This window comes from Myiozetetes cayanensis, unplaced genomic scaffold (genome assembly GCF_022539395.1).
Source record: "Myiozetetes cayanensis isolate MyiCay16 unplaced genomic scaffold, myiCay2020 scf12, whole genome shotgun sequence".
NCBI classification, from domain to species: Eukaryota; Metazoa; Chordata; class Aves; order Passeriformes; family Tyrannidae; genus Myiozetetes; species Myiozetetes cayanensis.
Genome location: NW_026086826.1, coordinates 3693010 through 3746394, shown reverse-complemented (window position 1 = coordinate 3746394; position 53385 = coordinate 3693010). Strand labels below are relative to the sequence as shown.

The 53385-nt window shown below is 52.4% G+C and overlaps 2 protein-coding genes across 2 annotated transcripts; both read right to left on the bottom strand.

Annotated features, from left to right (window-relative positions):
• Positions 1 to 380: 380 nt before the first annotated feature.
• Positions 381 to 31007, bottom strand: DMAP1 (DNA methyltransferase 1 associated protein 1). The gene is made up of 10 exons (XM_050306471.1): positions 30962 to 31007; positions 30428 to 30583; positions 27593 to 27684; positions 26782 to 26977; positions 22288 to 22446; positions 20959 to 21126; positions 19798 to 19983; positions 16859 to 16930; positions 5870 to 5942; positions 381 to 3999 (listed from the first exon to the last, which is right to left on the bottom strand). Exons 2-10 carry the CDS (start codon positions 30527 to 30529, stop codon positions 3653 to 3655), a joined length of 1395 nt encoding a protein of 464 aa, XP_050162428.1. The 5' UTR covers positions 30530 to 30583; positions 30962 to 31007; the 3' UTR covers positions 381 to 3652.
• Positions 31008 to 36029: 5022 nt separating this feature from the next.
• LOC126635350 (Krueppel-like factor 2) lies at positions 36030 to 39692 on the bottom strand. Its single transcript, XM_050306479.1, has 3 exons — positions 39540 to 39692; positions 38289 to 39264; positions 36030 to 37402 (listed from the first exon to the last, which is right to left on the bottom strand). Exons 1-3 carry the CDS (start codon positions 39630 to 39632, stop codon positions 37227 to 37229), a joined length of 1245 nt encoding a protein of 414 aa, XP_050162436.1. The 5' UTR covers positions 39633 to 39692; the 3' UTR covers positions 36030 to 37226.
• Positions 39693 to 53385: the final 13693 nt, after the last annotated feature.

Here is a 53385-nt window from a genome sequence, read left to right as displayed (position 1 = left end):
ACCGCTGCCTTCGCGGGATCCGATTAACAGGGAAATAAAAGGGCCAGAGAACCCACACAGCAGAGTGAGCAGATGCCCTATAAAAATCAAATACAGGGTAATCAAGGGGACCGAAAGGTACATTTAAAAAAACAAAAACCCACCCTGGAAACAAAGGAGCTGGGCTTTGTGGCTTTCCTGGGAGGGCTGCGGAATTAATGGGGAAGAGCACATGTGTTTGATAATCTTTATATGGCAAAAGACCCATCTTTCAAATATGTCACAAATTCATATTAATCACCTTCCTATTGCCTTCCGTGGCACAGCTATTCCAGTTGCCTCGGGCAAAATTGGGAACTGTCTGGTTAAAAAAAATGTTTTACATTATAATTTACAAGAGCTTACAAGTCTAGTTTCTTTTAATGGAAAGAACGATTAAAAAAAAGAGAGGAATATATATACACCCTGGTATATATACACTATATATATTAAAATATATATATATAAAAGACAGATATTGTAACTCCATCTGGAAAGAGAGAACGTTTGATCTTAACAATGTAACTTCTAGCTTTCAAACAGGCTCAGAAAACAAGAAGTCAGCAGGAGTTCAGATAAAGGAAGCTTAAAAGTCAAATAATTCTGACTCTGAACCCGAGACTTCTTAGACTCAAGGTCCTTTCCTTTACCCATTAATGGGCTGACTTGTGAGCTCAGGAACAAAGTGCTGCAATGTGAGGATTTCTGAGAGTCACTCATTACAGATCACTGAGTGGAGTCTGAGTTGCGGAAATCAAAGGATCCAATCTGGAGTAACTGGCTGAACTTCTGCTTGGAACTAATTTGTTCCGAGTTCGGCTCACCTTTCACCTCCCGAAGGCCCCGAGTAAAGTCCCTACCGGGGTCAGCCTCAAACAGCACTGGGGGGATCCCAGCTCCGCTTTAATGGTCAGCAATGGGCACTGCAGCCCCTGGGAGGGGGTGGACAGGCAGCCAGGGCAGGGGAGAAGTGGTGCACACAGTGGGGCAGGACAGTGCTGGGCTCCCCGCTGCCCCAAGGGCTCTCACTGCTGACACAAGCAGATGCCTCTCCCAGGCTGGGCTAACACTCCCTGCTGCCATGTCCCCCATCCCCACTGCTGGCCAAGGGGGGTGGTGGCAGACGGTTGTTGACAGTTCTCAAAAGAGCCTGGTGTGCCTTTGCCCATCCATTCCAATTCCTGGAAATGAATCCAGGCATGTCGGACAGGGTTCAGGAGTCAGTCCTATTCCCAGCTTTGCCACTCGCTCCCTCCAACATCTGGAGCAAGATACTTCTGTCCAGGGGAACAAACCTGGCTTCAGGGGAGCAGCTGGTTTGGAGGCTGAACTAATCCACGCTTAATCCAACACGTAGAGTGCCGTGGACAGGCAGTGCTAGACAGCACAGAGGGATTCTCCAACTCAGAGGAATTTGAAGCGGGGAGATTAAATGATTCCCCCAAAGGCCCCGGCAGCTCAGTGGCAAAGCACAGGCTTGAACTCGGGAGCTCAAGGCTGGCGTGGCAGGGTTAAACCTCTCAGCCACCTCCGCAAGGGGAAGGGCAGGTGTCACCTGCAAGCCGCAGGAGGTGAGGAGAGAGGGAATGGCCACCACAGAGCACAGCTGTGCTTGCCCTCTGGAGCTGCTTGTTCCCACCCCCACACTGCTGCCCCACCACAGGTGCCCCAGGGCAGGGCCAAAGCGCTGTGCTCGCAGAGGCTGCTTCCCCAGTGCCCTGTCCAGCCCCACTGTCCCCACCGCACCAGCGCCTGGGGCACCTCGGGGCAACCGCTGGGTGGGGTGGGGACACCTGCCAGCACCCCACCACTCAAACAGCCAGCGACTGCCCCAGCCACCCCCCCTTCTCAGCCCTGACCCGGCCCACCGACCTTCCAGAGGCCAATTTTCAGCCATGATGCTGCGCGAGAGGTACCACAACAGCTCCTGCTGGCTCTGGGCATGGCAGGGAGCATCACCAGGACATGACCTCCACTCAGCTCAGCCTATCCTTGGAAAAGCCGGCTGTGGGCTGCAGGCTGTTGATCTCTCCCACCACCACATTGCCCAACAACCGCAGGAAAGGTTCAGGGCAAGCACCAGTGACGGGCCCTGCCTGACCCTACAAAGATATCTGAACCAGGCAGAACATGGTACAGCAGCCCCATTCTCCTCCTCTCCAAAATATCCCTCCAGCTGGGATGTAATTTCTGCCCCCCCCCTCAAAAGGTAGCAAAAAATGGTCACAGTGTGAATGTGCTTGACCTTTTGTCTTGGACTAATCTAATTGTGTCGTCTTTGTGTAATCAGCCGGTAAAGGTCAGTGCTGTATTTAACATGGGGGCCCTTTAGGTACTGAATTTGCCTTGCAGTGAATTAACTTGATTATATTTCTTTCAAATATGTCAGAGACCAGGTCAGTTTAACCCTCTCTGTGCTGCCGGGGCCCACCCCTTTGTTTCCAATTCCAGGAGGTGGCACTGGGGAACAATGTGGTTAGAAACACATGCATGGGCACCCTTGTCCTGCAGCCACGGCCGCCACCACCACCACCACCTCTTCCACCTTCCCAACAAGCCAAGTCCCAAGGGAGAGCAAGTGTGCTGTAAATCAGCCCGGAAAGTTTGCAAACCAGGACACTCCAGACCACGGGGAGAGAGGGAGGGAGGGAGGGGTGAGATTCCAGACTGAATGCAGTAGGGAAAAAAAAAAATAATTCAGAAGACTCCTTTACAAACATGAACCTGTCTCAGTGGAACTCTTCCTTACGACTCCATATTGTCACAATCAAATAGGACATTACTCAAGTCCAGGTTAACGTGTCGCCTCTGCCGTTGACAGATAAGGTGTTCTCAATATCCTGCAATACATTATACATTTTAGAAAGTAAGGGTCTGTGCCGCTACCAGGGGCAGTGTGTCTGAGGCGTCGGGGATGCCACGGTGTGGAGATGGGCAGCTTTCATCAGGCAGTTCAGCTCAGCTGTGCCAGGGGACTGCACAGAGGGGAAAGCAGCCTCCGCTGATCCCCAGGCATACCCTTGGCCCTGAGGCAGTGGTGAGGGGCTGGGCAGCCTGCCCGCCTGGAGGCAGGGAGGAGAGGCCGGTGGTTCACATCCTGCAGAGGTACATCGCCACGGGGCTCGCACTGAAAGAACCCCTAGGTCTGGTTTTTCTTTCTTGGCACTGGAAGTAGGGTATAAAAACACCCCCTTTGCTCTTCAAACACCTCTCTCCTTCCCAAGCCTCCTGCTCCAGGCAAGGCTACTGCTTGACCCCAGGATCTCGGGCAGGTCATGGCTCATCACCTCAAGACTGCTTTCCCCACTCGCTTCCCTCTGCTGAGCAACCCTTACGGGGCTGTGTCTAGACGGAAAATGCCTCAGGCCTGCAGCTGTACTGTTGCTGCCCTAGAGCAAGCTCTCATCACCCAAAGCCTCGCTGCTTTGGTCCACGGTGGCACCCACGTCAAGCCATCTGCCTGCATGCAGGATGTAGAAAGCCCTGCTGACCCCACCTGTAGCACCAAGAACACTGTCCAGCACAGGAGACAATCCCAGAGAGCAGCACTGGGACTTGGGGGGGAACAGGCGTGTTCTGCTCCCTTGGACGCGCATGCCTGGAGGGAGAGCAGGGCAGGCATCCCCAGCGCTCGTCAGGGCATCTGCGTCGGAGACCTGAGTGCTCCCTGTTCTGCCCCCCCAACCTTCCTTCTCACCGAGTTGGGGGTCAGTGGCGCTCCTACTACATCAATGATCTGGTCCTTGGTATCTCCCTTGCCCTCCTCGATGCCAAGCCCTGTCTGGCCATCTGGATGGGCCCCCTCCACGCTGAGGGGGCCGATGCTCCCAGCTTTGGCCAGGGCCTCGTAGCGGTGCCGTAACATCTGCAGCTCGTACTCGCAGTTGGCAAAGGCTTGTTTCAGCTCGTAGAGCAGCACCAGGTCGCTCCGCAGCTCGTTGAACATCTGCACGATCTCCTCTGTGGGCATAGGGTTGAGATCTAGGGAGAAAAAGGGGTTCTGGTAAACACCCAGACCAACAACCCCACAGTGGAAAATCCCTAGGAAGGTCCCGGCTGCCCTTTCACTCCCACAAATATATGCCAGGAGCTTCACTCCCATCATGTGCATCAGTAGCCATCCCTAAGGGTTGCAGACCTGAATTTTCAGGCTGTCCTTTGGTTCTGGCCAAGGACTAAGGGTGAACCTGCAAGACCAGGATTCAGAAAGTGAAGGATGATGGAAGATACAGATAAGACCAAATGACTTGAACCTTGCTACCCAACAGGTCACATGAAGGGAGCTCTGTCTTACAGAGATACTGTGTCCACACTGCCACAGAGGATAGAAGAGCTCCTGCTGTTCCCCTACACCCTCACCAAAAAAGGGTGGACAGGCTGAGTTCCCCTGCCTCTCTTGTCCTCCTCCCAGGCTAGGAGCGAGGCAGAGAACTGCTCTACTGCTGTGCTACAGACTGTTTGTGGCAGGGACTGGCAGATCATCACCCCACGCCTTGCATTCTGCTGCACCCCCACCATGCACACACACAGAGCCAGGAAGAGCTGCAAGTTCTGGAGAAGAAAAGGATGAAGCTCCACACACGTTTGCCCTGACACACGCCAGTGGCCCCTGTCTGCAGGGCTGCCCACACGACCCCTTCCTGCCAGCACTGTGTTCACCCTCACAAAGCCCAGGTGTGGTTCTGCACTCTAAGGCACAGCAGGGCTGGAGCACCAGGAAGCCCTCAAGACATGTGTGTTCTGTAAGGCAGGAGTGGGGAATCAAGAACCCCTCCTTATCCTCATGGAAAGTGAGCTCTCAGAAGCACTCACGTCCTTCCCCAAGGCTTCCCTCATGAGCACAAACAGTAACTCCCTTAGTTTTACAGCAGAAACCGTCCTGGCTGAGCCACTTTGATCAGCCACAGGAGGCCTTCAGAACTGCACACAGTCTCCTAAACAGCATACAGAGCCATAAACCAGTTGACCCAAAAAACTAACAAGACTTAACAGAAGGCAGTGCTGGGAGCAGGCTCAATAATCTCTTGTAAATCACTAATAAGGCTTTTATTTTTCTTCTTTTTTTTTTTCCCCTCTTTTCCTACTTTTAAAAATCCCCCCCCCAGCCACAGTGGCGGGGGGGGGTAGACAGGGAAAGGATCATCAGGTGTCTAATCAAGAGGGAGCGCATGCTGGGACCTGTAATACCTGAAAACTGTACCCACTGCATGGAGAGCAGCCACTGGCCACGGGCTGCACTTCTCCCCCTCTAGCTACGAGCAGGTACTGTACGTGTTAAGTGAACCCTTCTCTCTGCTGGTAAGGCACTTGAGTTCAAGAGTGAGGGATGTGTGTTTACTCGCCTTTCAGCAGAGATGCTCCAGATTTTCACACAGCATGCAACCTATAAAGGGGGGATGAACAGTCCCAGATGCATTTTGGACTTGCCACCGTGAGCAGTAAATTAAGAGGAAACGAAGCTTAAAAGCAAGACAGGGCAGCCCTGAACAATGCATGTGCCATGGTCACTAACACACTTAGAAGTACCTCTCCTGGCAAGGCTGAGATTTGCCTTCCTAATACTGTGCTGCCTCTCTTGATGGTTAAAAAGGCCCAAACAAGAGAGAAACAAAGGCTCTTTTAAAAGATTTTTCTACTGGGAGGAAAAAAAAAAAAACCCTGTGCATCTTGTTCTGGCTTTTACCCTCTCTTTTTTTTTTTTTTTTTTTTAAACACATAAAATATTTTAAAAACCATTCACATACTGTTATTCAAGAAACTGGCTGTATTACTAGGGGAAAAAATAGCCCATCTCGAGAACAAAGGCTAGCTCTGTGTGTCTCTTTCTCTCTCGTGTGCCCCCTTTACTCACCTACTCCGAGTTCCATCAGCATCTGCTCCAGGGCTTTAATCTTCTTCTGTCCCACCGAGCTTGGCAGTTTCATCTGGAACACAAAGGTAACAGAGCCACACAGCTCAGAGATAGCCCTCACTCACAGCCGTCTAGTTCAAAAGGCAAGAGAGCTTTTCTTTTTATAGTGCAGGGGGAACAAAAAAAAGAAAGGGAGAGAAAGGAAAATCAAGTGGTAAGAGAGGGAGACAGGGGCTGAAAGTTTTCAGACTAGGTCCGAGGGCAGGTATTGAAAAGCCCGGTCGTGAGGGCTTTTATTTTCTCTCTCGTGTGTGTGCAAGACACGCTGTTTTACAGTTTCCATGTGTCACTGAATTAACAACAAAAGTTCTTCTTGGCTTCAAACCCTCTCCTGCGGTGCCCAGCCCATCAAAGGGCTCATTTACACAGCAGCTAATGTGCAATGCTGCCCTACTTTATTCGCTTTAGCCGGCCTGATTAGACTCATGCGCTAACAGACTCACTTCTCCTTTTACCTGCTGAGCCCCAGACCTGTGGGATTCATTTACAGAGCAGGCTTTGTAACAAAGGGGAGAGACAGAGAGAGCACAGTTACTTGACTGGCGGAAGTGTGCACACACATTTACATCGGAGCTAAGGGGCTAGGTGAGAGAGGAAGCATCAGATGTGAGCTATGAAAGAGATTCAGAGCTGGCCAGGAGAGAAAGAATGCATACACTTAGCAGGGTCCTTCCTCTGCATTCATTTGGGCTCTAGCAGGAGTGCTAGCTGCTCAGACCAAGCATTTATTAGATTACCAGCAGCACAAATGCAGCTGGCACAATATGGCAGAGAGAACAGGCTTCCAAGCCCTGCAGGTACATCCAAGAAAAAATGAAAGCATTCGGCTATGCTTGCAGACACCCCGTGAAAGAAATGATTCTCAACACCACATTGCCAAACATCTTCACTGCACCCAGGCACAGGTTGCCCCTCCACATCCGACCCTGGATGCTCATCACCGACCCAAACTGCCCAGCAGGGCACTGAACACCCATGAGGCAAGAGCATCCTGCAGCCATCCTGCCCTCCACTTACTCGTCAGTGGCCCAAACCTCGGCCAAACCAACCCAACACGGCTGGGAGTGACCTAAAGAAAGAGACATTCTTCACTCCACCCTAAAACTCAGTTGAGCTCACTGGGGCATCCCGTGGTCACCTTACTTCCCATTAGTCACATGCTGAAGTCACCAAAAACAGACAGTCCAATGCCAGTTTCCCAGATTAGACCCATCTTTTCCAGTGCTCTCTGCCCCACACAAAAATGACGAGAGGCACAAACAGGAACTTCTTAACCTGGGGGACACAAAGAGTTAAAAGAGCCCATTGAAGAGCTCTGGACACACAATACTTGTGTGATTATCATAGCCCTGAGAGTCTGTCTTCACCCCTGCCCCAACACCAATATCTTGGTCAAAGGTAGGATTCCCCTCTGTTTAACACCAGCTGGCAGAAACACACTGGACACCAAACCAGCTTCAGGAACACAGGACAAGAAATAGGAAAAGTTCATCCTTGGTTAGGCTAGGTGGACAGACAGGAGGTCTTGGTTTGCTGTTTAGAGGAAGAGCACAAGCTTTTCTCCTGGGAGGCCTCCATTAGCTCAAGGAACTACTGGCAACACAAACGATTAACCTGGCAAAGCCTTCAACTGTGATGTTTTGCACGTCTGGTTCATGTCCCACAGGAGTCTGGTCAATGAATACTGAGCCAAAGTGTCCACTGACACTCCTGAAGATTAGAGGATGGAGCAGGGAGAGGCAGGACAAATTAATTTAACTTCAAAGAAAGGAACACTAGAGATGCTCAGGAGGAGTGGGGCTGGGAGTTTAGTTTAAAAACACATCAATTAAGCTTCCTTTTAATTCAGGCAGGAGGACCTGGCCTGCAAACAGGAAAGCTTCATTGGTTTCTCAAAGCAAGAGTATATTTTAATTTTACCATCATTAAGAAAATGTTATGATTTATGTGGCTGCTGTTGGCCTAATATCTTTAGAATTTAGCTGGCTAAGCCAATTCATCTCTAAGACTGATGAAGGCTGATTGCTCTCTATGCAAAATGTATTAAAACTAAATGAGCAGTCTATTACTCAAACGCTGCTGATAATCTGTTAGCCAGGGTCCGTTAGCTGGGCTGCCTTGTTGCAAGAGAAGCCTGCATGCCCTGAACAGCTCTGATAAGCCCAAGCTTATCTCAGAAAGCCCTTCTATGTTTTGGTCTTTTAAGTAGATGTCCAGAGAAGCACCAGAGTGCTGGAGGTGGTGCTCACTTGCCCTTATTCCCAAAGAATGAGGCAACCTGCCAGGACCACAAGTCCCAGCCAGTGGCCCAGAGAACAGCTCTCTGACTCAAGATGTGTGCACTGGGATATGTGGTTTCTGTGGGCCATATCTATGCATTAAGAGAAATGCCACTCTGGGCAATATTCTTGCTTACACCACAGCTCCTGGGATTTCCTTGGTGTTGTCATGGATCGAGTCCTCTGCAGGGGTTGAGGAAAATTATGTTCCTCGGAGAACTCCAGTGAGCAACCACAGCTTCCGAGGTGAATGGCATTTGCCCTTTTCTTTCCTTCCTCACAGCAGACTATTATTGTTATTTATTATCTTTAAAGTCCCCATATAATAATAATACCTGGGAAACAGATTGCTCCCATCAGAAAACTGATTAGCCGGGATTTTTGAGGTTACTATATTTTGGATGCTCTTCTCTTTTGACAGCCTCTCCCTACAGCCCTCTTTGCAACACCAGCCCGTGCTTATAATTACACAAACGTAGCTTTTGATTTAAGGACTGTAATCCTTTGTCCCTGCTATAAACAACCTGCATTAAACACATGAACTGCGTGTACCAAGAGAAAAATAAATAAAGAGCTACAGAACATTGCGTGAGTCAACACCACAAAGCCACAGTACCAGAGCCTACCTGTGCAGAGAGGAGCCTGGGCTCAGCAGAACCTGCTGGCGTGCACTTGGCCTGGGAGGAGTGGAATACACCAGTGCTGACCTGCTCTGCTCTCCCCTGAGGGAGGAGGACATTGCTCGGGAGTTGGGCCATGCAGCTTAAATAGACCCAGAACCCACCACACTGAGAGACCAGGGCTGGGCCCTGAGCAATTCCATCCCTGTAGAGGGTCTCACCACGGAGTACCCTTGAGGTCTTGCATGATGATACAGGGTTTTTATTTAATGTTCGAGGCACTCCGCCAACAAAACCTTGCTAATTCACACTAATGACTAAGAGACCTACTGCAAATTAATTGCTAATTGGCAAAATTCATTAAATGAACAAACAGGATAAGAAATAGCTGAAGATATAGCCTCCCCAAACAGACTCGGTTCATTTATTTTTGTGTGACGTTCAGTTTTCATGATTTATGCTGATACTTTTAAGCATAGTTGTAAATGTATTTGAATCTATTTTAGTAGAGTAATGAAGTCTAAGTAGCAGCAGAGCCTGCAACACAGTCCCCCTGGTATGTCTTACAGCATCACCACCTGGCAGGTGGAGACTGTCACGGGGATCTGCAGTAGGAAAAGGTCTGCAGGATCTACAGACACACTCAGCCAGGTCCCTCAAGTGATTATATCTGTGTGGCCATCTTAAATGTCCTGCTCTCAATTCATCACTCTCTTCATAAATGCTCCTTTTCTGGTGCTTACAACTGCTCAGCCCCCCTGCCAAAATCCTCCTTTGTGTTGAAACCTTTTGCTTGGTGCATCACCAAAATACAAGGTTTGTAAAATTAATCAGTGGTTATTTGAATATTTCACATCCCCTCCCCGATGTTGCACTTCATTTTAATTCAGATTTTGAGACAATCTTCTCCTTAAAATCAACCTTCCCTAAACCTAAACAATACACTGTCCTAAAACTGATAATCCTAAAAGCTCCACACATCTGACCTGTGTTCTGTACAGCTGCAAACCTGTGGTTTTATGCACCAGCACCAGTATTGTTCAGCATTATAATACAGCTCACTGACATTGAAAACCACCTTCTTAGTGGATTTCAGCAGCAAAAAAACTTTCTCATTAGGCACTTTCTTCATAGGTACCTTTAGAGTACTGAATTGTTTAGTGGATTTCCAGGAAGAAGTGCTAAAGTTTCAGATGAATAATGGTTTTTTGCATTTTCTGCCTGAAGGTCAAACTTTCCTGGGCTGCATGGCTCTACTCTGTGGGAGCAGAGAGCCTCCACTCCTGCACAGTTTTAAGACTCAAGGAAGGAAAGACCCATATTAAGCACTTTTAGTCTTAGCACTCTGGAATTTAAAAAAGCCCAACAGAGAAATTCAATTTCGGACACGAACATGCACATTTCTGAAACTCTGAGGTGCTTCACCCCTCGGAACTCAAGTGCTACGGTTGAAGGTGGACGGGCACGTGCAATGGATATATGCAAAAGCTAGAAAAGTGTGAAGCTGCACAGGTATTCTCTGTCTTATTTCTGGACAGGTAAAAATAGGAGTAATAGCACTATGCCATCTCTACTGTGCTATGTAAGACATTAAACACACAGCCACCTCTCTGGGGTGGCACATCGCCACCAGCTTGCTCCATCAGTGAGGCTTAATGCTAAATAAACCAATCTTTTAAAAAGATTCTATATTCTATAATAACTTATGTAAATGGTTATTTCAGGCGTTTTTGGACTGAAGTTAAAAGTACCTCACAAATTCCCAAATCAATTGTGCAAAAATATAAATTCTGTACTTGAATTGTCCTGGTAAACTAAACCAGTTTTACAGAAATATACCTAGTGAGAGCTTTGTCAAGGTGAGGGAGGCCAAGAGATTCCAGAGAAGCGCAGCACATGCAGGCATATGGCAAAGTAGCAGCTCACTGATCCTGTAAACATTAACGCCTCGTTATTCATCTGCAGCACCAATCAAGAGGTAAAGCTAAGAGAGACTTCCTAAAGGAACCAAAGGTCCTGGAGCATCAATGTCTCAGCACGATGGGTGGTGCAGGTAAGAAGGTATTCAAGGTTTTTATACTCTCCCACCCTTTCTCCCCTAGGAAGGGGGTACAGATTGCTTTGACACTGCACAAGTGGCCTAAAATTAGAGTTACTTGGCATCCACACAGTGATGGTTGAAAACCTGGAAAGCATCAGCTTTCTCCCAGTTTGACACTCAGATTGTGACAAGAAACAAGACACCTGAGAAAACAAGAAGAATTCACACCTTGCCAGGACTGCCTGCCATTTAGAAGATGGTCATCTTCCTGCAAGCAAAGTATTATCTGCCTCTTACAAATCCTCAGATTCCCTGCCCTTAAATACCTTTTGCTTTAAAAATAGCACAAGCCTGTAAAGTAAATGCAAAAGGACTACAGAAAGTGTTTGAGTAAGGAAAAAATAAGAAAATACATGGTGCAGAAGAAAGAGCTGCACAGGACATTTTTACCGGGGGCTACTTTATGCTAAAAGCACATTGCCAGAACGACACTCCAGAATTTTGCTTTAAGCAGATCTGCAGATTCCCCCTGCAGTCTCACCCCTGCCTCTCACTACAGGCACGGAGACCAAGCTGAGACCTGTAGAGGTGGCTGCAGAAATCGTGAATGGCTGCAGCCCCTAAGCTGCATCTGACTGAAACAATTCCAGAGCACAGAAGTGTGCTGTGATCGCAGGGAGGGCCCTAAGACAGGCCACAGGAGGGAAAACTCCCAAGGATACTCTCCCATAGTATAAGAACCTTTTGGGAACTTCCAGATTAGAAACAAGAAACTGCAGTAAAACATGCATCTGTCTGTTAAATAATTTAAGTGAATTTACATTTAACACAAATACAAACAACCACGGTGACTAATTACAGTTTGATCATTATATTGGTTACCCTAATGAAAGAAAAAAGTGATATATATGGAGCTCTGCACAAGTTACATACAATAAAATTAGCTAATGAATGGCACTCAGGACGACTGTGTCGCTACAGGCACACAAAGGTAGTAAAAGCTTCTCATATTGGGCCAGGACTGACAAACAAAGGCCTCATGCTGCATGGACACTGTTTGGTACTGGATGATTCAATGGAAGCAGCAACACAGAGTGTCCTTTCCAGAACTACAGCTCATTTTAAAGACCCCATTCCTGTACCCAGAGTGCTCTCTTTACACCTGACAACCTACTTTGGTCCAGATGCTCTCCCACTCCAATGACCTACACGAAAAAGGTGACAGATGCATTTTCTTTCAGCAAGTTAACATTAGGTGCCTTTCATTAGGCACCTAATAAACATTAGTTTAGCTAAGAACAAGAATGGAGGGAGAGAAGTGCTGAATTCACCTTCCGTAGTTCATTCAAGATTTTGTATCCTTCGCTGTTTCCTTTAAAAATAAATGCGCCGATATTTTCGCTTTATTTCATTCTCTACAGGCAGGAGTTTGATTAGGAAATGCACCAGCACTCTCTTGGCCCTAATTAAAGGGCATATAACACAACAAATAGATGGCAATGCCACAACATGAATTCGATCCTGCCTGCATCATTTGTTCATAACTTTTATTCACAGAAATGAGAATACTACTTCCCTTCCACACCTCTGCCAGGCTCCCCATGGAAATTACTCTCTCGTAGAGTGCAAAACGTACAACTTTGCTAATGAAAAATTGCTAACAGAAGCAACAAGCACATCTCAGCTAACTAATCCATGGGATGTCCAGACCTGGAAACATAAACTTTCCTAACTAATAAGGGTGTGCTGATCTCCATCAGATTGATGTCAGGATGCCTTGGAGTGCAATCAATACAAAACAAATAAATAATTAATTGCTCCAAGTAATTAGATTTATCAAATCCAAATAAAAATAACTGATATTTTATGGAACTGCTTCCAAAGCTGAACCTCTGAAGGGACAGCATTGATCACAGGAGGACAGACAGATGTTTCCCATGTTCACAGCCGATGAGGTCTGGGTTTGCATTAATGACAGGGAAGGAACAGAGCCAAGAGCCTCCGCTGCAGAGTAGACAGGCAGCGTGCTTGGCCATTTAATTACAGGTCAGAGCAAATACAGAGAATAAACACGCCTAAACACATACATACAACCCCATCTTCCTCTAGAAATATCATTCACCTTGGACGTGCAGTAAGCACTTAGTTCTCACTCCGAGAAAATAAAAATTGAAAAAAAAAAAAAAAAGGAAAAACTCACACACATGCTTTCCCCCCACAACCACAGTAAATTCTTATTCATTAATCAGTGCTAAAAAAGTGCTCAGCAGGCTACTAAATATTTAAAAGCTGGTGAGTGTGAATATCTGAATCAATGGATACTAAAGCTGTACTTGTAATTTTCCTTCCTCTACTTGTTTCTTAATTTGTTCCACTGGCAAATTGTCTACAAGATCCCAGTTAGCAGATGGAGTCAGGCTGCTGGCTGGAAGCCTTTTCTGAGGGGAGGAGGCCAGCTTTGAATGACTAAGCTGGAACATCCCTCAGTCCTTTCTGCAGACCGAGAACTAGACAAACTCCTTTTCATCATGGAGTTTTGTTTTGTTTCCAGATGAGACATCACTTAATCAGTTCTCTTCCAGTTCCTTTGTTTCCAAAACCAAGACAGCAGAGCAAGGACACAGACGTATCCCTCAACATGCAGGAGTGGGAACAAACATCCACCCCTTTCCACGCATCACCTTCCTTCTTAAAAGCACTGTTGCAACAATTCAACAGCGGTACCAAAACCATAAGCTAAAATTCACAGATAGGGTCAAGAGAGAAGAACAACTCAAAACACAGTGCAGAGATGTTAAGTATGCCAAAGTCAAGCACTTTGAACACCATGAAGTCAAAGACAAAGGTTAAACTTAAAAAGAAGGCTGAACGTGACATGCTACAGAAACAGTGTGGTGAAACCAAACCAAACTCAGCTCTGCCCTACAGAAGCAACGTGATGCCCAGATCAGAAATGTGTGGTTACTGTCGGTTTGTCTGGGTCCTGGAAAAGATTCAAGTTCAACAGCTCCCACTTTCCTTTCCTTCAGGCAGATCCTCAGCAAAGCATTCCTTCCTCATAGCTCCTTGCCTTCCCTTTAGTCTCTCCCTCACCTTTCCCTGTTCAAATTCCCTACCACCTTTCATGTCCTCTGGCTCTTTGGCTGTCTGCCCTCCCAGCCAAGCAGGCCTGGTATAACAGGATGTTTTCCAGAGGTAATGCTTAGGATTAATAACACATTTCTGATGTTATTTTCATAACAGCAAAGGCAAAGGAACTCCTGAAAGGCTTACCCCCTTCCAAAACATCTGCTGCTGCCTCCTGTTCTCAGTGGCACCAAGGCAATACACTGCCTTGAATTAAGAGGAAGCTTTTCACAATGCCCAGCTTCCCACTGCCTCAGAGAAACTTGCAGCCCGTGCTGTCAGGAGGCAGAGGGGAAATCCCATGCAGAGCAAGGGCACGGGGGCTGTGGCCTTCTTTGCTTGTGGCCACAGCCCCGTGGAGAACAATGGGAGGCTGAAGCCACTCTGAGAGAAGGCAGCTTGTCGAAGTCACTGCAGAAGATTACTCTTCAGCGTCTGCTGAAGGAGAAACTTTCGGTTATGAAGAATAATGGCTGTAAGTGACCATTAATCCTAGGGGGGAAAAAAATAGTCTTCAGATTCAGCCTGTCCATAAGGTTTTGTAAGCTGTGACGGCAGGGGAATTTGAAAAGCCAGGGCTATTATCATAAAACTACTGGGAACAAATTAAGTTGAATACGGATTCCTAACTTTTTCTTCAAGGACTCATTTCTATAAATTAATTTTAACTCAAGATTTCAGACTAATTGTAAATCCTCAGGAAAAAAAAAAAAAAACCTCTAATCAAAGAGTAAGTGCTATTATCCTGGGGATGATATGGTACATTTTTCACACATGACAGAGGTTGAGCCCTGATCTCAGTGCAAAATCCAACTTTGCCTAACCAGGAAGGTGTAAAGCACAGCAGCAAAGTACAAAATAAAGGAGGACAATAGAAGCCTTTAGGTGAGGAACTTTTTAGGTCCTCAGGCAAAAAAAACTAACTGGAGGATGTCACAAGCTTTTAGAAATCATTTTCCAATGTGCTGAGGGCAAAACATCTTATGCTGCACGTTACCAGAGTACAAGTTTCCAGCAATTCATCCCAATTCCTCACTTAGCCCCAGTCAGCTCCCACCCTGATCAATTCCACACCACTGGAGTGCAGAGGGTTTGCCACAGAAATCCCACAAGTAAAATAATTTGGATTAGCATGGATTCTCAACTCTATACAATTTAGCACTTTAGCACCTCTTACCAGTTCAAAAGGCCCATACTGACCTCACATAATTAATTCTCCCCATCATGCATCTGTGAAGCAAGTGAGTCTAATAGCTCCCATTTCAGAAACAGTGAAGACTTGGATAAGGAAGCCAGCTGACTGGCTAAAAGACACAAATTAATTCATTCTGCTGGGTTAGAGGTGGGTTTCACATTTTCAAAGAGCAAACTGTTGTTTTTTCACCTAGATCAGTGATTTATCATCTTTTTTAATTCACAAACCAATGGTACTTCTAATAACAGCTTTTATCTCCTTAAAAATTTCAAGCAGAGCATAAGAAGTTGCTCTGGGTCATTCCAGGACCTTGGATACTGCAGGTTGAAAGTCGCTGAATCAGACTGCCATGCCTCAGTTTATCACTGCGTTTTGTGAGCATTAAAGGGAACAGATAGAAGCATGTAGCACCCATTTTCATGAAGGCTGGGATTCGAATTGCCTGTCTGGCACACAAAAAGGCTGCTGGCTTTGCCAGATGGTTCCATCACTGATAGGTTATTGCTCAGCTTCTCTTCCAGAGGGGGGTACAAAAAAAATAGAAAAGATTAACCACCACTTATTAGTTTTCAAAATCCAAATCAATCTCCATAAATTACTCTATTTATCTTAGTGCTGGAGAACACATCTGCCACGTCTCCATAAATCTCAACACACGCACTGCAGTCTTGCTTGTCTCTTGACTGTGATTTCCTCCAGGAGTGTAGCCCCCCACTCAAACAGGTAGCCTGCAGATGGTGGCACTTGCACCCTCCAGGGGTTCCTCGGCAGTGACCTTGCTGAGGCATCCTGCCTCTAATGCGCTCGTGCACCTCTACGTTGAAGCAGCATGATCCCAAACACATTTCTATTGACAGCCCCAGGCTGTTCCCAGCAAGATCTGAAACTACTCTGACAACAGAAGAACATTCCATAAAAACAGCCTTTTAAATTACTATGCCAAGTGAGGGTGCCAGGCAAGGAACCTGCTTACCCAACTTCCCTATAGTAAAGCAACCAAAAATTACCACTTGCACTGGGCACACAGGATTTCGCTGTCAAAACCCCTCTGAAAACATTCAGTCAGCCAAGCAGGTTTAACTTGTTCAATATCCCAAAACCTGTGGCTAAGAGGGACGTGTCGAGTCTTTTCTCAGGAATATCTCTGCGACAGAATGAACAAAGGAACTTTTCCAAAAAATATTTTTAAGGCAATGGAAATAGAAAGGCTAAAAATCGTATGCGTTTATGTGCCTCTGATTTTTTTTCAAGACACAACCAGGACATCCAGTTCTTAGAGACGATCTTAACTAGATGATCTTTAAGGTCCCTTCCAACTCAAACCACCCCAAAAGGACTTCTCAGATATTAACATATGTGCTTTCTGAGGCCTGTTAGTTTTGGTTGTGAGCTCTGTTTGGACTGGACAGCTCCATTTGGGCCTGTCACACGCGTCTGACAGCAGAGCAGGCACACCAGCAAGTTCAGGTGCCTCTGCGAGGCGACGAGCTGCCTCTGACAGTGCCAGCATTCCAGGTTTCTGAGTCTCCACATTTATGGAATTCCTTTCTTATTTTAGAGGCAAGAAACTTGACTTTCTTTAGCTATAAAAGGAGAACAGACGAGGAGAGAGACAGGCAGACTGAAAGACATTAACAGAGATCCCATGGGACCAGGACAGCAGCCTACCCTCTGGCTTCGCAGCGTGACACCTGCAGATTTGAAGTCAGGAAACTTGATGCCAGCAGTCTCGGGAACAGCCTGAAAGAGATCGAAACAGGATGTGTTGAGGGAGGAAACACAAGAAACACAAGATTTCATACAGAGACTATCTGAAGGGGAAACACTGTTTCCTATGACGGAGAACCACCTGCCACTGCCACATGTTGGAGCTGAGGCAAGAGGAAAATCCCAGGCAATGGGATTCAGTGGGAAAATCCCAAGCAATTCACTGAGAGAAATACTCCGGTTCAAGGTGTCTTTGGAAAGCTCAAGCATTCTTGGTCAGTTGGTTTGAATGCACTGCTCTGCACAGACATTTACACCCATCCACACAGAACCCCCTGACTCTAAAATGGTATTCATGAATATTTGCCCAATGTTATCCTCATCTAACTTAAACCCATTTCACTGATCAAAACAGTCCAGGACTTCCCTAAATCTTGGCTTTTGACTGCAAACTCTCTAAGGAATGAGCTGAGAAACCTCTGATCTGTACAGGCATGAGCCCACTAATGAGGATGCAAGGACTGCCCCCCTCCAGGGGAGCCTGCTGTTCATACATGTTTTGCCGTTTTGTCCGCTCATTAGACAGTTTTCCTTCTTGCTCACTTCATATTTGAAGCATAGCAGTAAAATGCAGCAAACTTCCAATGCTGTTGCTGCTAACACTGCAGCATCTAGTTGCATTTCAACAAAATGGAAAGAAATAAAAAGTCTCAAAAGTCTGTGCTGCTGAGCAAAGCACAAGGTGAGCAAACCTTTAAACTATTAAACCAGGCTATCTGCAGGGCCCTGTGCACTGAATGGTGTGGGGTCCCCTGAATGGGCAAACAATACCCACGATTCAACCTAAGTATATCCACAACCTTTGCAAAACACACGCACAGCCATGTTTTTCCAAAAGGAAGAGTCACCTCAAATCTCCCAGTTTCTTTGGAGACATCATTTGCCTTGCTGCTCCCACATTTCTCTGCAGAGAGGCCCTGCAGCTCGCTCTTTGTTTGTTCCAGACAGGGCTGAGACAAGCAGGAATGCCCCAAGATCATAAGAGATGCTGAAGGGCAGTGACTTGAAGTTCCCTGCCAACGACTCTCACATCTCTATCCACTATCTCTATGTCCTGGTCTTGAGGTGGCCAGGCATTAAGATTATTTCAGTTATTGGTTGTCAGTTCAATAAACAGAGGGCCCAGGGAGAGATTCCTAAATATGAAGGAAAAGGTAATCTCTAACTACCAGCAGGGTCCACAAACTTGTAGAGATCACTTTGATCTGTGGTAGGATACAGCCTCCCTGCTCGCATTACTAGAGACAAACAAGGCTGCAATCAAAACCCAGTCCTCTCTGCTTCCTCTGGATGAAGGCTGCCCGTCAGACTCCCCGAACTCTGCCCCTCAGCCTGTTGCTGAACACCCTGACAGAAGCAGTGAGGGTAAATCAGCATCGTTGCCTCAGCCGAGCCCACTCCGACTGCACTCGGCACATAAGCAATTAAATTGGTTCTTTTGCCTCGTGTGCCTGTACAGCCTGTACATGCTGTAAACGCTTCAACCTCAATTGACTCTTTGGTAAATGATTTTCCTTTGTTGAAATGATGCTGATGCAGCTCCCGATTCAAATTCTTAGTTAAAATGCAATTTTTTTCTTAACATTTCCCGGCTATAGTTGGTAATTGACTCCTAATGGACTCTGTCATGGTTGAAATGATGCTAGTGCAACAACAGACACTGCTTCTCTGCCCACCCTGGCGTGCCTATCCACTACATGCCTGCAGACAGGCACCAGCCAACATTTAGGGGTGGACTCCCTTACCTTGGCATCCTCAGCATCTTTCCAGCCCCATTCTCTAGCCCTCTTTTTTCAATACCACCAATGGTATATATGCCAGCCATGGCTGAGCTTTCCCAGATCAACCCTCAAGGGAATTCAATGCACGAGGTGCCCAGTGATACCATATTCATCACACAGCAGGGACACACAGGGGACACAACACACTGAAAGAGTGTTTTGAGGAAGTGGTGGCCATTAGGCACAGTTCAAGAAAAAACTGTCTAGCATTCACTACTTCTTTCCCCCTCCCTGTACAGAACCTTTTGGAGAAAAATGACACAAGTGCTCTCTGTTCACAGGGTGGATGGACAGGAATTCCCAGGGACTCACTGGAAATATCTGAGATTTTTTTTAACAGCCCTTTCCTGCTGATGGTGCTGAATTTAGATCAGTCCATGCTGTCCTCCTCTCTCCAGAAAGGGAAACTGAGGTAGTATCAAATGTGAACTGAAACCTGTGCTCTGGGCTCCTTAGACTTCAGCTCAGCTCAGGGAGAAATACTAATAGGTCCCAGAACACAAGAGTCCCACAGTAGGACTGCTCTGATCACAGCTGAGGATCAGGAGAGGGGCATGTACTGAACTTGGGGAGATGCTGCTGAGACTCAGGAGATGGGGAGGAAAGGAAAACTTGGACTAGAAAAAGAAGACAGGTGAAAGACAATGGTTATGTGGGCCAACCCTACAGAGCAGTAACAGAATACACCTGGGAGAAGCAGGGACATAGATGTTTCTCCTTGCCATGGTGCATGAATGGCTGGCATCATTTCATCTTGTTTCTCAGGGAGGGAAAGAGAAACAGGACTTAAACCAGCATTTTTCAAAGGGAAGAGAGTGAGAAAGCACACCAGAGGACACTGACAATGGTTGTCTTACACTAATCTGCCTTCTGAAGACATAACCAAAAAAACATCTGCCAGAAGGCAGTCAGCAGTTGCTCCTTCTGCCCAAAAAGGGCCTGATCCCTGCAGGGTTGCTGAAGAAAACACATTACCCAGGCAGAGCATAAACAGGGGAAATTAAATTTAAAAAAAAAAAAAAAAAAAAAAAAAAAATGGAAAAAGAGAGAAGTGTTTACAGGCTTCTCTGTCTCCTTCTTCTGTGGCAGCTTCTTCTTAGGAGCCTTGCGCTCCGCACGCCTCTGCTCAGTGGTGGTGTCAGCAGCTGTGATGAGCTTCTGCAGGTCCTGGGTTCTCTTTTCTCTCTCTTTCTTCCTGGTTTCGATTTTGCGGAGCTCCTGGATGAGGTATTCTTCTTCTGCCACCTGCAGACCAGAGCACGGCAAGGCAATCAGAGAGCAGAGCAAGCCTGGCAAGTCAAGGGGGCCATCTACCGATAACAGCTCTGCCCCGGGCCAGCCTGGGAATGATTTTATGCTCCTGCTTTAACATCTTGGATTTGTAGAGCACGTTACGCTCCATAACCTCACGCTGCATCCATGGCAATGCCACTCTACAGTCTGGCAGATGCTGCATCACAACATCCATGATGCACCCTACATCAGCATCCATAAATGACTAATCCCATCTCCAAAGAGACCAAGAGCACAGACAGATGGGTAAAAAAGTCCAAATAGGCCGTAGCTGCAAAGTGCAGCGTTGTGAAAAGCTGGCTCCCCTCCCCAGACACAGCAAACTGAACCTAGAGTAGCTATGCCTAGTACTGACACCTGTCAACAAGGAAAGCACAAGCAGAGTAATTACATGCATGAACTTGCCCACAGAGGGAACTACTAACTGAAAAGGATGCTCTCCCACAAACTTTGGGGAACATGGAAATTTCTTAACCTCTAAACTGTAGAGCCATTACATAGCTTCAACAAAGAAGAGAACTAAACATACAGATTTACAATTCTTGATGTTTTATGGCAAGATTTTTTTTCTGTCAAGGAAATGATTCTCTCCTCACGAGACTCTGGGACATATAAGGGCATCGATCTGAGAATTTGTTTCTATCCAGAGGACTGGCCCAGTAAGTGTCACTGACAAGGTCCTGGCAGTTACCAGAGACCATAACTCAGCTCCCATAGCCCTTTCTCCTGTGTAGTCAGATTTCTCAGTTATTGTCCTTTTATACCCCTTAAACTGACATTAATCCCACAACAAAAGCAGTACTCAGGTATTGCTCCTTCGCTGTTCAGCCTCTTTTCCTTTCCCACCCTCATCATGGCCCTTATCATGCACCTACTGACTCAACCTATAAATCTTTTGAAGGAGTTATGCTCTCTTGCCCAAGTTACCTGCTCTGGTGTCCTATTGTAAAGCCTTTCCAGTTGTTCCTTCCTTCGTCTCTCATGGCCAGCATCAAAGACTGGGATTTTCAGGTCTGTGCCCGGAGCTGCACGGATATTAGCCAGCTTGGCACAGATGTGGTAATATCGTTCCTTCAGGTCCTCCACTGATCTTTTCTGTGGGAGACATCACAGGAGGACAACATTATGGAAACACCAAGTGAAAAACCTTGTGCAGTAGCCACTCGAGGACCACTGGCTGAAGGATGTCAGATACAGTACAAGACACAGTGCCTGGGAGCAAGACCAGCAGAAAGCTTTGCCACCAGTGCTGGAGGAATGACAGGGAAGGAGGAGTTCCTCAGTGAGTTGTGTGAATTAACTGTCATGGGTTCACAGCTACTGCTTTAAAAACACCAATCAAAGGGTCCAACAATTCCACTGAGAGTTTAGAGGCAACACAGCAGTGGAGCACCCCCAGATAAAAGGATGCAAAGAGAGTTGAGAGGAGAAAACCTTTGAGCAGGAAACTGCAACAAACGCACAGGAGGTCTCTGAGCTGTTCCAGACAATGGTCCTTCGAGCCACAACCAAGAAAGCATCAGCTGCAACAACTCACTGCCCATCATCACACAGAGTCTGAGCTGAGTTCCATTACCAAAGCACCAAGGGTGTCTGGGCTGCCTAGCTGGGCAGACTCTTGTTATCTCACTTTGCTACAGGCTCTTCATGTGAGCATTTCAGAGGGCAAGAAAAAGCTCCAGCATTTGGAGCTGTTCTGTAGGAGTCACATCTTTCCCTATGTCACCAGGAATCACAGAACCAGTAATTACAGGACATTTATGATCATGACACCAGGGCTGCATTTTCAGACCACTGATGGTCCCTGTTTCACAGAAGAGATGGTGGAAACCTGCACCAGGTCAGACCATAAATCAGGAGCAGTACCGTGGAAAAGTCCCAATCCCCGGGGTTTGTTAGCAGACTCTTCTCCAAGGGCCTAGGCTGGAATCCAAAACACCTAACCTACTCTGCTAAACAAACTCCCCAGCTGCCTTACCTTCAAGGAACAATGAGCTGTTCTCCTGGCAGGTGCAAACCTCCTAACTTTCTAATAAAACACAACAGGGAATGAGCACAAGTCACAGCGGATTTAATTATAAACAAAGCAAGCAGCAATGCCCTGTGCTGGAAATTCAATATTCCTTGCTGCCAATAATTCATTATTTTCCCCTAATGAAGTTGATACAAAGGGTAATTTGGTCTTTTAAGTGCAGAAAGCCCTGCACGTGCCACGGCAGCAGGTTTCTAGCAGCACCTCGGCCCCCCAGGACTCACCTTGAACTGCTGGTGATCGTAGCGGTCGTGAATGACCACGAAGCGCAGATCAAAGCGCCGAGCCAGGTCAAAGAGGTGGTCTGTCTCAGCTTTGGTCCACGCATCGTCGTGGAGATACATCTGGTACTCCTGCTCCGAGTAGACAGGTACTTGCACTGTCTGTGTAGAGGAAAGAAAACCACGGTAGCTCTCCTGCAGCGCTGCCCTGCTCGCTGCCAGCCGGTAAGGACCAGGGTACCTGAGCCAAGAACACCAGCACGGCACTGGCAGGAAGGGGCTGCCACGGCCCTGAGCAATGAGTCCTGCTAGGAAACATGACGAGCAGGCAGAGGACTTGATACGGAGCAAATGTGTGATCCCAGGGCCACAAACATGACATTCTGGGGAGCCTACCAGGAACCACCTCTGGGAAGGCTGAAACCTATTTCAGGTTGCTGACACAGGCAGAGGTCAGCAACCCACATCCTGACGGTTTCAAAATTACCAGGCTAACATGACAGTGAAACCAAGATTCAGCCAGCCTCCCTGCATTCCTGCCATACAGCAACACCAATACCTTGGCATAAACTGCTCTGACATTAGAGTCTTTACTTGGGTTGGGACACACTCACTTGTACAGGACGAACAGGAAAGGCAAGGAGCAATAGTCCCCAGCCTTTCACACACCTTCTGCTTTGATACTCAACCTGCTCCTTTCATGTTTCGTGCAGACAGCACCATGAAGATCTGAAATGCTGAGTACTGTGCAACTGAGAGCCATAAATGTGGCAAACAACTTTGTCCCTCTCTTCCTCATCCACCCTTTCTCCAGCAGAGTCAAACGACAGCCCAATGCTCACAGTGTCCCAAGGTGCCTAAAAGGCCAAGCCCACACCAACATCCTCAGCCTGGAACTGCTGTGCAAGAGCTCTGTCCAGAACAAAAGTATCACATGAGCACTAAAGGAACAGTAAAAATACTTAAAATATTAGGGGAAACTCTAGCATGTGGTAAAGCAAAAGTGTAAACAAGCCTGTGCTTTCCCCCCTTGCCCCTCCCACCACTCCTGTGGTAAAACTTTGCTCAGCCTGAGGAGATCCTGCCTCCACAAGAAAACATGGTGTGCATGTGAGCAGCACATGTGCTTCAACACCTCTGCGGCCCCATGGCCTACACCAGGAAAGTTACCCTCATGAACAGCTCCCAGGAGCATTTCTGAGCCTCCAAATAACAGTCTCTTTTAGGTCTGTTGCTGTTCTTCCCTCACTTAGACACAAGAAGCCTACAGCATATCCCTTGGGGATGCACTGCACCTCAACCTTCAAGTACCACTTCCACCAGCAGCAATGCCACCCTACTAGGCAGGGTAAGGATGTCCCATGCACACCACAAAACAAAGTAATTTCTTGAGTAGCACACACACATGAGAAGAGCCAACAGGGCCCTCTGCAGCGGATGGAAGGTGGCAGATGCCTCATCAGACAAGAGTGCAACAAGACCAAAGACACTTCCAAAACACTTCCTCAGCCCCCACTCATGGCTGCTTAGGTGAGAACCACTGGGAAGTGAAAAGGTGGGAACAGATGGAAGGCTTGAGCCCACCATGGGATGACCACATGTTCGAATGCAATGTGACCACGGAAAGGTAAATGTGACTCCCAGAGAGGGATTTCCAGCAGAAACCGGCAGTGTTGCAGTTGCACAACAAGAATACTGGTAGGAGTACCAACTACAACACTACAACACTACTGACCCCTGGTCAGGAAAGATGAACTGACATGGAAACAAGTAGAGAGAAGAGCAATGAGGATGAGTAATGGGGTGGAGAGCTTGTCTTCCCACAGCAGACTGGAAGAGAAAGCAGCCTAGCAAAGGAAGTCTGGAAGGGAATCTGCAGACTTCAAGTATGTTAGATGAAACGAAAGGAACACCCATGGGGAGAAAAGAACAACTGAAATAAGAACAAAAGAAACTGACTTGCAAGGAAATGCCAATTTAACATGGAAAATTTAACCTGGAAATGAAATGGAGCAGAGACAGTCTGGAACAGCTTCCCAAACAAGCGCAGGGGCAGGAAAAGCCAAGTGCTTTTCAAAAGGAACTTGATCAGTTTTATGAAAGGGACTGGATGGTGGCAGGACCCGAAAGAGCCAAGAGGAGGATTCAATGGCCCAGAAAACCTCTCTCAGTCCAACATTTTACACTATAAACTCACACAATGATGAGCATTAAATTAGCTGAAACTGCTCAGGATCCTAGAGCCATGAGACAGCTCTGTAAAAAAACATCAGCACAATGCCTAGAAGTGGTGAAAAGACAAAGTGAACAGTAAGAACGATGAGGGAATTAGAGAAGCACAGCCCACATACAAACTCACCATGCTTTCATAAGTGAAACACTCACTGCTAGTCCACCCATTTCAAGAGAAAGGATATTTGAGAACAACAAGGGTGAGACAGTGCACAGGAGGGCATGTCAAATTACAGAAAACACAGTACCACAGCAAGGACCATTTACTGCATTATGTAACACGAGATCTCAGAGGCACTAAATGAAACCTCAAGGCAGCAGTTTGAAATGAGCAGAAGAAAGCACCATTGCACACCACACAAAATTAACCTGAAGAACTCATTACCACGGGATATTCAGAGAGCAGCTTTCTGCCCTGAGCATACCTAGCAAGAATTATTAAACACAAATTCCAAGTTAGGAAATCCTTAATCCAAAGACCAGCAGAAGCTAGGAAAAAATATATTTGCCCCATTCTTATGCTCTTTCTCTAAGCCTTTACTGATGGTAGCCAGAAAAAAAGAGTATCAGCTGAGAGAGGGCTTTGCTCTAACACCAGCAAAGCTGCTTTTATACTTCTATTTCACACCCTGAAACAAGGCTCAGTGTACACAGTGAAACCCAAGCTTACATTTTGGATCTCACAGTGAAGAGGAGGGATTTGGTCTGGAGACTGGAAGCACAGAGAAAAGGGAAAGCAACTGAGCAGTGACCCAGAAGCTGGGATACGGAGCTTGAGCAACCAACAGGACAGACTACACAGGAAAATAGGCTCATGCTAAGGGGAGCGAGAGATTCAGGCAAAGGTATCAAGTATGAGAGAAGGAACGCACTAAAGAGTCTGGAAAACTAAATAAAATTCCCTTAACACAGCAAATATCTGCAGAACTCTTCATCTTGCCTTCGACCTTCTTAACTACAGAACCACAAGGGTAACAACTTGTTCCTACTACTCTGTAATTGTGCAGATGGCAGAGGTCTGTACCACTAATCTAAAGGTTACAGCCTTGCTGAAGGCTCTTCAGTCTGTCAGTTCACAGCACCTGATAAAGTTAAGGAAGTGAGAATCGTATAATTACAACACCCATGTGTGGCCCCCTCTGATAAACTCGGTTGAACTGAGCCAAAACCAGTTGCAGCAGCAGAGTCTTGGGGACAATTAGCCTCACAAAGTTTCACTCAGACAGCTAGGTAGGTGCCTTGACTAAGTGAGTCATACTTCAGACTTCCACCCCACACATCAGAGAAGAGATACCACAGGAGGTTCTTACCAATGTCCCAGCAAGAGGAAAAGCATCAGTCAGAGCTTGAGCCTTCTAACATGTAAGGTCAACCAACCACTTAACTCTGCAGGAAGCCAAGCTTTGTTAGAGCTGATGCTCTGTGGGTTACAAACTTAAAATATTGTATACGGTTACACACAAGCAGAGCTTTTGTGGAATCACGTTAGCACATGCCTTTTTTTTTTTGACTCTTTCAGATTTGCATCATGAAGGGAGTTAAATTACATTATGGAGGCACTCTAACTCCTCTCCTTCCTAACTTTGGAGGTCCTGGCTTTGAAGTATAAATCTTGATGTACTTTTCTTTGTGCATACACATGAAAGGTCCAGCCACTCAAAGCAGATACATCTGGGACAAAAGACAGCAGGAGATTACAACAACACATTGTGACAATTTAATATAAGACGCAAAGAACAGGGTACTGCACCACACTGATACCACAAGAGCAATTTCAGAGGGAACGCAACGTAATTCAGCATCTGTGCTGGAATCTGGCCAAGAGGTTGCAAGCCAGCTTTTTGGCCATGAAGCTCAAGCAATTTTTTTCATACTGGGAAAAATAACAAGACTTATGACTTTAATGTCTCACTCAGAATAGAATATGTTTGACTACCCTGAGCCTGTAATCAGGGGGAGGATGTTGGTCAGGCACTGAGAGAGATGGCAGAGTGCCTCCTCACCAAACCAATGACTGCACACCTGAAACACAGGGGGCTCCAGCAAGCCCTGACCACACACCGAGCCCACTTCCCCTGAATGATTTGGAGTCTGTGGTCACATGGCTGCAGGCCGTGCCGCAATTTAAAATGCAATTACTAAACCTAACTCAGCCTTCACTTGTTGAAAGAACCAACTTCCTCTCTGGACAGTCAAGAAGCTGACTGAAGGGTATTTTCCAGCTGCTATTTATATACTTTTGTTTGGAAGTTCTCTCCCACTTACTTTGTTGAACCTGGCGAAGGGGTAGTCCTTCCCTTCCTCTGCTGCTCTCCTCCAGTGGTAGAACATTGCTCCGTCTTTCCTCGCTGGGTTGGTGAAAGGCATCCACTTCCAAGGCCGGACTTTCTTGGACCCCAGTTTTGCTTTGACTGTTCGATAACCCTGAGTTGTATCACTTGGCAGCAGCGGGGGTGCATCCCTGTGGTGGAGAGAAGGGTTGGTTGACAAGGAGTGAGGAGCGGCCCATGACAAACACAAAGAGGTTTCAGGGTGGAATCATCTGTCACCACAATGTTTAAGGTGGGAGAACGCAAGTTTAGGCTTTATTTCAAGTTCTGCACTTCCCAGACTGCAATGCTTCCCTCATCAGGGGACAGAATACACAGCACAGATGGCTTTGAACAGAACCATCTGAAAAGTAAACTATGCAAGAGATCTCTGAGGCAAGAGCACAATCCATAACAAATAATAAATACAGGCTGCAGAACTCTTTTTTGCACAAATAAAAGCGGATGATGTTCCCAGTTGAGATTAAGAGAGAATTAGATATAGGAGGTAAGAACGCTGGCTTGTCTGCACTAGTCTATTTTGCTCGTATCTAATTCATTTCCTACATCAAGCAAACCCCTAAAACTTAGAAAAGAGAAGACAGACACTGCCCATGAGTGTCTAAGGGAAGGGCACAAACATGGGCCAAGCACAGAAGGGGAATCAGTCTGGGAAGCGAGACTGTGCCTGGTTTCCAGAGGACACTGCCCTGCCACCAAAAGCCCAGGTCACCCCACAACTTGCACAGATGACCATAAGCTCTTACTTCTTGTCAGAATAGAGAAGTGCATAAACTTCTCGGTGCATTCCTTCTGGCCTCTTAAATGTCAACGTCTCTGAAGATTTCTTGGATTTTTTCTGAAACAAAAGAACGGCATTTTAGATTCAGAAGCAGCAATTCCTGAAGGAACATTAAACTACATAACCCGGTGTCCTGTGATGGTTTTTAATTTTATCTGGGTTTGGACACCTTGAATGTCTCCAGGAAAGTGCCCGTTCCTGGTGGAAGACACTGACAGACAAAATGTGCCCACTTTCAGTGATAGCACTCACCAGTACTCAAGACACTTGCTGTTGCTGATAACACACTTAAATTCCAAGCTGAACATCTGGCTGTAGTTTTCAGGGCCTGGTGCACTAAGTCTTTTCTTACTAGGTAAGCACTAGGTCCTCACACAGAGGTATTAATGCATTTAATTAAGTGATTCTCTACCTTTTAGAGAAGACAATAAGAAATGTCTTCCCAGCCCCTTTTATTCTTTGTCGCTTTGTTCTGCAGCAACTTCAGCTTTTACCAGTTGTGACCAAGCCCTTGCAGCAGCCCCTTGGCAAAACTACCTGTACCACCTACAAAAACTCTCTGGTCCCAACTCTTCTCTCCCATTTATGTAGCAAACAATTTTTTTCTTTTTTTTACACAGTTTCTTCGTACAAGGAATTCAGGGTACACGACCCAATCTGGCCCCTACCTTGTCAGAATTGATGGTTTCTAAGATACAGTTCAACTCACACCCCACATACAACTTTATGACATAATCAGCTTCGGATTCAGGTAGATACAGTAACAGCCACACTAAGAAGTTACACTTCATTTAAGTGGGACAAATTTACTGAGCGTTTGGCCTAACTGTACCATCTTTATAAATAGTAGTCACGTCACTACTCTTACACACTTGCTTACCATATCACTAACAACTTCTAAATCAGAATATTTTTCTGATAAAACTAACACTGCATCATAAATTGTGGTAAATCCACACGGTCACCTTTCATCGAGCAAGTTCAAGATCCCACTGAAAAAATAATAACCTGTCAGCTTAGACTACAACTACTTTCCATAAAACTCCATGACAGCCATGCGTTATATCAGCACCTTTTCATCCCTGATCAAACACCTCCCTCCTGGTGTGCCCATCACTTTGCCCAGGAGCCATGTAAGGCCAACCCAGGCAGTTACCCACGGGTCACCACACACCCTACCTGAAGACAGGCCTCTGGAATCCCCCCAAAGTTCCCAGATTTATTAAAAGTTAATATCAGCAGGCCAGAGATCAGCTCACCCAGCTCTTCAGGAGCTGAGAACAAATTACTTGGTCCTGCTGATTTAAATCTTTTTATGCCTAGTAATTTTTATTTAACATTCTCAGTCGCTAATGGACTGGAAAGTACTTCACACTTTGAAATCACTCCTCATTTCAAGACATCAATCTGCTTCTTTTCTAATTGAGAGCAGATCTATTTCCTGAGCAAGTGCTGTGCTGTTATCAGCAACTTTGTGCCCTCCATGTGATAACAGCTCCTACCTTGGGTTTGGCTTAGTCTCTGTACTTTGCAGAAATTCAAAACATTTCACTCACGGCCTCAAGTGGCCTCCTGCACCCCTCCCAAAATCTCTCACTGCACCTCCCCCTTCCTCTCTCTCTCCATTACAGTGAATTTGAGAGACAGAACTCTGCTCCAAAAGGAGAGGCACCAGTGCTCCTTCAGCTCTCTGCTGGTTAAAAGACAAACACATTTAAATCAAAGAACCCACAACCCCGAGCACTCAGTGGCAACACCCCAGGCTGAACCCAGCCAAGGAGCTGCTCACCACCACAGCTGATAACTGGGCACTCTGCATTTCAGCCTTTAAATGGCTGAAACTCAGGGGTTTTCCATCATCCCAGTGATCCCGTGTGTCCTGCCCCTAACAAGGCAGCCATGAAACCACAGTGCTTCTCTTCAGGGACAAACTTTCCAGGGGAGGCAAACAGTGGCAGCCAGGAAGTGCTTTAGGGATGGGGTGGTTGCCTATGTTTTAGCTTTGTTTTGATTTTTTTTTTTCCCCAAACAAACACACAGGACTTTACTTCAAACCAGACCATCTCTGTACCAGAGGTCTCCTGGGGATTTCATCTCCCTGGGCTCACTTTCCAAACACCTCCACAGCTCATAACCACCCGGGAATGGACCTCCCCAACACCTTGCAAAACATGGGACACCCAAGGCCTTGCCTGGATTTAAAACACAGAAGGCAGCAAGATAACACAGCACATTACCAACACTGCCACACAGAACTCATCACAGGACATCTCACATCCTTAACAGAGCTTACCAACTCGCCCACATTCCCGTGCAACGCATCCCAGTCGTCCCAAAGCCCAGCCACACACCTTCCTCACCCAGGGAATGCTCCCTCGGTTGGAAGACATTTACCATTAACTCAGGCAACGTTTTCTTTCTTCTAAAAAGGACTGTGTTGTATTATTTCCATCTGCTTAGGGGGGGCTAGATGGTAAACACACTTCACAAAACGGGAACTTTAGAGGCAGCTGGAGATGTCCTGGGGCCAGACCCAGCTTACCAGGGCACCCCTTACACAGCCCCAGCTTAAATCCCACAGCAGGTGCCACAGCACAGTTAACTAAGAACACCGGGAACCCAGGAGTGGGGCTCTCCAGGCATTCCCCGACACTCCTGGAAAGCACAACTATAAATGGACTACAGTAGGAACACACTTTATTCCGTCTTTTTTTCCCCCGATATTCACCCCAAACACCACACGCAAGGTCGGCCAGCGCCCAGAAAACACGCAGCAGCCCCCCGGGGCACTGCGGCTCACCTTGTCCGAGTTGATGATGTCCTTCTTGTTGATGGTGCCCGTGTTCTCCGACTCCACGCCTCCCAGCTCCAGGATGTCCCGTACGTCTGCCCCCGTCGCCATCTCTCCGCCTGCCCTCTGGCCTTCTCTGCGCCGTCCTGTCCGTCCCCTCCAGCTCTGGGAGGGCGGGAAACCGGGGAGGGGTCCGGGGTTAACTCCGGCGGGGGCGCCGCGGGCACACACACACACAGACACGCGTGTGCATACCCGCACCCGCACGTCTATCCGCTCACACACACGCCCACATATGCACACACACACACCCCCACGCGCGGCCCCACGCAGACACCCCCCCTTCCCCCTCAGCCGCCTCCCATCCCCCCGCCAGGCCCAACAACGGGGCCTTGCGCCCGGCGGCTCCCGGGGCTGAGCGCGGCCCCGCAGCCCCGCGGCGGGGTCCCGCGGAGCGCGCGGGAGGGCGGGGGACCTGCGGCGCCCCGAGCGGGCTCGGCCGCGCCGCCCCGAGCGGGCCCCGAGCGGGCCCCGCGCACCCACCGGCGCCGGCTCCGCGGCCACCGGGACGTGCGACCGCCGCGGCGGCCCGGCCAGCGCCGCTTCCGCTCCCGCCAACGGCCGCCCGGAAGCGCCCGGAACGCTTTGAGGGGCGCACCGAGCGAAGGGAAGGGAAGGTGGCGGGTTCGAGGCCCGCTCCCGCCGGGTCGCGGCCCGCCCCGCACCGAGGGCCGCCCGCGCCGCCTCCCCCCGCGGCCGCGCCGGAGCCCACCAGGGGCCCGCCAGCTCGGGCTCCGCTCGGGGCGCACAGCCCGCTGCGGGCGGGGCTCGCTCCCCCCGCGCCGGGAGGTGGCAGCACAGCCGCGCCGCAGCGGCGGCTCCGAGCGCGGCCCGCGGGGAGGGGGCGCCCCCTGAGCGCTCCTTGGGCTGGCCTGGCCTGGCAGGAGTTGGCCCGGAGCGGGTCGTTTCAGCACAAGGGCAAGAGACACGCGGATCTGGCAGCCACCTCGGGTAGCCCAAGAGAGGAGATGTCTCTGGGGGAAATCTCTTCTCCTGGGATGAGCTGAACCCCGCTGTGATGGGGTGACTCTTGAGCGGTGTCCCCCGGTGCCAGGCGGGCTGTGCTGAAATTCCCACCATTCCCATCCTGCTGACAATCCCCTCCCGCAGGGGCTGGTGTATCGCCTCTGCATCAGTCAGTGCCAGTGTGCCACAGTGGTGGCACCCCCAGAGTACCATCTTTTAACTCCTTTTCTGCCGCCTTCCACACTGCCAGAGATGTCCTTTAGCGTTTGGCCCTTCCACAAGGACAGAGCTGCTCCTGAGGTTTCTCCTGTACTGCTTATTCCTTCTCAGCTCTGCTTCATCCACCCAAGCCCTCCCCCACCACTTTGCGTGGCCATTCCTAACAATTTCTAGCACGTTTCCTTCTTGCCACCGCTGACCTGGAGGTGGGGCACACAATCCCCCAAGGTGGGCTTGCAGAGGGAGACAGTGCTTTCCCAGCATTTGTAGACTCAACCCCGGCTCTGCCTGCCTGGCAAACCTGGCACTGCTGCTCCAAGGAGAGTTTTGTAAGACCAGAAGTGGGGACCTCTGTTTTTGCCACTTGCTGGCGGGTCGTTCACAGTCTATTCATGTTGTTAAACGGCGCTTACAGAAAACAAAACCAGTCCCAACAATAAAACACAGGGACAGATGGCCGTTCAGCGTCTCTTTTTTGATTGTATCCCCTCCTTGTAGGCCAGACCTGCTCAAGCCCAATCCCAGCAGGGCTCAACCTCTGCCCCAGCACACAGTGATCAACTCTCTCCTCTTCCACAAACAGCCTGCAGCACTTCTTAGCTCATCTGCCCAGGGTAGCAGCTTTTTGATATCATGAATGGTGGAGATTGTGGGCAGCTCGGGTGGCACTGCGGGACTGCATGTCCCACCAGGAGCTGTATGGACCTACAGGTGAAACACATTAGCTGGGGTACTTCTGCTAACCTGGTCATCAGTGGAGTGATTAGCACTGCTTCAGGGGGACCTGGAGTTGTTGCCTCTGGCCACTGCATCCCAGAGCTTTGCCTTCAAAGAGCAAAGGGACACGGCTGGAGACCTCAGTCAGCCTGCACATACCTGGTCCATCCTTGTGAGTCCTGCACTGGGACATGTGGCCAGTTCTGACACCTTCCTGGAGCCCAGGGAACGCAGCGGGTCAGGGAAAACCAGCAGTGCTGAGGAGCCCAGTGGTTCTGTACCCTGGGGCTTTGGCATCACTGTCCTGTCACTGCAACACCATCACCCACCTCCAGCCGTCCTGGGTGCCAGGGATGTCCAGGGTACCAAGCCTGGGCGATCTCAGTGCCACCCAGCAGCTGGGGGAGAGATGTCCCCCCACCTTCAGCCCTGGCAGGAAGGCAGCACTGGCCCCCCTCCAGGCCAGCTCCTCACCCACCTCGGGGTGCTGGGGAAGGACGCACCTCCTGCCCTTTCCCCGTGCCCTGGCTGCCATACATGACCAGAGGTGGCCCCAGGCCAGAGGTGTGCGTGCCTCCAGACCAGGGCTCAGGGTGTGCATGTCTCCCAGCCCGGCACCAGCGGAGGAGGACAAGTGCAAACACTGCGGCCAGTGGGGCGGGAGGAGGTTATCTGGGGCCCGGCAGTGGAAAAACTCTCGGTGTGTGACTAAGGCACGACAGCGCCAGGTGTGGGTCCAGGCAGGGCGAGCGAGCCGGGGAGTTATCGCTTCCCCGTGGGTTCAGGTGCCTGAAGCCAAATGTTTCCTAAGGGTGCGGTGACAGCCACAGCCCCGTTATCGTGGCGCCTGGCCCACCCCAAGTGGCACGAACGCAGGGGCAGGCGGCTGGGCCTTCCCCCCACGGCAGGGGTGGGACCCTTCCCACTGCCCCTCCGATGGGAGACATGAGCATACTTCAGCAGGGACGCCTTGGCCCTGGGGAACCTCATGTTGTGTGGGGAATGGTCTGTGTCATCTCCTCCAAGCATCCCCAAACCATCCTGCCCATTCTGGAGCACCCAGGCTCCATCCTATAGCACTCTTGCCCCAACTCCAGCTCTGTGCTGTCCCCGTGGACTGCAGCATCCCCAGGGTCAAACCCTGCATAAGGAGCCCTCTCATGTCTGCAATGCTCCTTCTCCCTACAGACCTACAACACTCGGCCAGCTCTGTGGGACCTGTTGGCTGCAGCGCGGGGGAACCCCATGAACTGGGTCATCTCCAGAGGACCGAAACCCACTCGAGCTCCTCTTTCACCCACCTCCAGCTTTGAAACCCCCAGGGCCCCGGCCTGGCTGGCAGGTGACTGCATGGTGCCAGGCCATGCTGGGGCCATGACTCACCCTTCTGCTGAAAGGTGTTTCTCCGTGCCTTGCTGCTTCCTTTCCCCACTTGCCTCCTCTCCGTGCCAGGTTACACCTCAAAAACCATGGGGCTATACCTGAAGAGTTTCAAAAGGCTCAGGGACCTCTGCACAGTTTCCAGGGTCCTTTTTGCCAGGAGGTGACCAAGGTGGGAAAGGGAGGGAGAGAGATATGGCCCAGGGCTTTCCAGCTGACTGTGGGTGCATGTGCAGGGATTGCACCCCAGCCGTGCCTCCCTTGGTGCTGCCAAAGGTGATTTCCTGCTGCCCTCATCATTTTGCAGGGCAGGTTTTGCTGGGGACAGGACCGGGCTCCCTCCTCCAATGCAGAGTGTATCTTGGCCCAGGCAATTGGAAGAGGGTGTTTTTTATTAACAACAAATTAACCATAATTGCCTTTTCCACTGCAGCCACTCCTCCCCCCAGGTGAGTTTCCCAGCCATGCCAGTCCGTTTGACTGCCGTGCCCCATCCTGTGCCTGATGGAGTGTGCCGTGCCTTGCCCCAGGCCCAGGGGAGCGAACCTGGAGCAGCTCTGCTCAGAGAAGAAGCCAAAGTACCTTCCCCTTGCTCTCGCCTCCATGTAAGGTAGCGGCAGCAGAGCCGGACCTCACTCCTGCCCTGGCACAGCGATGATGAAAGGCGAGGAAGAACTGGTTTGTGCTCTGATCTCAGAGCCGAGCCTCAAAACAGCCGCGAACCGTCACTCCAGTTCCCAAGATGCTTAGGGAGGACAGGACAGCAGAGCCAGCCTTTCCAGTGGGACAGGATGGTTGGAGAAATTCATCGTTCCCCTGGAAATAAAAATAATAATCATAATAAAAACACAAAGCCAGAGATTACTTATACGCACACAAACACGCAGGCATGCACTCTCCCCATCTGGCTTTGCCAGCCTGACTCATCGCTAATTCAAACAGCCCACACCTTTCCCTCTCCCTCCATGTGACGTTTTGAACGAGTCTCTGGGCAAGAGGCAGAAGTTTTGTCCCAGCTACAGCACTGGTTTTGTACTTGTCATTGGGTCCTGGGAGTCCCAGGAACAAGACATACCCAGTACCTCATCACAGGCCACCTGTGTCCCAGCACTGTCACCCCCACACAGGCACCTCTGAGAAAGTGGGGCAAGCAGAGGGTGGAGGCAGCAGTGGAAAGGACAAGTGATTGAGCCTGATGGATCTGTGACACCCGTGCACGCAGCCCCATGGTCCCGATCTCAGGCCTGCAGGCAAAACTTGACATCCTGAGCTGATGCCACCCTTCCTGGAGTCACCCACGCTTTTGTACCTGCTCAAGGGCAGACCACAAGGCCAGGTGCCAGTCCCAGGACAGAGCCCAACACCAGAACACCAGCCACCCCTCAGGGGGACATCAGCCCTGCTCTGCCATTCCCATCTCAGCAGGAGAGAGTAGGATAAGCCCAGCACACGTTGGCTGTAGCACAGCTACATCCCATTTCCACTTGCAGGGCAAGGAGCTCCAGGGCATCCCCCAGCCCTGGCCAGCTGGCGGGTTGTGGCAGCAAACACAGAAGGAAGGAGCCACCACCACCACCCTGGGCCAGGGCATCACACAGCCTGCCTGTAAGTGTGCTCCCTGCACTGCCAGCACGGTGTCAGGTCTGGACAAGTCCCAGCCTTCAGAGGGATGCGTGCATCACGGGTAATCAGCTGTGGGAGGGAGGGATGGAGCCAGACCTGCTTGCTGAGCTCGGGACCTGCCAGCACGCTTGTGCTGAGTCACCACCTATTAACGCAGGGAAACCTCAGCACCTGAACCCCACCAAGCTGCCGGGCCATCCCCAGGACTGCACAGACAGCACACGGGACCAGGCAGCTGACACCGATCTCCCTCCCAGTTGTGACCACAAGGCCAGTACTACAGAGCTCCCACTGCAGGGGACAGCGGGACAGGACAGGCCAGGAAGAAGACAGGACCAGCAGGGCTCCCAGTACAGTTTCGGCTGCCATTCCCCTTGGAGATGACTCACCGCAGGACCAGTCACACCATCCCGGTGCCGCAATTGCCCCATCTGCAGATTAGGGAAACTGAGGCACAGGGAAGTGGGGTGACTCAAGAGTTGTTGCACAGGAGATGCTGCTCAGATGCCGAGGCTTGGGCGTTCCCCATTGATCCTCCACAGCTAACTTAAGCAGAAATGAACATCGATGTAAATATTTACTGACAAACAAGCCCAGCCTCACCCTCTCCTTCAGAAGAAACCTTTAAAGTAAACTCTCCTGGCTCTTTCATGTTTACATCTTGTTTATTTATTATACAGCAGATCACAATATTTCAACAGTTTGCATATAAAGAAAAGTAACATTTCGGAGTGCAAGAGACCTAACGTGCCCAAGCAGAGAAATGTTAATTAACAATATACACAGACAGGAACAGTGCACTTCCCAAAGCTGAGACTCATCTGTGTTCCCAGCTGGAAGAAAAAAAATATATTAAAAAAACAGAAACATTATATATTACTGCTTTGTTTAATTTACAACTTGCTTTGCAGAAGCTGCACATAAAAAGACTCATTTTCTTTTGAGCTTTTTTTTTTTCCCTCCCCTCTACAAAAGTTTCAAGTATAGCAGAGACCTGGGCATTCATAGCTGGACTCACTGTCCTTTACACACTAAATTTAAAAAAGCAGCATGGGGAAGGCAGCTGCAGCAGTACCTGGTGTCATCCTGAGGGGAAGAACAAGACAAATTAAAGCAAACAAGAGTCGGGAGAGACCATTTTAGGCTCCTGAGTGGAAAACTGTGGGAATGGCCAGGACTGGACTGCCTGGCGGGGTCCCAAGCTGGTGACGGGAGCACCCCCGCTCCCTGTGCAAGGTGATGCTGTGCTGCCGACCCCTGCAAACCTTTACAGCCACCTTTATAGTCCCACCCTCACCCCATCCACTCCGGGCTTCTGGGTCAGGAGGTTTGTTCTGATGGCCACAACCGAGAAGACCAGCAACCCATTTCCCAGCACCACAACCCACCCATGCACCCAATGGGCACGGGTCTCCAGCCAAAACACGGCCAGAGTCAGCCACTGCAGTCCCCGGAGCCGGGGAGCGCCAGAATTTGGGGGAAGAAGGTTAAGCTGGTGCCAGATACAAGCCAGGAGCTCTGGGGACAGATCCCTGATGCACCAGCCCCCCCCTCCACTCACCAGGTACCTGCTGGGGGGGGACCCTCTAGGCATGGGGAGCTGAGTGGCGATGCTTGGGTAGGTGTTTCTTGTAGCTCTGATCCCCATATACATCCCAAAGCAGCCCTTCCCCACCACTTGGCTGGGCCCAGCTCTCGCAGCAGGAGCAGGAGGAGAAAACTAGTTATCAACTACAAGCGGAGAGGGCTGGGTGGTCAGGCTGCTCCCCAGGGCCGTCCCCGGCCCGACGCTATTTACACCGTGAGCTGGCTCTGGGGACACCGAGTCCGGCCGTGGCCCCGCTCACATGTGTCGCTTCATGTGGAGGGCGAGGTGGTCGGAGCGGGAGAAAGCCCGCTCGCAGAGGTGGCACTGGAACGGCCGGTGCCCCGTGTGCTTGCGGTAGTGGCGGGTCAGCTCATCGGAGCGGGCAAATTTCCAGCCACAGCCTTCCCAGGTGCAGTGGTAGGGCTTCTCGCCTGCAGAGGAGAGGGGGGTGTCAGTGGGCTTATAGGTTCCCCATGCCTCCCTGTGCCTTCAGCCCTGTGCTACCCTGTCCAGCATCCCCCTTCTCACGGGGGATCCCCCTAATCCCCATCTTTAGGAGAGGGGAGCCCTACTGCATACTCGCCTCCTGCGCACCTCCGCCTGCCCCACTTTTCTTCTGTCCCCCATCTTCCTGCCCCTTCCCACGCGCCTCGCTGTCCACATGGCTGACATGGGGTCCATCCTTTGGGCGCCCCTTCCCCATTGCCACACCCCTCCATGTGCCCCTGCCCCACTTCAAACTTTGGGTGTTCCCCTTTTTGTCCCTGCTACAGGGCAGCACCTTGTGCCCTGTCCCAGCTCTACCAGGGGCTTCACCATACACTCCAGTCTGTCTCCCTCCTCTCTTTGCCCCTAGCCCAGGTGGGGGGCTTTTCCACGTGTCCCCAAGCCCTGCCTCCTCCTCAGGCATCCCTAAATCCCAAAGCCAGCAAGTAGGGGTGGTCTTGCTGTGTGCTTTGGTCCCTGTATGTCCCTGCCCAGCCCCGCCAAGGGGGGTTTCTCTGAGCACTCTCGGGGCCATCCCCACTTGCTCCCTGTCCCGTACACAGAATCCCTTCACACAGCCCTAAGCCAACTGCGGAGTAGCTCAGAGTGGGGTGTCCCCACACAGCCCCACCACGGGGCACCCACCGTGTACTCCCTGACAGACCGCGGGTGTCTTCTCCATACACATTACCCCCCACACCGGTGCCACCTCCCCCGACGCCCCTTGACACGCCCGGAATCACGCTAAAACGTGCTTGCGGGTCTCACCGTGTGCCCCGGTAACCCCACTCGCGACCCTCTGTGCGTGTCCCCTTCCCGGTACGCCCTTACCCGTGTGGGTCCGCATGTGCGCCTTGAGATGGGAGCTCTTGGTGTAGGTCTTGCCGCAGCCCGGGTATTCACAGTTGTGCGTGGCCGTTCGCTTGCGCGCCCACGAGCGGCGGCCGCGCTTGGGCTTGCAGTCCTCGGGGGGCGCCCCGGCCGGAAAGTACTCCAGGACCGGGGAGTTGGGCGGCGTGACCAGCAGCCCGGGCAGCCCCGCCGGGCCCGGCCCCGGCCCCTTCAGGGGCTCCCTGAAAACACTGAAGTGTCCATGAAACTGCGGCGGCGGCTGGGGGGCGAAGTGGGGCGCATAGCGGTGCGGGGCCACGGCGTAGTGGGGCGGCAGGTCGGCCAGGAGGTGGGGATCGGCGCCAGACAGCGGCTCCTCGGGGGGCCCCAGGCGCCCGTGGGCGAAGCCCGGGTAGGGCAGCGGCGGCCCCGGCACCGGTCCCGGCCCGGGACACGGCGCCACGCGTGGCTTGTGCTCGCCGCCGCCCGGCCCCAGGTACTCGGCGGAGGGCATCCCCAGCATACAGGCGCGCTCCTCCGGCTGCTCCTTCTTGATGCGGGGCCCGAAGGGCTGCGGGGGATCCAGGGGCAGTGGGCGGGCTAGGGCCGGGTGGAGGGGCTGGTGGTGATGGGGGTGAGGGTGGTGTGGGGGACCGCCGGGCACCCGCAACTCCGTGTATTCTCTGCGCTGCAGGTCGTAGTGGCCGGGCAGGTCCGGGGTGAGCAGCTCGGCCACGTAGCTGTGGCCCTGGCCCTCGGAGTAAGGCGCCGGGAACTTGCCCGGCGTGGAGTACGAGCCGTCGCTGTCGTAGGTGGTGCCGCAACTCTCGGGGGTCTCGGGCAGGGGGTAGTTGGGGCCGGTCGGCCCCTGCCCGCCGCTGCTGGTGTGCGCCAGGATGAAGTCCAAGTCCACGAACTTGCCCAGATCGTCCTCCTCCCGCTTGACGGCAGCGGGGCCATCCTGCTGTAGCATCCTCTGCGGGGAAATGGGGCGTCAGGGCCGGCGGGACGACGGTTGCGGCGGCACCCGCCGCCCCAACACCGCAGCCCGCGCCTCCCGCTCGGGGCGGCGGCTCCCCCCAACCCGTCCGACGGGTCGGCACCGCTCCGGCTGAGCCGCGCCGCCCCCGGGGCGCCCTCCGACGGCGGGAGAGGGGGCACACCCCTCGCCAAGCCAGGCCGAGCCCCAACCCCGGGACGCTCTGCCCCGCACCCCTCTCGCCGTGCCCCCCCCCCTCCCCAGGTGCTTACATTGAGCATGTCGGCGGGCCGCTCCTCCAGCGGCATCAGGTTGGCGAAAGTCGAGATAGAGGGCAGGGCGCTCTCATCCACGGCTGCCGCCATGGCGGGCCGGGGCAGGGGGCCGGGGCGGGCAGGGGGAGCGCGGTGCGCGGAGCCGGCAGCGCTCCGCTCCGCTCCGCTCCCCGCGGCGGCAGCACCGCTGCTCTGCGCCGCCCCGCGCCCCTAAGCTGTTAACAGCATGGCTGCGCGCCCATTGGCCCGGCCCGCATTGATATGCACCGCCGCCGCTCCCCATTGGCCCAAACGCCGCCCGGGCCACGCCCCTCTCGCGGGGCTGCCCCGCCGCGGTGGGGGGGGGGCGGTTGCCGCTCACGGGACGGGACGGGACGGGATGGGATAGGATGGGACGGGACGGGACGGGACGGGGCAGCGCGGTGGGGTCCCCACGCCCTGCTCTGCTCTGCCCTCACCTGCGAGCGGGAGAAGGGGCAGCGGTGCCGGTTGTAGATCGCAAAGTCCAGAATCCTGCCCGTCCTCGCTGCGCCCTTGCGCCTTGCCCACGCTACGGGTGACGGAGGAGGGGGGCTGTAGGTGGCAGAGCCAGGGGTACCCCGGCACCCTGCCCCAAGTGGGGCAGGCGTTCCCCCTGAGTGTGGACACGGGCGGAGCGTCCCGGAGAGGCCTGGTGCGGGGGGGCAGGTGAGAGCACGCCAGCCGGTGAGCCGGGCACGGCACTGGCCGTGGGGGGCTCCGAGGGCATCAGCGAGCGAAGGTGCCTTCTCAACAAGGGGCGATCGTACCACCGTGGGAGCTGGGCCGGGCAGCTGAGCCCCCGTAGCCCCACGACCCCGCGTCGCTCTGTTCGTGTCAGCGCACCCGTGAAGCCGCGTCCCCCCGCACCGGAGCTGCCGGTGAGGCAATCAGCAGCCCAGAGCGCACCAGCTCCCATCTGGCCGCGTGCAGGGTGCGTGTGCGAGCCGAGATAACTGCCCGGCAGACCCTGTCAGGGGCTGGCATTCAGCCTGCATAGCCTCATCTCGCCCCACAGCCCCCACGAGACGTTTGTCTGCCCTGCCTGGGGACCAGCGCTGTGGCTGAGCCTCCGACTGCCCTGCCGTAGGGGGAACGGGCCAGCTATCCCACCCTGCAGAGCCCCTGGGGCAGTGCTGCCCTCCCGAGGGCTTCCCATGGCAGGGGACACAGAGAGAGCGAGTTGTCCCACCTCGCAGGAGACACCCAGGTCACCCACCCCATTCTGGCTACTTGGATCACGGCACAGAGACCCGGGGCACTGGACAGGCCTCGATGGGGACTCTCTGCCACCCTGCCCGGCTCGCAGCGAGATCTTCTCCGTTTGGCCTCCATCCAGCCAGTACCAGGAATGGCCCTGCTACTGTTGAGTTCATCAAGAAGCAATGGCCCTTATCTCCTGGAGCCTCTGGGGCTCTCTGGGGCTGTACATCCCCAGATACCTTTCTAAGAACTGGGGCTGCTGCCTGTGCTATTCAGAAGCCAGGAGTCAATTTAAAAAAAAAAAAAAAACCAAATATAAACACCAAAGGTGAGGTGTGCACACACACCACACGCACATGCTGCTTCTGAATCCAAAGCTACTCTACCAGTTGCTTTCATCACCGTGCTTTAATTATAAGGGTGGAGCATTGCAATAAATTATTTCAGTAATCCAGTGGAACAACAACAATTCAGATCTTCCCCCTTTTACCAAGAATCCCTGCCCTGGTTTCCAGAGCACATGTTGGGCTGCTGCCTGGGCCCCATGTGCCTGACTGCCAGTGAGGCAGCAGGTTTATTAATGGCACCGGTTGGGTCAAAACACACGGGCCCCAAAGTCCTTACTTGAAAAAAAAGTCACCTCCACAGTGGCAAAGAAGCATGTGGTCATTACTTAAAATCACTTTTAGCCTGGCTCCCAGAGTAGCTTATTGAAGTCACCAGTTAATCCCATTATTTGTTTCTTGGCCAAATAATAATTAATAGCAAGGCAGTTCCTACCCCAAACTTTTATAGATAAGTGAGAGAAGATGCCACGGGAGTCAATTCCACTTGGTTTTCCCCTTTTTCCAGGCAGTTTTGGCAACTGCACCCATGCAGCGCTGGCTTATTTAAGAGAGGCGTCGCCAACGGATCGGCTTAATTTTACAGCCAATATTTCTTGCAAATGTGGGATATTCCCCAGGAAACTCTTATTACTGATGCTCTGGTGGGAGGGCTGGCGCGGCGGGGAGTGGCAGCACGCCAGGCACCGCAGCAGCACAAGCACTGCCAAGCGCTGACCGCACAGGGAGCCAGGAGGGCAGCACGGGAAGGGTTTTCCTGCAGTGAGCCACAGAGTGGGTGTGGGGGGGTCCCTGCCACAGCCCTGTCATCCTCTTGGCCAAAGAAGCCCCCTCCAAGCTGAGAGGGAGGTGAGCGGGAGCAGCCAGTGCGTGCACAGCCCACTGTTGACAGAAGCCCTTTTAGGAAATGCGGATTATCTGCCGGGCCACTACAGCAGGCTGTAAAGTTGCTGGCACCCCAGGAGATCAAACAGCAGCCAGGCAGGAGAACAAACAGAGGGTGGGAAGGGCTATCTACTCAGGCAATGGCTGAAGAGGAAAGGGTTAATGGTTATCCTGGCTTTTGGCACATCTGGCATGGAGGAGTGAGGACCTGAGTGAGGAGCGTGGTGTGCCCAGCGTGGTGTGCCAGAGGTGGCTCCATCAAGCCAAGAGCATCATCAGCCCTGCCAGCGCTGCCACAGAACCGCGGCACCCGCCCCAATGCCACGCAGCACATGTGGGGCGGGCAGGGGGGCAATGCCCTCTGGCACTGCCAGAGATGGTATTAGTGCCCAGGCTGCCCAGTAGGGCTTCCAGGAGACCCAGAGGAGTCCCTTACCCCACAGAACATTGGGGATTGAAAAACACCTGCACCGCGTTCCCCTCTGTGCTCTGTCACTCCGAGTTGGGAATCTGGACTGAACTCAAGGACTCTCCTTTGGAGCCTCTCCAACACCCACTCTCCAACACCAGCCACATTGTCATAGCCCAGAGAGCTTCTGCTTCAGTGGGAAGGAAAACCCAAACCCCAAAAGCTTCATAGGGGACCCCGTGTGGTGGTGCCAGGAGGAGCCACACTACAGGACACGCGAACTACTGTGACACTCCAGGGTTACATCTCTGAGAGCAGAAAACAGATCTGTCTTGGTTTTACTCTCTCTCTTCCCTTCTGCATGGGACTAGCCTGCCTGGAGAAATGTCTGGGACCCCCCAGACCTGCCTTCACTCCCCTAAGCCCCCTTTCCCTCCTGAAAAGAAAAGAGGAACTGAAAATGAAATTAAAGCATAATTCAATCCGGAGCGGGTCCAGAGTAAAGTCATCTGCTCTTATCGTGTGCTGGCAGGCTCTTCCCGCTCTGCAACAAACACAATGTTATCAGGGCACAGAGGGCAGATTCGTTTGCACCGGCCAAGCGAGCTGCTGTGTCCGCCCTGCCTGCCCCAGGCCTGGGGAACACCGGGATGCGTGGCCGAGGATCAGGACTGCCCGGGGCTTGAGGAGGCAGGCAGCACCCTGGCAGCACAGTCAGGGAGTTCAGCCTCGGGATGGGGGGCTTTAGCTGGGGGCCATATCCAATCTCCCTGCACAGCTCTCTGGCCAGGGCAGACCGGTCAGGTTGCTCCTGGTGAATGTTACCATGGAGTAAAGGGACAGGGCTCAGGAGTGATGTCTTTGCCTACGGGAACACGCATGGCCCCGTCTCCCATGGGTGCTGCTCAGCTGCCCACCCAGGGAGGATGCCAAGCTGGCCGAGCTGGGCATCCCGACCCCTGGCACAGCAGCACAGCAGCATCCCCAGACCCCACACGCGCTCCCGGCCCCACTGCACTGCCTGGACCGCATCCTGCTTTGATCTCTGCCTGCTGCCTGGCTGTGCCCTGGCGGCTGCAGGGCCAGCGCAGCCCTCTACGTCCTTCTTTATATACCCCTGTTATTTTTAACTCTGCCTACGCAAATCCCGAATCCGGAATGAGCAGCGGCCGGGGGCCAAAGGGAAATGGACATGGTGCAAATTTCCTGCCCTTTTTACCTCTCTTCCTCTATAACATACAGCAACGTTTTTCCTCCACTTCTTAACTTTCACTGGTACAGGAAAGCTGAAAGCCCTGGGCTCTCTGCACATAGCCACAAGCCAGCACCACGATGGATGGGGTATCCCCCTGCTTGGCAGGGACATCGCACTCAGCGTGGTGCTGAGAGATGTCCCACTCTGTAGCACATGCCACAGCCTCCATCAGCAGTTCAATGCACTGGAGGCATCTGGACAGCCCTCGCAGCGGCAGCCTCACGTGTAACACGTGTGCTCACGTGCCAGCCCAGGGACCACATCCTTCCCCCTGGCCTGGAGATCACCCTGGGACTGGACCACAGCCGTGCGAATCGTTCGCTTTAGCTGCCACTCACAAAAGTGCTGGACGAGACCTGTGACACCCCAGCAGCTCTAGGGGTGAAACGAGGAATTGCCCTTTTCTGGTTCCTTGTGAGCAACAGGGAGACCATGATGAACACAGGATATTTTTCCCAACATCTGAAAAAAAGAAAAAAAAAAAAACCCATCACACGGTGCCAGCAGGTTGCACAAGGGAGTTTTGCAGTGGGGATCATGGAATGGCTGCACTGCACAGGGATGTGCCCGTTAGAGCCCTTCTCTCATGTGCTGGGTATTAGAAGCTGTACATCATGAAAAAGCAGTTTGATTAAAAAGGTTCCAAATGACCCAGGTGAAAATCTCTGCCACTCTTCTCTGAGCAGTCTTCATTCCTCCTCCCCAGTGACACTCTAAGGTATTCAGCCTCCAATGAACCTGGATTCCCAGTGAGTAGGGAAAACACTCCTTGCCCTCCACAGAGGCAGGGAAATTGTGGGTGCTGAGGCCAGTGCCAGTCAGCCCTGGTCCGTGCAGGTATACACCATTTCTCAGCCTGGAGAAAGCCTAGCTGGCCCTGGAAGCTGGGCACTGGTGTTCCTGCAGTATGCAGACACTCCTGCCCCAGCAGGGGAACAATTTTCCAACGGGAGCTGTGGGAAGGGGTTGAGTGAACGGTCTGCACCATGAGTCACTGGCACCCTTGGGGACACAGCCCGGTGTGAGGCAGTAGGGGATGGCCCAGAGGACAGCAGGACAAGCAAGGAGCTGGAGAGGTCTGTGTGGAAGCTGTTTTCTGGGTCATCTCATTTTATTATTTCTCCAATACGGCTCTTTGCCCACAGCCACCCTGACAGTGTAAATCACACACCATCATGCCTTGCATGGAAAAGTCATTCTGCCACCATCCCATGCCCCTCGGACACTGCTGTGGCACAGGACACCAGCCCTGATCACAACCAGACACGGGGAGATGCCACGGGGCAGTTTCACGCAAGCAACCCACGAAAGTGCATCTTCCCACTCCCAACACTCGTGGCAGTGTCCATCAGGAACAGTGGCCACACTACATTGGGAGCAAACCCCTCTGCCCTGGCATCACAGAGAGCTGCTTCTTTCTGCTCCAGGAAGTGGCATTTAATTACCCAGCCTCCTGGTAGTAGACAGGTTTCCAACACATTACAAGAGGCTATATTTTTTTTTTTTCCCCTCAACCCTGCTCATGCTCTGCACCGGTGAGTTCATCCCCTGGGAATACCGGCTCCAAAATAGATCCGCTCCCTTGTTGGAAATAATCAAATGGGAATCCAAGCTGGCCAAGCCCAAGCCCAATTCCTCCCTTTGTTCTGGGGCTCTGGCAGTGAAGGGGTTCGGAGCAGGGTGACAGGAACTCGCCTTCTCTTTAATTGACCTCCGATGATGAAACAATCAACCAAACGATTTAGAAATGTGCATCCAGTGAGATCATCAGGAAAACTTCTCGGGGAAGGAGCCCGGGGAAAGGAAGGTGCGGTAATCCACCTGCCCCAGCCGCCTCGGCAGGCCTCACTGCGTGGCACAGCGTGGCACAGCATGGCATTGCATGTCACGGCCACCCAGAACCCCCTGGGCTACTTTGCTGTGGCTTCATGCCAGCAGCTGCCTCTCTGGGTCCGACACTGGGTAAGGGTACAGCCAAAACTGTCCCATCGAGGACACCTGCTCCCATGGAACAACCATCCTCCTTGTTCCCAGCCCATCCTTAGCTGCTGGGTGCCCATTTACCCCAAACCAGCACCAAGCAGCAGCTCTGCCTTGTCTCCATCCCCGGACTCACTGCAAGTGCTGCCACCCTGACGGGCATTTCTAGGACAATACCTCCTATTCCAAGGTGTTGTGGGGGAAAAGCCCTCCAGTCCCCAGGAGCACTGCCTCTGTGGGGATTTCCATCCCTTACACCCTTTCCCTGACTTTTCATAGCCTGGCAGGAGGGCAACCACCCGGGAAGGGCTGGCATGACTCCCTGGCCCCGGCTGTGCCGCCGGGGCTGCCCCGGCTTCCCCAGCCCAGTGAGGGCAGGCTCCAGCTTGGCATGTTGCAGGGGCTAATTTTGGCCCAAAGGGTTTCCCTTCAGCAGACTCTGACGCCAGGGTGGTTTTGAAGACAATCTTAGCTGGAGTCTTCCTTCCTCGACTGCCAGCGATCCGGAGCCAGGCTGGTGTGTTTGTGTTGTGTGTGCATGTGTGCGTGTGTGTATCTCCAAACCGCAACAAATATTTCATATTCGTTTTTCTTTCTTTCCTTTTTTTTTTTTTTTTTTTTCCCCCTGTGAGCCCTTGGCTGTGGTATTTAAATGGTAGGTGTGGTCCCGGTGCTGCGTGCCAAAACCAACACCAGCTCCGGAGCAGATAACCCCGTGAGCAAACGCAGCAGCGAAACCACACTGAACTGCTGGAAGAGCTGTGCTGGGATGGGCAGTGCTGCCGGGTATGGCCATGGCACAGCCCTGTGGGCAGGCAGGCAGCAAGCAGTAGCCACAGTAGCCACGTGGCTCCCTGGCCCGACATGAAGGCTCAGCCAAAGGGTCTGGGGTGGACGGAGGAGGTGGTGGAGTCAGCATGTCTAACTGAAGGGCCACGCACTAGCTGCTCGCTGTGTGCAGCCAGGAGCTGTTTGGGATGGACCCAGATGTTCTTTGTGTTGTTTTTGGTTTTGTTGTCTTTTTTTTTCTTTATAAATCAAGGTAAAATACATTGCTCAATCATCTATTTTCCATGTTATAAACAATCAAAAAGGGTTTCTTAATGAAAAAAATGCTGCTTTTCTCCCCCAAAAATGTAAGAAGTGAACAAGTGGGAGGAGAAATCCCCTCCAGAAACTTTCTTACGCCCCGATGTTTTTCTCATCCAAGCTGAAAGCCCTGAAATATGGCGAACATCATGTATTTCAGCATGAGTCACTCGGAGAGAATCGTCTGCGTCACCTACCCTGGCAGTGCTGGCAGGGCCGGTGTGCATCGGGGACAGTGGGGATGGAGGGGACCTCTGAGTGCTCTTCATCCAAGGATGGATAGAGATTAATCCATTCAGGCAGGAGGGGAATGAATAAAGATCGATGCGGACCCAGAGCTGGAATGCTGCCCTCCCTTTCACTGGGGCAACAGCCACTTCTGGGGATGGAGCGGGGTTGCCTCGGAGCACCCATCAGGCTTTGAAGCTTCATGGCACGAGCACAGTCCCCAGGAAGTTCTTAAGCTCATCCACAGGTGAATGTGCACACATGTGTGAGGTGCTGGCAGTGCTGCAGCAGGTCAAGTGAGAACCACAGCACCCTCCAGCTCAGGCAGAGCCTGTGCCTGGCTGCTGGTGTCCCCCCAGAGCAGCACCCACATCTGAAAAGACAAAGGAAGACCCTTATTACAGCCTTCAATCCCCAAGATTTCCGCAGGGCTGGCAGGGCAGCAGGTTCCTCGGAGGGCTGATTCTCAGAAGGTTTTGCTCCAGAGGGGACCTGGATGCCATCTGCAAGCTGTGGGATGGCAGATCAGTGTCATGGGAGAGAGACTGGGGGAAGCCTGAGCTTTCCTAGACCCAGCACTCACATCCCACTCTCCTCCTTGCACCCTGGGTTGCTCTGGTATGGCAACCCTAGTTTGCTCCTGCCCTAAGCTGGTGCCCTGTAGGAAGCAGCCAGAAGGGACACTGCCATCCCACAAGTGTGACCCCAAGCAGAGACCACCCTGGGGTGGAGGGTTCCTGGGACCCTTAGCTGGTGTAGACAATGCCAGGAGACAGGGATGCTCCTCTCCAGCTGGAGCCCAGCAGCCTGCCTGGAGGATGACTGAGGATAAGTGTGCCCTGGCTGGGCAGCGCCTGGGGGTGACCGCAGGCGGGTTGTCCCTGAGCTGAGCTGGTGCACGGCCACGGCCAGGCGTGTGGCAGAGCAGCCAGCACACCTCTCCCTGCCTCCCGGCCCCGCAGCTACAGCGCTGGAGAGGAGCCGGCCAGGCGTGCAGCGCGTCGCCAGCAGCACAAGGTGCACGGCGGGGCCGGGATCCACCCAGCCCGTGGCAGAGTAGGAGGGTCCTTGGCAGACGAGGTGCTCTTTTAGAATCCACAGCCGAGCCGGCTCCCTGCCCAACCTCAGCGCGTGTTCTGGCTACGGGCAAACAGCCTCGAGCCCAAACCCAACCTCTCCTCTAGCGGCCTCCATCTTCCCTGGCTCCATCTTCCCTGCCCTGCCCCAGTCCCGCTCTGCCACTACCTCCCACGTGTCAGCGAGGGGCTCGGTGCAGCCGCCGTGTCCCCTGGCTCCCCAGGGGCCACTTGGCCCCACTGGCACGTGTCCCAGCGCGGAAAGGAAAATAAGGTTCGGATGTCACCTCCCCAGTCAAGAGTGGAAAAATCTTTCCAAAAAAACACGCTTTTAACTCCTCGCCGAGTGTAGCCGGTGTTGGAGTACCCGGCCCCACAGGTTGCCAGCCAAACAGGGAATTTTCCACCCAGATCAAAGCAGAGCCACGTGGTTTTACAGGAACGGACATGGAGGTTGTGCCCTGTGCACCTGCCTGCCTGTCTCCTTGTTTTGGAAAACTGCAGTGACCATGGGGCACTGCACAGGACCCTGAGGTCCCCTGCTCTCCACAGTGTTGATTCAATCCCACCTGATTCCCCAGCACCCTACGTACACTGGGGTGCAGGGAGCCTGGGGGGCTTTCCAGGGACTGATGGTCCTAAATCCATCTCCCCTCCCAGAGACGTGGCACGAACAAGGCCTGACTAAACTCATGACACATGTGATGGTGAGGAGGCTGCTGTGCCCACGTGAAGAGATAGGAAGAATCGGAGAGGGTGGAGAGGGAATCTCAGGAGTTTAGAACTGTAAGGCCACCCTGGCCCCACTGCTGCCCCCCATGCACGGCCCTGCACCCCTCCTTCTGCTCTGGGGTGGAGGCTTCTGGGGAGCAGGGGGAAGTTTCTAAGGGGCTGTGAGACTGTGGAGCTCTCCGTGGAGCTGGGGAACTCTACAGGATTGCTTGTTAGGCTGTCCCTGGGTCAGTGAGCAAGGGACCACGTGGGGAGAGCCCAGCCCCACATCTCAGGCACTCCTCAGCACCAAGCCCTTTGCAGAGCCTGCCCTTGCAGACTAAAAGCCCAAGTGTGGGGACTGGGAGCCATGGGTTGGTGGACAGGTCCCCTCCCAACCAAGGGAAGGCTCAGAGCAGCTTAGAGGACACCTATGGAATGGGGATGCTGGGTGGCATGAGGTATCCTGTGGCCAGTAGAGCAGCACAGGGATGGTGCTGGAAGAAGCATGAGGAAAGCCCTCCTCACTGTCCTGGGTGGTTAGGGACTGCCACATCCTAGTGGGACTGTGGCCCAACCTCACTCTTAGCGACTGGGGGGTTTTAGGGAGCCAGGATGCCCCTAAAGTGACCCGAACCCGGGTTTACCCCATTGAGCAAACTTGGTGCAAACTGGGCCACAGCGGGCACAGGGGCTTGGGGGACACCCGGGGTCCTCTGGCCATGCCTCATCACCTCCCCCACACCATCCCTGCCCTGGGAAGGAAGGGCAAGGGGTATCGCTTCCCTAAACCACTCCGGTGTGTGTCAGGTGGCTGCACCTCCCCACCAGCCCAATCTGATGCACTTCAAAGCCGCGGCAGAAGCAGGAGCCGCTTGGCCCGAGGACATTAGTGTTAGGCAGGGGAACATGCAAGCAGCCCCGGCTGGCGGTGGGGATGGTGGGAAACTCCTCGGGGAATCTGCACTTCCCGTAAAGAGGCTGATTCCGGGAAGGAACCCCGGACCGGAGCCATCAGTGGGACTATTACGGCCACTCCAGCCACCTGAGACCTTTTTAGTCTCCAGCCACGTCTGCTTCCAGCGACGGTGACGTGGGGATTCTTCTGCCCTCCAAGTACACAATTGCAGGGTCATTTGCATCTAAAATGGAAGTTGGGCCCTTTAGCGGCTCGTCAGCTCCTGATAGCGGGGCTGGGAGCCTGCTCGAGCACTAAACCCGCTAATGCAATCAGCGGGGCCAGAACTCTGCACATCAAAGGTCCCCGGCTCCCTTAAAGCAGCCTCCTGGCCACAGACCTCCCCTCCGCCACCTTTCATCACTGCCAGGGTGGCTGTCACCCTGCTCCTGGGGAGCCCTGGCTGGTGGAAGCCCCAGGAGCAGGGATGGTGAAGGACCACCAGCCCTCCTTGGGTGCAGGATGGGGACATCGCTCTTGCCTGCACTCCTCTCATAGAATCATAGAACAATTCAGGTTGGAAAGGACCTTAAAGACCATTTAGTTCCAACACCCTCTGCCATAGGCAGGGACACCTTCCACTAGACCAGGCTGCTTGAAGCCTCATCCTGCCTGGTGAGTCCAGCACCCCACTGCTGTAGTTTCCTTCCCTGTAGGACTTCTTTTGTCCCCATGAAGGTTGTGGAAGAACATGGCCATGGACAGACTGGGGAGGGGGCCACAGATCCCTCCACCCACCCAAGGCAGCCATGGGGCCAGCACAGGACAGGAACACCCACAAACACTGTGACTCATGTGTGGAGTTACTAGTAACATCCAAAAGGAAACCGGCTGAGACAGCCCCAGCCCACATTCCCTGAGCCAGGGAGTGGCACTGTCTTCATCCCACTGCGTGGTGTCCCTAGAGAAAGGACTGGCAGCCCCTGTGCCACGTACCGTCAGGGAGGGTGCTGTTTGGCATCTGCTTAGCAGGGTGCCAGATGCTGGAGGCTCAGCTGGATGGGACAGCCAGCACCTCTGGGTGGCCTGGCTGTGGCTGCTATATCCCCTAAGGCGTGCTTGCAGACCAACCAGCATCTCCTCCTCTTGCTTTCCTCCTTGCTCACCCTCTGCACTCCCCAGGGTAGCCTCAGAGAACCTTCCCTGGGTGCAGAGAGAGGACATTGCCCAAGGTGGCATCAGGCTGCACCTGCAGGTGGGACAGATCTGAGCCGTCTCTGCATCTGGAGGTATGTATTGAGTGCTGCCACACCACGGGTTGGTGGCCCTACTCCTCCTGCTCAGAGGGACCTGAGAGTCCCCTTAGCTCTCTGCGTATTCCTTGCCATAAGCACGTGCTGGAGCCCACGCCCTGCCTGGATGGGCTCCTGGCTACAGCTCTCCTAGTGTCCATCTACAGCAGGGTCTCAGGTCCCCTGAAGGGACAGCAGAGTGCTCCTGGAGGGATACGAGGACACCTGCTCAGTGGCACAGGGGTGCTGGCTGCACCAGCTCGGTGCCATCCGGGGTGCTGGCCCGTGGCTTCTGGCCAGCAGTTACCTCTCATGGCAAACACAGCTGCTTCCCCATCCTTCTCTGTACCCGGCTCGTGGCGCCAGCGCCGGTGCCAGCACCTGTTGCCATATGGTGCTGATGTGTACACAGCGCCTGGGTACGCGCAGCGTGGCGGGAGCGCTTGCACTGGAGTCTGCCTGGCCTCAGGGGGACCCAGCATCCCCCAAACGGCTGCACCCTTCGGCAAGGAGAAGGGTGGGGGCCCTCAAATGCCTGTACAAGGGATGGGGCCCCACTGCTGGCTGACCCGTGTCTGATCCGTGCTGCTGGAGGTGGGGGTAGTCTCCTGGCAAGGTCAGCATGAGGGGGGAAGGAGCCCTTGGGGCAGGGCAGGGTTTTGCCGTGGCTGCTGGTGGCTTGGTGCTGCCAGTGCGACCTGTGAGCGCAGCAGGACGCCAAGTGACTGTGGCGGTCCCACCCTGGCAGGGAAAGCTGGCAGTGACTCACCACCCTCACCAGCCCTGCCTGTGGGGTGACTCCTCCTGCACCCTGTCCCATGGCCCTTGCCAGCCCCTGCACCCTCCACACAGCAGCTGCCCTGGGCCAAGATCCTTTGTGGTGCTGGCAGGGACGGTTGCCACCCATGGGGGACATTCCCTGGGCCTAAGTGTCCCCACATCACACTGCAAAGGCGATGCCATTGACACCTTGTTCCTGTGCCCTGGCTTGGTGGTGCCAGATCCAGGGCAGGGGCAAGAGAAAGTCATCCTCCACTCTTTTTTCCCCTGCTTTTCCCCCTTTTGGGAGAAAACCCCAATCACCTTTCAAAGGGTCCCTCCATCCTTCTGCTCCTAGCCAGTGCACGGGGCAGGGAGAGGGGGAGTCATTTTGGGACTGTCCTGGTCCTCAGAGCAGCACCTGGGGCTGAGGAAAGCCCTGCTCAGCCAGCACCTCACTCAGCTGCCCCACGGGCTCACAGGGGTGTGCACATCCCGGGGAAAGGATGCAGGCAAAGCAATGTTTGCATGCATCCAGAGGGGATGGAAAGGCACATTGGGACGCATCCAGGTTGTCAGCCCCTGCTTTTGAGAAGGGAGCTCTGGGTCAGGGTGTGGGGGATGGGCCAGGTAGGGATGAGGCAGCAGGCAGGAGGTGGGGAGGGGACCGGCTTTGGAACCCTCCCCAGGAGGTTTCCCGGTTAGAGTTTAGCTCCCCTGCAGGGCTGCTGTGACAGCAAGCAGGTCCCTTCAGTGCAATGGTCTCCTGCAGCAAGTGATGTGCTCCGGTCTTGGCACATCTGGGGTGGCAGCAAGCCCAAGAGCAACCCCTGAGAGACCATGAGGCCCAGACCCCACACCGATTGCAGCAGGGAGGACATGGGATGGGGATATTCGTGCCCAGGGTCTGGAAGGAGGCAGGCTGGGGGCTGCCAGAGCAGGGCCCAAGCCCTGCCTGCCCCAGCCATCCTGCACAAGTCCTGCAGGCACCCAGGCTGCTGGGATGCACTGCTGCTTTGCTGCTCCCTGTGCTCACACGGCTAAAGATGGGTGCCAAGGACCCCAAAACCTGCGCTCCAGAGGAGTGTGGGGTGAGTGACAGCACAGGTGATGGTTGGGAACTGCAGAAGTTGGAGCTGGTGGGGTGGACTGGCTGGGTTGGACCCCAGCTCTGACATGTGCTGGTGATGGGGGGATTACCTGGTGGTTTGCATTTTTGAGGGTCTCCCTGCAGCCCTGTTCCATCCTGGGGGCTGGGTATGGTGAGGGGAGGAGCAGAAGGATCAAAGGGGCGGGGGAGAGGAGCAGCTCGTGAGTTGTGGGTCATTATCTGTTATTAACATCTGTAATCTCCCAAGAGCAAACTGAGATTTACAGCCTGTTATTAGGCTGTTACTCAACCTGTTGTGCAACAGCTCAATTCAGAAAAAAAAAAAACAACTGAATGTGATTAATAGCCTGCTAATAAGGGGGAAATCTCTCCTATTTAATTCAAACAACCTCTGCCTGGGCATTCCAAGAAGGTATGGGCTTTTAGCCCAGGTTCCCAGGCTGGCTGCTGGGCTCCTGCTGGGATTCCCCTGGGAACCAGCAGTGTATGGGAGTCCTGACAGGGCAGTGGGGCTGCTCCCCACCACAGATCTGGGCTCTGTGTTCTCAAAGGCATTGGGTAGCAATTGCTGCCTCCTCCCAGTGC

Coding starts and splice junctions, on each gene's coding strand:
- DMAP1 (XM_050306471.1), bottom strand. CDS start 30,529: ATGGCGACGGGGGCAGACGTACGGGACATCCTGGAGCTGGGAGGCGTG. Junction 22,447..26,781: donor CCTTCGCCAGGTTCAACAAA/GTAAGTGGGAGA, acceptor TCCTCTACACAG/ACAGTGCAAGTACCTGTCTA. Junction 21,127..22,287: donor ACGATCACCAGCAGTTCAAG/GTGAGTCCTGGG, acceptor TGTCTCCCACAG/AAAAGATCAGTGGAGGACCT.
- LOC126635350 (XM_050306479.1), bottom strand. CDS start 39,632: ATGGCGGCAGCCGTGGATGAGAGCGCCCTGCCCTCTATCTCGACTTTC. Junction 39,265..39,539: donor GGCCCGCCGACATGCTCAAT/GTAAGCACCTGG, acceptor ATTTCCCCGCAG/AGGATGCTACAGCAGGATGG. Junction 37,403..38,288: donor GCACATGCGGACCCACACGG/GTAAGGGCGTAC, acceptor TCTCCTCTGCAG/GCGAGAAGCCCTACCACTGC.